Source organism: Lycium barbarum, chromosome 11 (genome assembly GCF_019175385.1).
Source record: "Lycium barbarum isolate Lr01 chromosome 11, ASM1917538v2, whole genome shotgun sequence".
NCBI classification, from domain to species: Eukaryota; Viridiplantae; Streptophyta; class Magnoliopsida; order Solanales; family Solanaceae; genus Lycium; species Lycium barbarum.
The window spans coordinates 19,145,088-19,217,176 of NC_083347.1; the positions used below are offsets into that span (position 1 = coordinate 19,145,088).

Sequence of the window (72,089 nt, forward strand, 5' to 3'; positions counted from 1 at the left end):
AATCAAAACAAAAATCCTATCTATAAATACTGTGAAACTATCCTACTCACCCGTCACAATTAATCCATCCAAAAACCCGACAAGCAATATTGTCAACTCCATCATGAAGTTTATTCGACGGATTTATTATATTGAGTAGATTAATGCTTTAAACCACCGAGGCTAATTTGTTTTGCAACACAAAGTGTACTTGGAGTCTGCAACTTTAATTTCAGAGACAAATTAAAAGTCAAAAAACAAAAAACAAAAACAAATACTACTAAGATCGAGAAACAAAGCTAAAATGAATAAGGCACGGAATAAATTTTATAGGTGAGATTTAATTCCTACAAAAGATGTGTTGTAAATGATAATGAATTTTGAATTCTAAAAACATTCATATATTTGAGGCACATTTGATGATGAAATGGCTTACGTGCATTCTAGTATGCATGGATAGGTTTCAATTGCATCCAAGCCACCTTCTTCTGCGTTCTTTATTAAAGAAGCTCACGCCTAGCAAAACAAATAATTCCATTAATAATGTTTAGAAAATTGCTCACTTATTACAATAATAAAATAGCAAAATAAAAAATAAAAAAATGCATGCAAGTTAAAAGCCAAGACAATGAAACAGCAAGAAAATAGACTAATACTACTTTCCCAAAATAGCGAAAGAAGGCACTGTGGCAGTGGAAGGAGTATCACTTTTACAGAAGAAAGAAATTGTCATAGCCGGGACTCGGGAGTAACTCACAGAGAAAAAAAATATAATGTTAATTTATGTGTCATTGGAGGGCTATATATATAAGAGGTTAAGAAGTTAGAACTTCATTCCAACTCAAATTTCTTTTACATTCAAATTCGAAAATTTTATCAGTTACTAATAAATTGTTAAGAATAGATATTTTTTGAAAGAAAATGCACATTTGAAAGATAGGAGATCCCATTTATCCTTATCCTACAATGATATCTCTATCTAGATAATCCTACAAAAGAAATTATTATAAAAAGGAGCAATTGAAAATTGGATATCAAACTTATCCGTTTACAAACAACTCATTTTCGTTCATTATAATAACTGATCTTATTCATATGCTATTTTTTATTTTACATTTCGAAATATTTTACACTAATCTAAAAGGTATTACTCATTTGATGAAATCTTATTGCTTTCAATTGGATGTCGAGAAAATATATTGATATTATGTTTTCACTTAACTAATTTTGAGAGTCTTAATTATATAGCTACATCTATTACTTTTGTACAAATCAGATCAATATAATCAATTATATTTCATCATTAAGAGGTAAAAATCATATATAAAACTTTATTTAGATGTTTCCAAAAAGTAAAAAGTTACAGCAACTAATTAAATTGCAAAAACAAATATGTAAAGTTACACTATTAGTGCACTAAAAAAAAAAAAAGCTTCTTTTCATTGAAATAAGTTTTTATAACATAATGTAATGAATATTGTTTTAAAATTGCCAAGTGGCTTGTTATTAGCTTGTCACTTGACTTGATCATATTGCTAACATCTCTCAATATATATATAATTAGAGAGAGAGACACACACACAAATTTTACAATTAATTAAAACATAATTAAAAGATAAAATATTATGATATTGTTAAGGACAAGTCTAACACATTTTTATTTTTCAATTATATTTTAATTAAATGTGAAATTTGGTTCATAAAGAAATCTTTCTTAACAAAGCTTGAAAAATGCGGATAAATATGGTTTTTTAACTTTTGTTTTATAGCAAATTTGGATGATACCAACGAAAGGAAAATGATTGTACGTTTAAGATTTGAATTCTTCATTTTTTAATATAAAATGACAAAGCAATCCATCAGGTTTAGATCATGCAGAATTCGAATTCAAATTTAACCAAATCCAATTCAATGAATTTATCTTCTCATTCAAATTTGAAACTTTATCTCACCATTATCAATTGAAAAGTAGGCTTATCTTCATTATTGATTCGTTCCCACCAATTTAGGCTAATTTGTACATAAGGTTACTTTGAATATAATTTCTTATTCTTATATTTATCTTTTTAAGTTCTTTAATAATTACTATTAAATTGATTAATTGTAAGTTATTACATACATAAATAATTATGTCCTAAAATTGCCAAGTGACTTGTTATTAGCTTGTCACTTGGCTTAACCACATTGCTTGTACCTCTCCTTTTTTATATATATAGATCATGCACAGATATCGTTTTCTTTTCAATTTAATATATTTCCTTCTAAGATGATAATTACTATAGAAAAACATAACAATATTTTTGTAAAAAAATGCTACGAAATCTTAGGGATTACAGTTTTTATCTAGCCTTCTAGGTGTAACAGGATAATGAAAAAGAAGTTCAATTCAATCCCGATTCGATTTTTTTATATCTCAATTCAAAGTGTTACATATTTCAATTCAAATTCAAACTTTCTTATCTCAATTCAAATATTTCTATCATCTTTCAATCTAAGTTTAAATTTCAATCATATATTTTTTCAACTTAAATGTTTTTATTACAATGTTTATTAACTTTGTCTTAAAATTGTCAAGTGCTTTAACACACATATATATATATATATATATATATATATATATATTAAATAGATGATTTGAGATAAAGAAAATGAAAAAAAAAAATGATAAGCATCCGCATTTTGAAATTGAATAGAGTTGGAAACTATTCTAATTCAGATTTAACATCAGATTACGTGGAGAAGAATTCTATAGATTCTTGGGTTCTATAATATATCAACTTCGAAAATTTAGGGTTATCTATAAAAAATAGTTTAAATATTAAGTTGTTAATTTAAATTATAGCTAGTTATTACAAATCTTACTAACTTTGTCTTAAAATTGCCAAATAGCTTGTTATTAGCTTGTCACTTGACTTAACCACGTTGCTAGTACCTCTCAATTATTAGTAGCCAATTGAGTTTTATTCTCCCTATCTCTCCCCCATTATTATGACAACGAAATATTAGCACCCAGATTACTTCTTTGTTCTTAGTCAACTTTTAGTCTTCTTTAAATGGATTTAATTATTTGTTATCTTCGAGAATCTATTTTACCTTATGAACTAGATATTAATTTCTTCACCTTAACTTTGTAATTTTTTGGAATGCATATGATATGATATTAATATTGGTAGGTGAGATAAACTAGAATGTACCTCCTCGTTCGTTGTGATCAGTTGTGAAAGCAATACTAGTAGCTATGCAGTCAACTAAGTCAATTTGACCAGACTAAGTCAAATTGACCAAGAACAAGGCAGTTAAAGAGTATTAATACTTTTAACAACTTTTGATGTTCAACTGAAAAGCTTTTCATATGATATATATGGATAAAAGTCTAACAAACTTTAATCAAGTTAATTCAAGATGATTGACTAATTGTCTTTTTGTTGGAATACTACATACTCCCTCCGCCCATAACAAGTGTCACCTTAGCCAAAAGATTTGTCTCATAATAAGTGTCACCTTAAAAAATCAAGACATAAATTGACTAGTTTTTTCCAATTCTACCCTTAGACAATAAAGTAACATCTAAAATTCTAAATCATGATTGGAAAAGCCACATAGTAACTTGGTATTGTTGGATTCCCAATGTCAAAATGTTTACTTCTTGTGCATGCTCTAATCAAAAGGTAAAGTAATTAATTTTTATTATATAGGGGTAATTTGGTAAACTCCACATTGCATTATTAGTTTCTTAATATGCGTGTTTTTGGCTAAGGTGACACTTATTATGGGACGGAAGGAGTATTAGATAGGATGCTCGTGATGGAGGGCAGGCCAGACGAAGGCACGTCATAGAGAAAAATTGGTAGGCTTCTAGGCGGACAAAGAGTGCACATAATAGCTTAGACAAATCTCACATAGGAATGAGATAGTGAAAAGCTTTATGTGAATCTCACATTGAAATGAGATAAGAAAATTGAAGAGCTTTATAAATAAAACAAGTTCATATGGTACACACACGTTGGACATGATGACGGCATAGTCCAAAGGACAAATCCGTGAGTTTGTTGGGCCAAAATGAACAATACGTGCTATGGATATGGGTTGTGACAAATATGGTATCAGAGTAGGACTCTCCCTCAGTAGGTGGTGGGACAAGCCTCAGCAAGGACACTGAGTCCTTAAGGGTGGATGTAATGCCCGTGATAGAGGCGGCTGACAAGGGCGGGTCACAGAGAAGGACTAACAAGCTTGTAGGATGCCAAGCTTCTAAAGAAGGTGTGCACATGATACCTTAAGTAAATCTCATATTGGAATAAATTGAGAAACTAAAGAGCTTTATAAATAGCACAAGTTCACATGGATACATGCACTTTTTGAGTTGATGATGATGTAGCTAAGGGACAAATCTATGAGGCTTGTTGAGTCAAAGCAGACAATACGTGTCATCGACTTGAATTGTGATAAATATGGTATTAGAGCCGAACACTCCCTCAGTATGGTGGTGGGCAAAACCTCAACGAGAGCGTTGAGCTCCTAAGGTGGGTTGTATATATGTAACGCCCATGACGGAGACGACAGAGGGACTAATAGGCTTCTAGGTTGACAAATTTCTAAAGAAGGGATGCACATAATACATTAGGCTGCATCTTCATTATGAGGAGGAATTTTGGAGGCAAAAAGCTAGGATGGACTGTTTTTCTGATGGAGATAAGAATACTAGATACTTGCATAGTCTGGTAAAGGGAAGAAGGAAAAGAATCCAGGTTATGAGGATTAAAGATGATGCTGGTAGTTGGCTTGAGGATGTTGATAGTGTTGCTGATCAAGCTGTCAACTTTTTCCACAAGCAATTTACTCATGAAGAAGTTAGTGAAGATTCACCAATTTTTAATCATATTCAAGAGTTGATCAGAGAAGAGGATAATATACTTCTTATTGAACAACCTACTATGGAGGAAGTACAGAAGGCTGTGTTTGAATTAAATGGGGATAGTGCCTGTGGCCCTGATGGATTTTCTGGTATATTTTATCAGAAATATTGGGAGGTGATAAAGGATGATGTACACAGGATGGTTAAAGCTTTCTTTGAAGGACATACTCTCCCCAAGTCTATCACTCACACAAATCTGGTTTTACTGTCAAATAAGACTGTTGTTGAGGCATTTTCTGATATGAGGCCTATAAGTCTTAGCAACTTTATCAATAAGGTCATCTCTAGAGTAGTTCATGATAGACTTGATAAGCTGCTTACAAGGGTGATATCTCCAAACCAATCTGGTTTTGTTAAGGGCAGAAATATAATTGAGAATGTGTTGTTGACACAAGAAATTGTAACTGCTATAAGGAAGAGAGGAAAACCAGCAAATGTTGTGATTAAATTGGATATGGCAAAAGCATATGATAGGGTCTCATGGTTCTACTTATGTAAAGTGATGGGATAGATGGGCTTTTCTCCAGTTTTCATTGATCTGATTTGGAGGTTGTTGGCAAATAATTGGTATTCTGTTCTCCTAAATGGCCAAGCTCATGGTTTCTTTCATTCTACAAGGGGATCCACTCTCTCATGCTCTTTTCATTATTGCTGCAGAAGTCCTCTCAAGGGCACTAAATTCTTTGTTTGATCAGCCTGGTTTTGTGGGTTATGGGATGCCAAAGTGGGGTGCTGATTTGAATCATCTGGCATATGCAGATGATATAATCATTTTTTCTGCAGCAGATAACCAATCTTTACAGATGATCATGGATACTCTTCAGGAATATGAGAAAGTATCTGGACAGCTGATAAACAAGAGCAAAAGTTCTTATTATATGTTCAGCAAAGTATCACATGAGGTAAGTCAGCAGGTTGCAACAGTCACTACTACAAAAGTGAGATTTAGCGGCAATTAAAAATACCTTTAGCGACAATACTAATTGCCGCCATAACATTTACCGGCCATTAGACTTTTGCCGCTGTATGTGGCGTCGCTAAAGGTTTTAGCGGCAATTAAGCAGAGTGTCGGTAAAGATTGTTTTGATTGCCGCTAAAGGCCATAGGCTTCAACGACAATTGTTCAGCGGCAATTGTAAAGGCCGCTAAATCCATTTCCAAAATAATTGAGTCCAACTTTTAGTGTCTAACTAAATTGCCACTAAATCCAATTAAATTGCCACTAAAAGGGACATATTTTAACGGCCATTGTGTAGCGGCAATTATAATTGATGCAATATTCATTCTCAAAATGACTAATGCAACACTTTTAGCGTCTTTTTATTGCCGCTAGAAGTTACCTGCTTTAACCACTATTGCATAGTGACAATTATAATGGCCACTAAATGCGTTCTTAAATGCAATAAAAAATACAAAAGCAAGTATAATTAGACATATTTAACAACAATTATAATGCAAAATGCTAATTAAACATACTATTATTAATTTATAAAAGTACAATACATTTCATTAAATCTAAAGAAACAAAAGCAAATACTAATTATTAATGTCTCAACGAACTAAAGGATAAAATCACATGCTTAAACTAAATAGCTAATGTCATTGTAACTAATTCCTATCGAATACCAACAATAATAAGTTTCTAAATGCATAGTCCTCAAACAATTCCTGCAACTCTTCATAGTATTGAAATCTTCCATATGCTATTTGAACATCATACCGTATAACCTGAAATAATAAGATAGTGAATGTTAAAAGATGAAATCTATGCAAAAAATAAAAAATAAAAAATTGTACATCTACATCTAATATAACGTGAAATTTGTCAAATTCAAAATCCTACTAACTCTCCATTTTCTTAATAGATTACGTTCTATTAAAATCAAGTATCCATAAAACAACCATCAACTGCATTGTTCGCAATTGACTACGTTATAGGATCCAGCCCTCGGTAGAACTCTCCATTAATATGTTTTCAGGAAAACCATGAGTCGGAAACTTCTACAAAGCAGCAATATGGCAGAAGTTCTCACGGCTGAGTTTGGAGGGAAATGGTGTAGGAGGAGGCAGAAGTTGAAAAGCAAGTAAAGAAGAATACTGTGAGGATAGACAGCACGTACAAAATATCCATGCATTTTTGGTAAAACCAATACTTTCCTAGATTAACAAAGATATTGGGAAATGCCTCGAGGAGCCTAAGGATATAGATGAGTAGTACCGTGAGAAGGTTGAGTATTTTCAGCAACATTAGGCATCCTTGATGTTTGTGGTACTCGTTCATGGCCACTGTTGGCATCAGGGACCTGATAAATATTAACACGTTCGTTGATAATACCTTTATACAATTGATTTTTTCCATAAAGTCCATCTAATCTAATGGTGAAGTCTGATCAAGAGGAAAAAAGAGTAATCTAATTCTAACAAGCACCCTGCTTTAACTTACCACATTTAAAGCATTAGCAAACAATTACCACCTCAAATAGAAGTGTATCCTAAATTTGAAGCTCAAGTTGATTTTTAGGCACTTCACTTTATTAGCATAAGAGTGATTGCGTCTAACATGAGTGCGTCTAAGATGGTATAGAAAAGATAATAAAGAGTGTAAAAGAAAAGTTTTGCATTTAGTGAGATTCACTCAACTGGAAAAAAAATAAGGATGGTTAATTAGACAGGAAGTACAACAATTTAGACACTTTTTTTGTCACTGCCATTTTCAAAAAGCATGAGTTCCTGTTAACTAAATGCAAAAGGTAAATATGTAGTTCTTCCATAGTCCCATGTGGAATTAAAGCTCATTGAAGTTTATTACTCCATAATACGATGATTGATAGAATTTCAGGTTCACTTCTCAGTTTTTATTAATACATCATAATATTTAAGTCCTTTTATAACTTTACAATGGTTTAGTTTTAAAGCTAAAAAGATCTTCAAATTTCTGAATATATAAATGCTAAAGCATGCGATGGTCTCTACTCACAACAGAGGAGTTTTCAGTCTAATCCAATAAACTTCTAGTGTTGTACCAAGTATTAAGCTTAGGAGATCGATTGATAACCATACAACATATCACAAAAGGTCACTTTTAAAAGCTCACAGTAGTTATTGCTTTTTAGATAACTCAATTGAAAACAAATAATGTTTCTTCTATTGGCAATGCATCTTTTGTCATAGACTTATGTGTTCTCTAAGGTAGCTGGAATTTCTAAGCAGAGATATTCTCCATTGAATTGGTTTTGTGTGTGTTATATCAATGCCCAGGAACTGAGCTATAAGCTAATAGATATTATTAATGTTCGGATATTAGTAAGAAATTGGTAACGTCCAAATACACTCCTCAAAGAGAAAGTGTACACGGTCGTATGCAATATATTTACCCAACTATGAGTCGAGGTCGATCCCACAGGGAACAATATGCTAGGCGATTAAGAAAGTAAGGAACTTTCACCAACTACGCTAAAGCCAAACGATGGATAATATTTTGGGTTTTTGAGAAAGATTAAGACTAATGCGGAAATGTAAAATTACCTAGAAAGCGAGTAAAATGATCAATGGCCACAAGCATGGATAATAGGAGATTACACTCAAGTAACGATCCAATGTATTTCACGATTTTACAACTAAGAACGGGTTTATGTCAATAGATAATGATTTCTAAAATCTCATTGAAAGTCTTCCAACCAAATCAATGAATTTCACTCTAAGCTTTTCCAAGCCTTAGAGTGTGATATCAAGCACAACCAATTGAATCTCAAGTAACTATCCTCTTCCGAGCTCAAGTTATTAGATGAGTTTAATGACCCAAATCCTTGTTAACTAGTCTTTCCCAACCTAGATTTCCTCTTCCAAGCTCAATCTAAGTAAATGGGTGAGTCCTAGGGTTAGCTAATCCCTTTGGAAACATTCAAGAACGAGATTAATTAAATCAACAAAGACCCACTTCAATAGCAATAAAAACCATTCAATACATAAGCAAAATAAGAGTTTCATCCAACACTTTAATCCTAGAATATTTCCATAAACAAGATTCAAGTGAAGAAAGTAAACACTACACACTTAGATATACAATACAAAGCAAGAGATTGAAGAAATGAATTAAAGGTTTAAGAAATGCTCAACCAAATCTTCAAATCTTCAACCGCAAAGTGTGGTGTAGATGAACCCTAGACTCCAAGCTTGCAAAATGGCAAAAGATGATAATGTTTTTGCCCTAAGCCTCTCTTTTGTAGCTCCTCTAATTCTTCCAAGTTCAAAAGAATGTCAAAATCTGCCCCCATATTTCTGTTTTTGCAATTCTGCCCGTTTTTGCAAAACTGTCCACTTTTGACAGTTTTGCAAATCTGTCCCGTTTTTGCAAAACTGTCCAGTTTTGACAGTTTTGCAAAAATATCCAGTTTGACCTCTTTTTGACTTTCTTTTCACTTGGTTTCTTCCGATCACTCATTTCAGCTACTTGGCTTGTTTTGCTCTATTTTGTTCCATTTTGGTCCATTTTGATCTATTTTGCTCTTTTATGCTCTCCGGGCATCTTTTCCTACAAAACAACATAAAAACACAAAAAGTAACAACAAAAGTGCTTAAGGAGTCACAAAAGCTTAAGGAATTAGCGTCGAATATCGCGTAATTTCACGACTCATCAACACCCCCAACTTAAAGTCTTTGCTTGTCCTCAAGCAAACTAAAACAAAAATCTCAATGAGGATCCATTTTAAGCACAACAACATGACTTTGGTTGGTACCAACAATTAGGCTACAAGCATGTGAAGCTTCAACCAAATAACTCCCTCATTCAAAATACAATTTCAAGAATGCAATAGAGATATAAAACTATCAAGCAACAACACTCAAGTCTCAATAAGTGACTCAAAAGCACTAGCTCACTAGATTTGCTTAGTCGACTCAACTTGATTTTTTTTTTCTCAACATTACTAATCTATCGTAATTCATATGCCCTCACAAGAAAGAAGGTCCCAAAATCACACTATTCACAACAACGACACAAGGGACAAATACACAAAGTCACTCACACTCAACAAAGAAATTCTAGTGCTAACAAATATCACACCATAAGCTTGCCCTTATTTTCAATCATCGCTAACTCAAGAACATTCAGTTGGAGATCACATAGGGACTTTTTAAGCTTGTAATGTAGGCTTAGGGAAGGGTAGGATAAGCCTTTGGGATACAAGTGACTACACCCTCCTTGAACACTACACAAAACCTTTCGTCCATTTTCCTCTTCATTTCAAAACAACACTCCTTCCTTTGCATACTAGTTTCCCCAATTATTCCAACTTCCTTTATAAAGTTCCAAAATATAATGTGCTAGCACATGCCACCCCCAACTATAAATGTTGCAGTGTCCTCGCTGCACATAATCAAAACAAAACATAAAAATAGAAAAGGAAAAAAAAAATTTTTTTTTTTACTCACTGGCACGACCTGCGACCCCACATGCGAATCGCAGGTCTGACCTGCGAGTCGCACGTGATGTCACCTGCCAATTTTTTTTTTTTTTTTTTTTTTTACAAAGATACATTTTTTTTTTTTTGCACAAAAAGTTTGCAACCTTTTTGTATTTTTCAAATTTTCTTCCTTTCTTTTAACTTTTTCACAACACCAACCTTCACCACTCTCAAGCAACACTAACACCCCCAACTTAGGCTTTTGGCCTCAAATTCACAATTTCATGTTCAAGGAGGGAAAGGTTCAAAAAAGAGACTTTTCATCAAAAAAAGGGTAAAGGCTTGTAATGTGGCAATCAAAGAAAAGGTCATGCGCTCAATTGGGGTTACTAGCGATATTGTTTATTGATAACGTCCAAATACACTCCTCAAAGAGAAAGTGTACACGGTCGTATGCAATATATTTACCCAACTATGAGTCGGGGTCGATCCCACAGGGAACAATGTGCTAGGCGATTAAGAAAGTAAGGAACTTTCACCAACTACGCTAAAGCCAAACGATAGATAATATTTTGGTTTTTGTTTGAGAAAATTATAACTAATGCGAAAATGTAAACTAACCTAGAAAGCGAGTAAAATGATCAATGGCCACAAGCATGGATAATAGGAGATTACACTCAAGTAACGATCCAACGTATTTTACGATTTTACAACTAAGAGCGGATTTGTGTTGATAGATAATGATATCTAAAATCTCATTGAAAGTCTTCCAACCAAATCAATGAATTTCACTCTAAGCTTTTCCAAGCCTTAGAGTGTGATATTAGGTACAATCAATTTAACCTCAAGTAACTATCCTCTTCCGAGCTCAAGTTATTAGATGAGTTTAATGACCCAAATCCTTGTTAATTAATCTTTCCCAACCTAGATTTCCTCTTCCAAGCTCAATCTAAGTAAATGGGTGAGTCCTAGGGTTAGCTACTCCCTTTGGAAACATTCAAGAATGAGATTAATTAAATCAACAAAGACCCACTTCAATAGCAATAAAAATCATTCAATACATAAGCAAAACAAGAGTTTCAATCCAAACTTTAATCAAGAATAGTTTCACAATCAAGATTCAAGTAATGGAATAAATACTACACACTTAGATATGCAATACAAAACAAGGAATTGAAGAAAGGATTAAGAAATATCTCATTGAAGTGCTTCCAATCTTCTCCTCCAATATTGTAGAAAAACCCTAGCCTCCAAAACTTGCAAAATGACCAAAGATATCTGATGTTTTGCCCTAATTTTCTATTTATATGAACTGGAATGGAAGAAATCGTCAAATCTCAAGTTCTGGTCGAAAATTGCCGAAAATCCTTCAACGCGATCGCGTGGATGACGTCAGCTCCACTTGGTTCCTTCAGCGCGATCGCGGGCAACTTCAGCGCGAACGCGTGGATTTAATATCGCGCGTGTGCGCGATCGCGTGGACTAGCAGCGCGAACGCGTATAGTTAATAGCGCGCGTAGGCGCGATCGCGTGGGATACCTGCGCGATCGCGCAGAGTATTTTTCCACGAATTTTTCCAGAACTTCTAGTTAATTCCAGTTTTGCAACTTTTTTGCTTGTTTTCCACACTTAGGCTCTAGGGACCTCGTATTACCTGAAACATGACAAAAACTACGTAAAATGACATAGACTTGCTTAAAAACAAGTAAAACTTATAGTTAAAAAGCATCGATTGTAGTGTAAAATCACGCCACATCAACACCCTCAACTTAAAGTATTTGCTTGTCCTCAAGCAAGCCATACAAAATCATGACTCAATCTAACACCTAGATATTATAGAATAACAATGTCTACATTGGTTTTGACTTTGAACTACCGGCATGCATGTTTTTCTTCCAAGGACCACCCCAATTTCTGTTTTAAAGCAACATACACAACTCAAGAACACTACGACTAACCATGAAGCTTCAATGAATGACATCATATTATCGAACATATTATGGTGCGCACAAACGCTACTTTAGGGTGTCACTTTATTTTGTTCAATTTTCATCCTTATGCCCTCACATAGACCAAAAAATGTCCCAACACACATATATACGACAAGAATGGGACGAAGACGAAAGAGAAGAGAAAAACACTCACACTCACAAAGAAATTCATATCTACACATGCAAATACCATAGGCTTGCCCTTATTTTCTATGTTCTCATCCTAGGCTCGTTCGGTTGTGATCACATTAGGACTTGTTTCGGCTTGTAATGTAGGTTTAGGGACGGGTCGGATACTTTTTGGATATTAGTGACTCACCCTCCTTGAACACTACAGCATCTTATCACCTTAATTCGCCTCTTTTCTTTTCACCCCTTTATTTTCTTTCAGTTTTCAACCTCGATGTGGTTTTACTCCTAACCAACTTACAAATCTTTTTTTTTTTTTTACAACAATTTTCTGATTTTTTTTATTTTTTTATTTTATTTTATTTTATATATATATATATATATATATATATATATATATATATATATATATATATATATATATATATATATATATACGCAACTACCACATCGAATCTCCACTAGCAAACTCCACCACCCCCAACTTATGTTTTTAACATGTACTCCACATTTAGTTCACCCCCAACTTAGGCATTTTGCCTCATCTAACTAGTAGCCTCAAGGAGGGAACGGGTGCGAAGATGGATTAATTTCACAAAGGGTAAGGTTTCATAATTGGCTAGCCAAGAAAAAGGTCAAAAAGGCTCAAAAGGGAAACTAAGGGTATTTAACACTTTTGGTAAGGCTTATTTAGGCAAAGTGACTATTTTAACAAAGAAAGCCTAAGATCATCTCACAACCAAACTAACTTTCGGATTTCATACAAGACCAACCGGGAAAGTTCTAGATTATACATGCATAAACAGAATCAAACTAACAACTCACACACACATCGGCATAAGGACAATAATTTTTACACTTGTGACCTCCTAAGTAGTAATTCATCACACACAACACCCCAACAATCATAATGTCATATAAAGAATCAATCATGTCAGACAATAACTGTTCTAAGTATGCATTTTTCAAAATTTCGAGGGGTCTAAAAATTTCAACAAAACACAATACATGCCATTAGTTACCAAGTAGTACCAAATAAAACAAAATTACTCTATGCAACCTAAGTAACATCCTAAACATGCCAGTTTCAACAAAATAAAACCCCCCCTCACGAAAAGAACTCTGGCAAAGAAAAGCCGAGGAGGTTCCTACCCCTAACTAAAAAACTTGCAGTGTCCTCACTACAGTACATCAACACAGAAAAACTTTTTTTTTTTTTAATTTTTTTTTTCATACCTCCTAGCACTGCGTGCTAATGGTCATCTCTGGTCACCCTCTGAACTGGAGCTGCTGGGCTCTGGCAGGACAAAATCGTCCTCATTTTCCTCCTCTTCATGTTGTGCTCCGCATACACTCCTCAGAATGCTCATCATTTTGTTCAGAAATTTGCTTTGCTTCTTGGCGTGCTCTCTTGCCTTTTTCTGCCTCCTCTCTATTTTTCCCTGCTTTTCTTTGATATGCTTCATGTCCTCCACCACACCTGCTAATGTTGGACCAATAGGAACAGAGGGAGCTGTAGATGTGCCTTCTCCATGTGGGCCCGAAGGGAGACTAGCCACTAGCTGCTGAAGCCTATTGTCCACCCCATGGACCTGGGTGGAGATATATTGGAAAGGCCTGACGGCTTCTTGCAGTGGTGGCAAGATTGGTATAGCCATGGGGGGGGGGGGGGCAGATGCCCCACCAATCGAATCTGATGCAGTAGATGTGAACTGCTGAAATGATAATGTTGCTATATCAATCTTCCTTTTCTTCTGTACATTACCAGGCCCTTTCTTTTTCAACGGATAAATCGGTCCAGCAGGCCCTTTTTCTCTGTCGCCTGGTCTTGTGGGCACTCCATCAGTGGAGCACAAGTAAGTGATCAATGATGGGAAGAATAAGCTCTTGGTCCGTTCAAGCACCACCTCCCGGATTTCCTGCATAATGAGCCTCCCCACGTCAACAGGCAATCCTTCCATCACAGCACAAATTACTTTAGCCCTCTCAAGTGGCACCTCTGAATCATGTTTTGAAGGCAGCACCCTGGATGTGACAATATCAAGCCAAGTTTTGGCTTCAGCGGTGAACTCTGCAGAGTCAATCCTTTTCTGCATTGTGTTTAGCCACTTTGGTTGTTCCCCACCGTGAAGGTGGGTCACAAACCATTGTTGCCGCAGGTTTTCGTACATCTGTGCCATCTCGCTGTTGTCACCATCCTGCAGATTATAATAGGCATTGATTCTTGAGGCATTGCACAGGACATCCACACCTCTGACTTTGACAATTGCCCTATGTGTAATGTCTGCCTCTGCAGCATTTGCGTAGAATTCCCGCACCAAGGTATGATTTGCCCTGATTGGTTCATCTGCAAAGCGTATCCAGCCGCTTGTTACCAACCTTCCATAGAACTCGGGCATCTTTTCTTCCAAACTTTCTGTTACAAAGCCCCTCTCTTCAATGAAGCTCTTTCCCAGCAGTCTATCATATAGCTTCGAACATTTTGCTGACTGGAAGGTGGTGGTGTCATAATATTCAATCAAGGGTACTTGGGCAGCACTGGATGATGAAGCCATTTTTTTGAGTTAAGTACCTACAAAACAAATACAATGCATATGAATACCTACAATGATGTATAATGAGGAGTTGAGTTAAGGAAATTAGCCACCCAAGTTTTGAGCAGCTCTTGTGCGAGCACTCTGTTTGCGCACTGGGAATTTCCCTTCAGCGCGATCGCGTGACAAAGAGTCGCGATCGCGTCATTTTGAGAATGTTCTTCACCGCGATCGCGGTTCAACACGACGCGATCGCGTAATTTTTAGCCATTATTCAGCGCGATCGCGTCTATTATAAGCGCGATCGCGCTGAGTCATTTCAGATTCTCAGAAACATTTTCACAAACAGGTTATGGGCATCATTTTTGGGGCTTCAATTCAATGATTCTAAGCACGTATTTTGCCCCATTTTTTTTCTTATATCAGCACCCAACACTCAACTCACAATCACTCAACAACAAACAACAATTTATATAACAACAAATTCAACAATTTCATCATATATTCATGGTTAAACAAGTAAAAGAAAAAAAGTTCTTTCACAATTTCTAACATGGAATGATGATAAAAACAACCCTATGAACAAGACAATGAAGGAATCACATACCTTGTGGTTGCAAGTTGAAGAATTTTTCAAAAAAAAATAAAATTGTGTTTGAGAGAGAATTAGGGAAATGGGAGGAATATGGGAGGAAAATGGGGGATTTTAACCCCCAGGTCTGTTTATTAACTTAAAAACGTGCCTCTGCGCGATCGCGTGGCCATGTGGCGCGTTCGCGCAGAGTAATTTACTCCTTTTTTTTTTCTTTTTTTTTTACGCGATCGCGTGGGTTCTGGTCGCGATCGCGAAGAGTAAAATTTGCCCCTATTTTTCCAGATTCAGAAAATAAGCACAGAAACCAGTCTAACAAATTACAAAAACCAGCAGCTACTGATTTGTGGCTGTTCTGAAAACCCAACCTGCTCAAAACAATTCCAAAAATTGTGAAATTTTGCAGATTAGTCACAAATCATAAACTAAACAATTCTAAAAAAGAAATCAAATTAAAAAAAAATGATTAAAAATTTTAAAAACGATGGGTTGCCTCCCACCAAGCGCTTAAGTTAACGTCGCGGCACGACGGATACCAACTTTACCGCTTTTCTCGCCATTTAGAGCATATGAATTTGCGCCCAAACTTTGAATCAAGATTCCGGTGATGCTCATGAGGCGGTGGAAAAAAAATAAAGAGGCCAACTCTCGGATGTCGCATTTTGCACTTTTTGGCCTTTGAGTGAGGAATGCCATTTTGTCTTCTTGGCATAGCAAACTTCAAAATAAAAACGCTTTCTTCGTCGTATCCACAATTCTCCATTGGCTTGTTTGGTTCAACTTCCATATCATCACTCAAGCACAACGTTGAAAAATGGTTCGAATGTGGTCCAACGCGCTCAAATTTCAAATTTGCATGAATTTTGACATTCTTACCCATAAATGAACTAGAGTCTTCAAAAACGATTTCATGAACTTTTTTATGCAACTGTAGTATCATTTCTTCAATTTCGGCATCATTCACTATTTTTGGATTTGTTGGTTGGTAATTTATCATTAGCTCTTGAAAATCAATAGTGACCACTTCTTCATTGGAAACCAACTTAAAACTACTATCCATGGCCTTTTGATATTGAGTGTTACATTCCTCAATCTTTGCATTCAATTCGGCCTCCAATTTTTGGATAGCAATTTCAAGTGACTCCATTTCTTGACTTTGCTCAACATGCATTTTTAGATATTCTTCCATCATCCGTGAAAAGCCTTCACGGTGATTTCCATAGGCTTCAAGTTGTTGAGCTTGATTCATTAGCCAATCTTGGCTCAAAATTTCCTCTTTGTCAAGTTTTTCTTCATGGTGAGAATCGTCCAAAGCTTGTAAAAATCCTAACATGGTGAAATCCATGTTTTGGATAGTTTCATCATCTCCCTGTTGAACTACTTCCCACCAATTGGCCACAATCTTCCCATATTCTTCATTTCTCGCCATAATGCCATTCAACATTTCCTCAATTTCCTCTTTTCGAGAATTGGAGATTTCTTCTTCATGACTTAGCTCATTTTCTTCAAGTTGAACCGTTTCTTCAATTTCACAACTCTCGTCATGGTCACAAGAATTTTCGGGTTCATCTTGTAAACTTGAAATCTCTTCTTCAACCATTTCATTTTGAGGAGTCGGCACTTCCATGACAATTGAGGAATTTGCATCCTCAAATGAATCATTCAGTCTTTTTATGGCTTCTCCATTTTTTAAAATGGATTGTTGGAGGAGCTTTCGCTCTTCCTCTATTTTAGCTTCTCGATCTAAGTATGTTTGGAGCATTGCCATAATGCCTTCATGTCCGGCACTTTGTCCTTCATTTGTCAAGTTGTTGTCCCTGTCAAACTCAAAAGCATAGCTAGCATTTTCGTTAGAACAACTAGGGGGAGGGGAAATGGAATAATTGGGACAATCACCCCAATGTCCACCTTGACCACCACATATATTACAAACACTCTCATCATAGGATTGAGACGGTGCACACATCTCTCTCCCGGGAGCATATTCACAATCTTGCCAAAAGTGGGGTCCTCCACAATATGGACATGGGTCATCAAAATATGGATTACAACCATCAAACCCATTTTCATTCCAAGATGCCATTATTTTTTATTTTTTTTTATTTTTTAACTAAAAATAAAACACAGAAAACAACTACACAAATATTTACGGGTTCGGTTCAAAGCAAGTTAGCTTATTTCCTAGATTAGCCAAAATACACCAATTGTTCCCCGGCAACGGCGTCATTTTTGATAACGTCCAAATACACTCCTCAAAGAGAAAGTGTACACGGTCGTATGCAATATATTTACCCAACTATGAGTCGGGGTCGATCCCACAGGGAACAATGTGCTAGGCGATTAAGAAAGTAAGGAACTTTCACCAACTACGCTAAAGCCAAACGATAGATAATATTTTGGTTTTTGTTTGAGAAAATTATAACTAATGCGGAAATGTAAACTAACCTAGAAAGCGAGTAAAATGATCAATGGCCACAAGCATGGATAATAGGAGATTACACTCAAGTAACGATCCAACGTATTTTACGATTTTACAACTAAGAGCGGATTTGTGTTGATAGATAATGATATCTAAAATCCCACTGAAAGTCTTCCAACCAAATCAATGAATTTCACTCTAAGCTTTTCCAAGCCTTAGAGTGTGATATTAGGTACAATCAATTTAACCTCAAGTAACTATCCTCTTCCGAGCTCAAGTTATTAGATGAGTTTAATGACCCAAATTCTTGTTAATTAATCTTTCCCAACCTAGATTTTCTCTTCCAAGCTCAATCTAAGTAAATGGGTGAGTCCTAGGGTTAGCTACTCCCTTTGGAAACATTCAAGAATGAGATTAATTAAATCAACAAAGACCCACTTCAATAGCAATAAAAATCATTCAATACATAAGCAAAACAAGAGTTTCAATCCAAACTTTAATCAAGAATAGTTTCACAATCAAGATTCAAGTAATGGAATAAATACTACACACTTAGATATGCAATACAAAACAAGGAATTGAAGAAAGGATTAAGAAATATCTCATTGAAGTGCTTCCAATCTTCTCCTCCAATATTGTAGAAAAACCCTAGCCTCCAAAACTTGCAAAATGACCAAAGATATCTGATGTTTTGCCCTAATTTTCTATTTATATGAACTGGAATGGAAGAAATCGTCAAATCTCAAGTTCTGGTCGAAAATTGCCGAAAATCCTTCAACGCGATCGCGTGGATGACGTCAGCTCCACTTGGTTCCTTCAGTGCGATCGCGTGCAACTTCAGCGCGAACGCGTGGATTTAATATCGCGCGTGTGCGCGATCGCGTGGACTAGCAGCGCGAACGCGTATAGTTAATAGCGCGCGTAGGCGCGATCGCGTGGGATACCTGCGCGATCGCGCAGAGTATTTTTCCACGAATTTTTCCAGAACTTCCAGTTAATTCCAGTTTTGCAACTTTTTTGCTTGTTTTCCACACTTAGGCTCTAGGGACCTCGTATTACCTGAAACATGACAAAAACTACGTAAAATGACATAGACTTGCTTAAAAACAAGTAAAACTTATAGTTAAAAAGCATCGATTGTAGTGTAATATCACGCCACATCATTTATGCAATGGTAGGCTAGAAAGGCTAAAGAGGTTTTTTCACAAAGATAGCCCAAGGTCATCTCTCCAACCAACATAATCAAAATTAGCATTGAACGACTAACCGGGCAAGTTCTAGATGATAAGAGTAAACACAAGATTTATTCAACAAACACTCACACACATGGCATATGAACTAGTCAAGATGGATCAATTTCACTTCCCAAGCAAGAACAACTAGTGCAATATCTCATAATCCAAAGTCAACACACTAGTAGGTAAAGAGTCACAAAATGAGCCAAAAAGTTGTCACAAAGATCATTCTTTCCTATGCACCTTGCTTTTTAACTTTCACAACAATTTGGAGAGGTATTCACATTTCAATTTCACATGCAAGAGACTAACTCTATTAGTACCAAACAAGCCAAGAGTTTTCACATTTTTCCTCAAAGGAGAACCTACACCTAAACTTACAAGACTAATGAAAGAAGCTAAGAAAGAAAATAAAATAATAAGAGTGACTAATTCACAACATGTCAAAAGAACAAAATTTTCAAAAAATTTGAGCAAGTTTCAAAATATAATGCGCTACCACGTGCCACCCCCAACTATAAACATTGCAGTGTCCTCGCTGCACATAATCAAAACAAAACATAAAATAGAAAAGGGAAAAAAAATTTTTTTTTTTTTTACTTGTTGTCATCACATGCGACGCAACATGCGATTCGCATGTATGACATGCGAGTCGCATGTGATGTCACCCGTAATTTTTTTTTTTTTTTTTGTTCTCTGTCATGACATGCGACGAGACATGCGATTCGCATGTATGACATGCGAATCGCATGTTATGACACCAGAAAACATTTTTTTGCAGTTTTTACTGGTTTTGGGGGCTGTCCGGGTATCCGATATGCTCAAAATAACTCCATAAATTCTGAAACTTTGCAGATTAGTCAAAAACCATAAACTAAACTATTCTAAAAAATAAAATTTCAAAAACGATTTAAAACTTTTAAAACGATGGGTTACCTCCCACCAAGCGCTTGATTTAACGTCGCGGCACGACGGTTACCTTTACCACTTTTCCTTCCATTTGGAAGATATGAATTTGCGCCCCAACTTTGAATCAAGATCATGATGACGCTCATGGGGCGGTGGTAAAAAAATAAGTAGGCCAACTCTCGGGTGTCGCATTTTGCATTTCTTGGCCCTTAAGTGAGGCATGCCATTTTGTCTTCTTGGCATAGCAAACTTCAAAATGAAAACGTTTTCTTCTTCATCTCCAAAATTCTCCATAGGCTCGGTTAGTTCAACTTCCATATCATCAACCAAGCACAATGTTGAAAAATGGCTAGAATGAGGTCCAACGCGCTCAAATTCTAAATTTGCATGAATTTTGACATCCTCACCCAAAAATGAACTAGAGTCTTCAAAAATTATTGTATGAACTTTTTCATGCAACTCTAGTATCATTTCTTCAACTTCGGCATCATTCACTATTTTTGGGTTGGTAGGCTGGCAATTTACCATTAGCTCATGAAAATCGATCTTGACCTCTTCTTCATTGGGAACCAACTCAAAACTACAATCCCTGGCCCTTTGATATTGAGCATCACATGACTCAATCTTTGCATTCAGTTCGACCTCCAATTTTTGGATAGCAATTTCAAGTAGCTCCACTTCTTGACTTTGCTCAACGTGCATTTTTAGAAATTCTTCCATCATCCATGAAATGCCTTCACGGTGATTTCCATAGGCTTCAAGTTGTTGAGCTTGATTCATTAGCCAATCGTGGCTCAAAATTTCCGTTTTGTCAAGATTTTCTTCATTGTGAGAGTCGTCCAACTCTTGTAAAAATCCATTCATGGTGAGATACACCTTTTGGACAGTTTCATCATCTCCATGTTGAACTTCTTCCCACAATTTGGTCAAGACTTTCCCATATTGTTCATTCCTCCCCATTATGCTTTTCAAAATTTCCTCAACTTCTTCTTTTTGAGAATTAGAGATTTCTTCTTCAAGATTATGCTCTTCTTCTTCAAGTTGAACCATTTCTTCAATTTCACAACTTTCGTCGTGGTCACAAGAATTTTCGGGTTCATCTTGTAAACTTGAAATCTCTTCTTCAACCATTTCATTTTGAGGAGTCGACACTTCCATGACAATTGAGGAATTGGCATCCTCAAATGAATCATTCATTCTTTTCATGGCTTCTCCATTTTCTAAAACGGATTGTTGGAGGAGCTTTCGCTCTTCCTCCATTTTAGCTTCCCGATCTAAGTATGTTTGGAGCATTGCCATGATGCCTTCATATCCGGCACTTTGTCCTTCATTTGTCATGTCGTTGTCCCTGTCAAACTCAAAAGCACAACTAGCATTTTCGTTAGAACAACTTGGGGGAGGGGAAGCAAAATAATTGGGACAATCACCCCAATGTCCACCTTGACCACCACATATATTACAAATACTTTCATCATAGGATTGAGACGGTGCACACATCTCTCTCCCGGGAGCATATTCACAATCTTGCCAAAAGTGGGGTCCTTCACAATATGGACATGGGTCATCAAAATATGGATTGCAACCATCAAACCCATTTTCGTTTTCATTCCAAGATGCCATGTTTTTTTTTTTTTTTTTTTTTTAGAACTGGACAGTTTTTCAGAACTGGCAGTTTCTGCAGAAATAAAAACTGGACAGTTTTTCAGAACTGGACAGTTTCTGCAAAAGCAAAAACTGGACAGTTTTTCAGAACTGGACAGTTTTGCAATTCTGCAAAACTGGTCAGTTTTTTTTTTTTTTTAGATAAAATAAAGCAATGAAAGTTTGAACCAAAGCAAGTTAGCTTAAATCCCAAACTAACTCAAATACGCCAAATTGTTCCCCGGCAACGGCTCCATTTTTGGTAACGTCCAAATACACTCCTCAAAGAGAAAGTGTACACGGTCGTATGCAATATATTTACCCAACTATGAGTCGGGGTCGATCCCACAGGAAACAATATGCTAGGCGATTAAGAAAGTAAGGAACTTTCAACAACTACGCTAAAGCCAAACGATGGATAATATTTTGGGTTTTTGAGAAAGATTAAGACTAATGCGGAAATGTAAAATTACCTAGAAAGCGAGTAAAATGATCAATGGCCACAAGCATGGATAATAGGAGATTACACTCAAGTAACGATCCAATGTATTTCACGATTTTACAACTAAGAACGGGTTTATGTCAATAGATAATGATTTCTAAAATCTAATTGAAAGTCTTCCAACCAAATCAATGAATTTCACTCTAAGCTTTTCCAAGCCTTAGAGTGTGATATCAAGCACAACCAATTGAATCTCAAGTAACTATCCTCTTCCGAGCTCAAGTTATTAGATGGGTTTAATGACCCAAATCCTTGTTAACTAGTCTTTCCCAACCTAGATTTCCTCTTCCAAGCTCAATCTAAGTAAATGGGTGAGTCCTAGGGTTAGCTAATCCCTTTGGAAACATTCAAGAACGAGATTAATTAAATCAACAAAGACCCACTTCAATAGCAATAAAAACCATTCAATACATAAGCAAAACAAGAGTTTCATCCAACACTTTAATCCTAGAATATTTCCATAAACAAGATTCAAGTGAAGAAAGTAAACACTACACACTTAGATATACAATACAAAGCAAGAGATTGAAGAAATGAATTAAAGGTTTAAGAAATGCTCAACCAAATCTTCAAATCTTCAACCGCAAAGTGTGGTGTAGATGAACCCTAGACTCCAAGCTTGCAAAATGGCAAAAGATGATAATGTTTTTGCCCTAAGCCTCTCTTTTGTAGCTCCTCTAATTCTTCCAAGTTCAAAAGAATGTCAAAATCTGCCCCCATATTTCTGTTTTTGCAATTCTGCCCGTTTTTGCAAAACTGTCCACTTTTGACAGTTTTGCAAATCTGTCCCGTTTTTGCAAAACTGTCCACTTTTGACAGTTTTGCAAAAATGTCCAGTTTGACCTCTTTTTGACTTTCTTTTCACTTGGTTTCTTCCGATCACTCATTTCAGCTACTTGGCTTGTTTTGCTCTATTTTGTTCCATTTTGGTCCATTTTGATCCATTTTGCTCTTTTATGCTCTCCGGACATCTTTTCCTACAAAACAACATAAAAACACAAAAAGTAACAACAAAAGTGCTTAAGGAGTCACAAAAGCTTAAGGAATTAGCGTCGAATATCGCGTAATTTCACGACTCATCAGAAATCATTCTGGTCTTTTAAGACCTTCGCGCGAATAAACTAACCAGCTCAGGGTCTGGAAACTAGAATAAAGTCATAAACATAACTACAAAGTTCAGAATAAATACCAATAATCATGACATATATCAAATAGGAATGAAAATCCAAATCATCTTTCAAACTGAAATATATTATCATTCATCATACATGGAGATGTAGGATGAGTAGATGGCATCAAAAGCAATATTAACTATTCTTCAAATTCTATGGAATTGCTCAGAATTGAATATGGAGCACTGAGTACCTCTTTTTGGAATCAATAGAAACTCTTGAAGTGAAATAATCAGCACTTCTTTAATCAACCAAGACACCAGAGCATAAAGAATATCCAATTAGACAAATTCAAGAATTTATCTTTTACATCTCAATGAAGGTATTTATGCAATTATTTTAAATATTAGATTAATAAAATACTCATTACACATCCAAACTGAAACTCCAGTAGAGAAATTGACATTATATACAGCTGCATTCATCAACATTTTCATTAATCACCTGACTATAAATAAATCTGGTCAGGGTCTAGCAACCAATAATTTTGATAGCATCTCTCTTATAGTTGTAAATAATTTTTGAACCTTTAAGCCGCTAAAATTCCCTTAGTATTTGCTAAGAAACCAGCAATAAACCTAGCAAATTGGAACCAGGACTAGGCATTTGTAAACAATTAAAGAGTCTGTCGTACACATTTCGAACACAATTGAATTCACATCTCGACTTGTGGAAGATTCAACTAAAACCTCAATAGTCATCAAAAACACTCAGAAAACTTTAAACAATCACGAAAATATGAATATAATAACAACAGCCTTAGCAAATAGAGGAAACAATTCATAAAACAGTAGAGGAAACAAATGAGGAATTAATCAAATATTGCAAAACACGACTTAGCAAACAAAGAAAACTTTACTTTACAAATCAGAAAGGCATAGTTGGTTATAAAAAATATCAAATTGACATAACCTCAAGTGTTTGGGTACCTGAGAAGCAGAATATTTTGCCGATGAAGACAAAAAAGTGAAGGAGAAGACTGATGTCAGCAACAATCTTGAAACCTACACGAAAAAGAGAAGGATACCGATGAGAGGGAGAAGATTGAGACAGCCACGGTTGAGCAACACCTACCCAAAATCAACATTGTTGCGAAGAAGATGGCTGGCCGGCGACCTCAGTTTCAGAGAGAGAACAGCTGCGGCGACCGTGAGTTTCAGAGAGAGAACAGTTGCTTTAGTCTACGATGCGCAGCTAAAATTGAATTTTGGGCTAGGTTTTCCTTTTATTTTTTCTTAATAAGTGGAGGGAATATCAAAATGTTATGAAAAAGAATTGGAGGGAAAGGTAAAATGATAAGATTGGTTTCAATTAGCGAATTTTAGTGGCAAATTATTTCTATTATCGGTAAAACTATTTCTTTCATCGGCTAATGTTCATGTGTCGTTAATATTTCAGCTTAAAGAATCAATTAGCGGCAATTGTCTTATCGCCGCTAAATAATTGTTGGTAAAGGCCCTTTTTGTAGTAGTGAGTAACAGGTTTTGTGAGAGGTCAGTTTCCTTTTACATATCTTGGAGTACCAATTACTCATGCCAGGAAAAGGAAAGTGGATTACACTGAATTATTGAAGAAAATCAAAGACAGATTACAAACCTGGAAAAGCAAGTTGCTGTCTTATGGAGGAAAAGCAGTGTTGATTACAAGTGTCCTTCAAAGTATTCCAATTCATGTGTTATCTGCTGTAAGGCCTCCTAAATGTGTTATAAAGGAACTACACAGGATATTTTCCAGGTTCTTTTGGAATAATAAGGAGGAAGGAAGATGCAGACACTGGGCAGCTTGGCTTAACATGTGCTTACCCAAACATGAAGGAGGTTTGGGTTTCAGGTCTATCAATGAAACATCCAAAGCTTTATGTGCTAAACTCTGGTGAAAGTTTAGAACCACTAGTTCTCTCTGGGCTAATTTTATGTGGAATAAATACTGTAAAAAACACATTCCTCAGGTGGTTCAATGGAAGGGAGGGTCACAAGTCTGGAAGATGATGTTGGAAGCAAGGGAAAGCATAGAACAGGAGATCTGGTGGGAGCCAAAGATTGGAAGTTCAAACATTTGGTTTGACAATTGGACTAAGCTAGGAGCTCTTATTTATGTGGTTCCCCAGTCCTGGAAAATTAATGAGCATGTTGAAGATGTCTCTGAACTTATGACAGATGGAGGATGGAATATTAGTAAACTCATGCAGCTGTTTCCTGAAGATATTGTGCAGCATATAATACAGGAAATTGGCATTACATATGCATCAAATGAATGGGATAGACCTTCTTCTAGTCATGGTCACCATTTTGTTATCACCGCTACAGACTACTTCACCAAGTGGGTGGTGGATGATGACAAGTTCAGGCAGTTTTACAGTAAGTAGTGCTTGGCAGTTACTGAGACAAAAAGCTAATGTAACAGTGCCATTTCAGAATATGCGGATCAAAGGTGTGCCTTTTAAAATTTCATTCTTTCTATGGAGATTGTGGAAGTTTAAAGTCCCAGTTGATGAGGTGGTGGCAAGTATTGGCATTCCATTAGTTTCAAAGTGTTGTTGCTGTCATAATGCTCAGATGGAGACAATAAACCATTTGTTTCTGTGTGGGGAATTGGCTACAAAGGTATGGAGATACTGCAATATGGGGGCTGGTTTGAACATGAATTGTGTACAGGTCAAACATGCTATAAGAAATTGGTGGGAAGCAAAATGCCATTTCAAAATGAAAACCATATATAAAGCAGTGCCTGCTTTTATTGTGTGGCAAATATGGAAGTGGAGAAACAATAAGCTTCATGGTGGTACAATGAATCTGAATAGGGTGTTATATGACATAAATATGAACATTCATATGTTATGTAAAGTTCAGTTTCCTGGGCTGAATATTCCATCGAGATGGCATCAGATTGTTCAGTTCATTGAAGAATATAAGCCTACTGTTATATGCAGAATTATTAAATGGAGGAGACCTGCATCTGGTGTTTTCAAGTGTAATACTGATAGAGCTGCTAAAGGAAATCCAGGTCCAAGTTCTGCTGCTCTTTGTATAAGAAATGATGAGGGAGATTTGGTGTATGCAGCTGATAAAACTTTGACAGATGGAACAAATATTATGGCTGAGGCTGAGGCCATTAGGATAGGAATGAGGTATTGTGTGGAAAAACAGCTTTTTCCATTGATCATAGAAACTGATTCTATGACCAAGAAGAAGATTTTAAAGGTTGAATGGAAGGTTCCTTGGAGCATCTCAATGCTGGTGGATGAAATCAAGAGAATGATGAATGCTCAGACAGTATCAGTGGAGCATATACATAGAGAAGGCAATGGGCTGGCAGATTTTTTAAAGGTCCAGTTCAGTTTCATACTTTTCAGGAACTGCCAAGTCAAGCTAAGAGGATTTTAAATATGGAGAAGAGAGGAATCCCAAACTTGAGAACAAGAACCATTCAAGATAAAGCACCAGACTAACATCAGAATTGCAACTAGTACTAAGTACAGTTTGCCAACTGATTGTGAGTAGTTGCAATATCTGTATTAGGGTGGTATCAGTGTACTAGGTATGCTCATCCCTTAATATAAATGGTGTGATGTTCGTGGTCTAGATAGCAGACTGTACTAACGAAGGATCAAGTATCATACAGACCTGGTTTCATGCAAAGGATTAAGCTAGGGGCAGGAATATTGAAAGAATAGTACAAATTTGGAAAGATCATCAGGCTGATAAGCATGAAATGTACAAGAATCATACTCAAATGCTGCATGAAATAGCATGGACTGTTACAGTAGCTATATGCTACATATGTCCAGGCTAGGATTCATACTCTTTGGACAATGGTACATTTTTTAAAGTGGTTTGCTTCCATATAGATGATGGTTTGCTCAGAAGATCATAACTATATTTAAGTGGCCTGAAGAATGATTCAACTGATTTGAAACATGCCACCTGTGAGACTTTGGAGGTGTGATAGATGTTCTCAAGTGAAGGCCCTTGGATTAATAGTTGTTGCTAGTCTGTCTTAAACCAAAATCTGTATTTTCATTTTCCACTTGTTCATTTTCATTTTTGTTGCTGTTTTTGATATTTAATCAATCACTTTTGGATTGATATGTACATATTTTATTTATCAATAAAATTCCACCTTCTGGTGGCTTTGCTTAAAAAAAAAAAACATAATACATTAGGCAAATTTCACATAGGAATGAGATGAGGAAAGTAAAGGGCTTTATAAACGCATAACACAAATTTACATGATGCGCGCGCTTTTGGGCTCGATGATGACGTAGCCCAAGGGAAAAATCCGTTAAACTTGTAGGCCAAAGCGGACAATAATATGTGCTATGGGCTTGGGTCGTGATATTTGCTCCATTCCATTTTACGTAGTACTATTTTCTTATTAGTCCTTTAAAGAAAACGATATTTTAACAATTTAATTCTATTTTACTCTTAGTTAATAATATTTGCATATTGTTTAAAACCACAAATTTCAAAAAAAAAAAAAATCTTTCTTTCTTTAAGTTCTGTGCTAAATTAAACTACACCACATACATTGAAACAAAGGGAGAACATAAGGAACACTGGGAGAAACTGAGAGCTTTTACATTATAATCCTGCATAATTGGTATAGGCATTTGTACAAAACATATACAGTCTCTAACTAGTAAGTATCACTAAATCTCAGTCACATGTATACTCCACTTCAATAAGAAACTATTTGAGCAAAGATTATCCATTTGTTTGAGTTTGAGGACTATCATGTTGAGCAAAAATTCTTTTGATGGCTTCTTCCTTCTCATCAATAAAGTCAAAGAAACTGTAGATCACCTGTGAACATCTGGTGTTTGAGGGAGAAGAAAGGCCTGCAACCTTCTGCTTCCTTTTGTATCGTATATATTGGCGAATAATTCTAAATAAAAAGACTAACAAAGCAAGGACAGTGACAGCACCAGATAAAAGATAGAGTGCCCAAAAGCTGCTCAAGTGGAGCTGGTTAGGCTCCGAGTCTTTTCTCCTATCTGTTGGGCATCCTAATCGGCAAAACCATTTGTCGTGTATCTCTTGAAGTTTCCCACTCTCGGCCAGTTTGAGGATTGCTGTTGATATGTCTGCAGCCAGAGGAGAATCCTTTTTGAAAGCCTGCATTTCGAACGAGGGTAAAAGACATTCAGTTAAAAGTATAAATTGAACATAAACATGCAAAGAGAATTGATTCGCGTTTTCATCCATAATTTAAGACACTCTTGCCAAATTTCTTGTTATTTCATGATCAAGTTGCCAAGCTAAGGGGCCTCTAAATTGAATTACTTTCTCAGCCCTTCTGCTACTAGTGTAATAGTCACAGTGGCGTAGCTACTGCATATACTGAAAGGTGGTCAGTTGGACATCTTTCATTGGAAAATTATGCACCAATCACTTTTTGCCGGAAAATTATATTGGGTATATAGAAAATAATACTGTCTATATAGGTCAAGAATTACTTCATATAGAAATATATTAAAATCTTAAACAGCCTTATTCCTGGCTTCGCCATTAAATAGTCATAAATAAGTCCAAGGTTGTCAATATGAGACGATTTCACACTTTTGCACCCATTCAAGTTATGCAATAATCTACGAGGTATCTAAATCAGAGGAAAGTTTAACTAAATAAATGGTGCATATGAATAGACCACTTACAAAACCCCATCCGCTCTTAGTAAATGGTCGACCAATGATCCCAAAATCAGTACGATTTTGAAGGAACAGCTCCATGTATGGAAGTTCATCAACAATTGCCATCACTCCTCCATTTCCTGAGCCTCGTCGCAGAGAAATTTCAAATTCTTCCGGGGAGCGTAGAGGTATTAGTCTTGATGGAGCTATGTTGAGAATATCTTTCAAATAGCTATAAGCAAATGACCCAACTTGATATCCAATAAACGAGTTGCTTGTTATCAAACTTTCAATCCCTGTGATCGGTGATGAAAGTTGCTGTACAGTAAGGATGGATGTCAAACTTGCTGTATAGCTTGATGAGATCACCAGGAGTAAGAATAGCCAAACCACCATTACCATTCGACCAAGAGTGCTTACGGTATTTTCTTCTGGAAATTTACAAAATAAAGTTACTTGCCTGTTAGAGGATGGCTAATCATACGACAAAACATAATTTGAGCGTGATTCTTTTCATATACTAAGATCAAGCGATAAGAAATAGAATTGATAAACCAAATACTGCTTACGGTTTGTTTTGAAAAGTGTCGAGAAGCTGAACCTGCATAATATTTGTAAAGAATTAATAAGACTTCGTTGAAATGGTGTGTGCAATCTTATTAGTGTAAATTAGATACAAGTAATACTTAACATAGGGACTCACAGGAACATTGTTATTATCTGTCTCTTTGGAGGACCACGAAAGTCATCATTGACGCGATGCTCGAGTATCCAAATGACCACAGCTATTATAAGAAATGAAAGAGCTGTAACACCCCACATTTCCAGTGTAAAAGGCTTGAGGAAAACCCAAGCACTTGTTTCTGAATTATCTACCGGAGCTACTATGACAAGGCCTGTAGATACATAAGGCAGAGTGAAATCAACCATCCTTGTCCTATTTGTGACAATAGCAATGTCTCCAACGGCTGCATCAAAAACCTACAAACAAGTTCAAAAGAATGAGCTACATTTTCCATGCAGCTATAAAAGAGATAAGTGGCGGCGTGGAAAATTTATTCTTGTTATTTACATTGTGAAAAGTCTTTTGTATAGGGATGATTACAGTTTTGGACCGCTCAAAAGAATAACAGCTAGCAAATGTATAAGTTTTATATATTAAGCATAAATATACTTATAAATATACATATTGTATACACAAAATATACATATAATATACATAATAAGTGTATAGGTTTTATATGTTTTGGCTAGCGCCCATTAATCTCGGCCGACAGGCCAAAAATGAAAAAAAGCCTTTTTTTAATATGGAAGGGAAAAATTAGTAAGAAACAAGAGGCAAGCTTTAGATGACATTTGTTACTCCTACAGAGAGATGAGCATAATATACTCACATCAGTTGCCACCATATCCACAAGCTGATCATAATTTGGATTGGCAAGACCAGTACCAAATGGGTCAAATCTGAAAGGAACATCATAAGGCACAAGCTTTTGCGCTTCATCAAAGAGATCTATGCAATAACCTTGTGCCTTGCGGCTGCTGACATTCAATGTCACAAACTCAGGAAAACTGGCTCTTCTTGGGTATCCAATTCTCAAGGGTCTTCCATCATTAGCAATAACCCAGCCACGCGGTGTTTCGCTCTTCCCACCAGGCCAAGTTACAACTCCGAGATTCTGATTTAACCTGTTAACAGCTGTTTCTTCATTTTGTAGTGCTTTTGGAGGTAAAATCGATAGACCAGAAAAATTTGACCAGTAACCAACTGTGCGAATTTCCTGTTGTGCAATGTTAATGACTTCATAACCGTTACCAATAAGATTTCGGTCAGGACTGAAATGAATCTTTCCTGTCAAGCCAGTGAAGTTTGTTTTTGATAAGATATTCATTAGTAGTTCTCCATCATCAAATTCTCTAAGTTTCCCAAGCTTTAATTGATCACTTGTTGTACCATTTAACATATTGCTGAGAGAAAAGCTTATGTTGCCTCCCTGTTGAAGTAGGTTATTAATCGAACGTGCAACCACCCACACAGTATCATAGGCATAAAGACCATATGCAGTCAATTCTGAGCGATACAATTTTCTCCAGCGAGACAAAAAGCCCCTTTTCTGTGTAGTTTGTGGAATATAGGGACGAAGGCTAACTACTCCTTCAAGAGTGCTCAGATAAGATCTGTTTTTTGGGGAGAAAGAATCTAAAGTGGTAGAAAACCAATCAGTCATAAGCCACACATAATTACTGCCAGTCATTTTCAGCTTCTGGACTGCGTCGAAGAATCTTAATTGAGAATCAGGGTTAATATGCACAACAAAAACACGAGGTCCTAATGATCTCGACTGATTTAGCACATAAATAATGTCAGTGAATTCATAATTGATACGTAACGGAAGCTTATAGGAGATCTTTGCCATTTTCTTAGAAAGTGCATCATTTAAAGCAGCTATGCCATTTCTCCCATAGTCGTCATCCAGAAATATAGCAACGACTTCTTTCCATTCGTAAAAGCAGACAATGTCGGCAACAGCTTCCATTTGGTACAAATCGCTCTGTGTGGTTCGAAGAAAAAATGGGAATTGGAGGGAAGAGAGTGTTGGATCAGTGGCAGCATAAGAGATAAGAGGAACTTGAAGACCATTAGAAATGAAAGAAATCATATGAGCTATTGCAGAAGACTGTGGACCAATTATTGCTACCACTTGCTTCTCAATTACCTGTAAAGCTGACAAAAAGAATTGGAATCATAAACTGTGCTGGAGGGACACTTGAACATGAAAATCAACTTTAGGATGCAATATATGTATATAAAGCAATCCATTTTCTTTTTTGTAGTCGCTGACTGGAAAGAAACATTGCAGATGCTTATAATGTCTTTAACTTAGAGGACGCATCAGTTTTTTGAAGTTTAATCTAGATAAAAACTAATATAAAAGACGAATCAATCTTTGACCCGGAACCAAAGAAAGATAACAGATGGCTTTTATTGTCTGAGTTTGAAGAATTTAGTTCTCTCAATAAAGAACCATCAATTTGATAATGAAAATCATGGGAGCTTAGAACAAATTTCAAGAGTACTTGGCATGGAAACTGGAAAAAAGTTGGTTTTCACCTCCTTCATAAACCAACTAGAACATCCCCTAAATTAGAGAAATCAACAACTCATAACAACTAAAATAAACAAAAGTAGCAACAATAACTATTGAGAATTAGTTGTTTTAAACTAGTAACCATTATTAAAACTAGCTAAACAAATATGACTAGTGGAATGTCACTACAGGCTTGTCAAGAGCTTTTGGTGAGCTACAAATACTACGACAAGCTTAGCCCACTAATTCAAGTTTAATAATTAAAAAATAGTTTTTCACTAACAGCATGATAAACATTAAATTAACCAAGGAGAAAGAGAGTAAAAAAGAGGCAAATAACATGTACCTGCTATGGACCCCTTAAAGACACTGCAATCAGAATCAGCCAGAATTAAATCAAGTTTAGTTCCATTCAAAATGCTGGGATCCCCATTGATATCAGATTCTGCTAACTTCATAGCAGTCTTTGCTGCCCTGCCTATAACTGAATTAAAACTGAATACTGCACCAACATTCACAATATCAGGTCTTTCACAGTTCCCATGTTTATTTTGCAGTCCCCAAATGAAAACAAACAGTGGTAGCACTGCCCCAAGATTCTTCATTCCACCACTTCAAGAAACACTGAAAATGGATAAAGTTTGGAACTTTACTCAAGAACCATGTAGGGATGAAGCCCCTTTTATTTTTTTTGGCATTTAGAAAAAAGGAGTAACTAGTTTCAAGTCTGTCAAGATCAAGAAAACAAGACCCTTTTGGATTTTAAAGGTTTCTAGAGTTGTCTAACTTTAAAGGGCAAAAGAGATGAGAGAAAATGGGAACAGAGTTTGTCAAACTTGAAAAGGGAGAGGATACTACTGCAACAATGTTAAGTTTCAAGTAGGAAAATGGACAGTCTAAAATTGAGAAAAACATGATGATATAATAAATTCTTGAAACTTCAAACTAGTGACGCAACCTTGAGAAATTAGAAAGAGAGGTGCTCCAATAAGATGGCTTTAAATGAATCCCCTGCAACTAATTTGAGAGAAATGGAGGTCCCACAAGGGTTAGACCTTGTGTAAAATAAGGAAAATGTTCCACAAGGGAAGAAGATTAGATAGAATCTAATACTCTACTATTGGAAGGTGGGAAAAAGGCATAGAATAATTGGATGAACTGATAAACATGTAGGATAATGATCCAGTTGCAATTTTACTAGATATTTTTACTCTCTTTTACTCCGTACCTTTCCTTTTTCAAATGTACACATTGCTAACAAAGAGTAAGTTGTCTCAACGAATTAATGATAGATCTACTGACAACAGCAACTCGTATTAAAAAAATAATCTGACATAATTAATACATATTGATTATCATTTTTATTTTCACTATAATATAAAATACTAATACCCAAAAAGGTACGTGAGAATTTATTTAATGTGTTGCTTGAGATATATTGCGAAATATAAACAAGTACCACAAAAAATAAAGCACCTGAATAGAAAAAAAATACCTTGTTACTAAATCATACAGTATAATAATTGGTGTACTTTGAAGTTAATTAATTTTGTCAAAGAGTAAGAATTTCTAATAACTTTGAGCTTAAGAATTTTATGCTTCTTGTATGTTTACGAGTAATAGGTATTAAGTGGCTGCCGTGGATAGTCTAACCACTATCATTTTAATTGCGCCAATTGCAGCTTATCTTTGTTATGGAACGTGTGGGGTAGTCTAATTTATTTTTTTTGGCTTATAAGCTGTTTTCAGCTTATAAGCTGCTTTAGATAAGCTAAGTCAAATGGGCTCAATTATTTTTTTGAGCTTATTTTAAGCACAAAATGACTTTAAGCTGGCCAGCCAAACACTTAAAAAAACTGAAAACAGCTTATAAGCAACTTATAAGCGACTTATAAGCCAATCCAAACGGGCTCTAAGTTGGGTCATGGGAAATCCAGAGGAGTGGTTGAAAGTTGAAACATTGCTTTCATCCAACAAACCGTTACGTCAACATTAGTCTTGTTTTTTATTATGGTTCTGTAATTTCACCCGACTCTTGGTCTCCTCTCAATTCCACATACAAGATGGTGAGAGTTTTGCATGTACTTTCTGGGAACATTCCACTCTTTTAAGTAATATTTTGTTACTTTTATTATCAGTTTTAATTTACTTTCCTTTTTTGGCCTTATTAGTACTAGAACGAGAAAGCCAAGAAAATGGGCTTCTACTTTTAACTTGAGCCAAGTGGTTACACGGGTTAACACTTAAATCTGTCCTTACTTTTGATGTGCACTTGCTCAAAAGTTCGTTAATCAGGGCGGGGGCTAACTGAATAGGAAGGAACAGCAGAAGTCATATGCATATAAACAAGTGGAAGAGTATAATATTTAATCTAATTAAAGTTGGTTATTCCATTTAGGTTGGGCGTTCGGTCGGTTCGGTTCGGTTTTTCGGTTTTCGGTTTGTAAAAAATAGGAACCGAGACGGAACTGAAATAACTTCGGTTCGATTCGGTTTTTGCAAGTTCAGTTCGGGTTTTTCGGTCGGTTTTTTCAGTTTAGATATGGATGACATGGTTAAGCGTCAATTTAACAGAAACCAAATGACAACCATTCTATTATCTTCTCTCTGTCCAATCTTTAGCTACACGAAGTTCTTAATATTGTAATGTCAACCATGAAGGCAAAAGTATAAACAGTAGCCCAAGAAATAAACACTGAAATAGGAAAACCCAATTAAACCATCAAATCAGTGATTAAAAGGCAACAAGTAGAAGCTTAAACAAGTCCACAAATGTGAAAAGAAATGAACTGATAGTATCATGCTGCATGCTGAAACTATAACTACCAAAACTCACATTCAAAAAATACTTCCAAAAAATTCAGGTAGTATGAAACATTACAAGGAAGATCTGGATCAATTTCACGTATCAGCCAGTAGGAATAAGTGCTACCATATCATTGCCATAATGCAAAAGGCTGTAACCAGGATAGTTGTTGCTTGTTGGATACTGTATCAATAATTATAATTGGGTTGGACTTGGATAATTTTATGGGACAAAAACATATATATACATAGTAACAAAATATGACGATACTTTTCAGTTTACAAAATATAACATTAGAATAGTTACAAACCCTACACAAAAGCAGTAAAAAAAAATAGGATAAATATATAAACCCAAGAATCAAGCAAGTAACGGATATTGGGTGATCTTCTTCCCAAAATTTCTCACTTATTATATTCTCTCACTTCCTTCTAGTTTCTCCATTTCATATTTCCTCAAAACCCCAATTCATTTCATCCTCTCTCCTCATTCACCATAGAGTCTAACGAAGAAGAAAACCCCATAACTAGTATGCTCACTGAAATTGATGCAGCTGAAGTGCACAATGATGTCTCGCAAAATTTGAACATTTCTTTCTTCTAATTGAAACAGTTAATTCAAATTTCAATTTTATTCACATTTAGAAAATAAAAAAATCGCCCGCTACAACAACTGCAATTCGTTAAACAACCAAAATAAAGAAACTACTAGCAATCCTATCTATAACCAAAGCTATTGAATTTGTGGATAAAAGTTGTATGTTTTTTGGTACATGAATAATTTGTGTATTAAATTCAGAAAAGGTGTATAAAACATGTATGATTTATGTATAACATATGATATATCGTTGTAGGAAAAAGTTGTGTGTACGGCATTCAGGGAAAAGGTTATAAAAAAGTATTATACACAATCTATAAACATTTCATACACCCCGTAACCACACACATCTCAAAAGGTGGAACAATCCGATTTTCATACACATTTAATTCAAAAGATAGTAATCAAAAATAGATTATTGATATTAAGGTATCCAGAAATTATACACATTTCATACACAGAAATAAAAATACTTCAAAAAACTGATATACACCACTATATATACACAATCCACACAATCAACTGTGAAAACATTCTAGAACTAAAGTATATAAATTCTAAACATAATACATACAATCAAACTGTGAAAATAATAAAATAAATCTCTTTTTTTTTTTTTTTTGGTTTTTAAACTTTCAATTTCGGCTTCTTTTTCTTCTTCTTCTTCTTCAATGTTTTGTGTTCGGTTCCGGCCATATTCTAAGACTCGTCAAAGCCGCAATTCTAGAACTTTTAAGGCGAAGAAAATCCATTGAAGCTTTTTACTCATTATTTTGCACAAACAGATGAACCCCAAACACACCTAAACTCTAATAATATAGGATCGGAAACACTTTAATACACTAAAATGATGATGAACAGTAAAAATGATGAAGGAGCGGTTTGAAGAAGATGAATTTGTGTATTTTCATTGATGAAGTCGTTATTTGAAGTGGGTGAAATTGTGGTTATAAAATTGAGATAAAATTAGGCTAAGAATATTTTTGTAGAGAGATAAATTTTTTGCAAAGAGATGAAAATAATGGGTAGTTGCCTAGAATTCAGTTTAAAATTGAATCCCTCAATTTTAGCCCAAAATCGTGGATCTATGCATAACCCAAATCTTGTATGTTTTGTAATTAACTTGTTATGTCTCGTAAATAAGAAAAACAAATCCCTATATTTTATAATATAGAGTCTTAACTAGTATTATTATGTCATTTTCCCTAATTTTATATTGGGATTGGGATTTGGGCCTTTTAGTTTATTATTTAGTAAAATTTACTTGGCATAACTTACATTATTACCTATTTATGGAACATAACTAAACTTTACAATAATTATATTTAGTAGCTAAAATATAACATATTTACTTCCTATAGCTATCACTTTTTTACCACTAATCTGATAACTTCCCACACCCCTAAATTTAAGCAAAACAAAAAGTCTCTCTCTCCTATCTCCCTAAATACACGCCATTATGCCGAATATCCCTTAATTTCCTCCAAATTCAAATCAGTTTTACAATAATTCAACTTCCTTGTTTATCTCTAATTAACTACTCATTAATTTCACTCATAATTCAAATCTAATTCCCAAAAAAGGTAAGATTCTATACTGATTTTTACGTTTCACCGTGTATTTAACCTATATTTTCGTTTTTTTTTTCATTTGAATCAGCAATGCAACTCTAAATAATTAATTATCACTGTTTGTTCTTGGTTGTTTCTCATATATATTTTGGCTATATTTTAATTGTAGTTTGATTATTATGTTCAATATTACTTATTCTGGTTTCTGTTGACTATATTTCAGATACATTTTCATATATTTTGACTATATTTAAAAAAAAATCAGAAAAATAAAAAAAATAAAAAAGTTGCAGTGAAAACGTTATTACCTCAATTATGAACTCAATTATAACTATATTTCAGCTATATTTTAATTGTATTTTGATTATTATGTTCAATATTACTTATTTTGGTTTCTGTTGACTATATTTCAGATATATTTTTCATATATTTTGACTATATTTTTCAAAATTTCAGAAAAATAAAAAAAAAAAAAAAAGTTGCAGTGAAAATGTTGTTACCTCAATTATGAACTCAACTTGAATTCGATATTTCAACAGATAAATTCAAATATATATTCGTCGTTTAAAATGAGCTATGTTCACTGGTTTGATAATGTTATTTTTCAAAGTTTTTTGATGAACTAGTTTTTGAATCTTTATTTTTTTTTTTTTGTTAAAAATATGAATGTACTTTTTGAATTCAATTTTTTTTTAATTTGTTAGTTGCTTGAATGAGATATGAGATCAGATATGGAATGGGGGGGATATTTGCGTGAATCAGGGAACATTAAAAACTGATTTTAATTTAAATTGGAATAGATTGTGTTTCCATAAATATAACACTTTCAGTTTTCTCAGCGTGTGTATTTCCGTTATATTTATCTTATATTTAAGTCGACGCGTCTACTAGCTAAATATAGGTCCTCCAGCTACGAATTGTAAATGTAGAACATGTAGTTATAGGTTGTTAGAAGGAGCTAAAAGGTAGATGTTTGTGAAAATTTTACTATTATTTATGGGCAGAAGCCCAATATATATGTATAATATATGTTTCAAGAAAAAATGGCTTGTTAAAATTCGGTTTTTCGGTTTAACCGATTTAATTTTTGCACAAACCGAAAACCGAACCGAATTATTGAAATTTTATAAATTTAAACCGAACCGAACCGAATAAACCGAAACTGAAATTAATTTCGGTTCGGTTCGATCGGTTTTTTCGGTTTGAACCATATTATGCCCAGCCCTAATTCCATTTAGTACCATCTATTCTCTGCTTAAACTTTTGTTCCACAATGAAAAAAGGAAATTAATTAAAAGGCAAAATTAAAGTTTCTTTAAGTCTTGCTCGTTTTAAAGGAATTTGGACAAGTCTAGGGGTGTTCATGGTTCGGTTTGGATCAGTTATTTTAAAACCATAACCAAACCAATTTAGTCGGTTTTTAAATGTCTAAAACCATAACCAAACCAAATAAAACAATAACCACCGGTTTGGTTATTGTCGGTTTGGTTCGGTTTGATTCGATTTTCCGATTTATAACTAGCCACCATGAGACTTATCAGTAAAACATTAAAAAGTTGAAAAAGACATGTCTTTTTTTTTTTGGTTCAAACGATAACTTTTATTTATAGTTTAATGTGGAACATACATGATAGAAACATTTTCACTATTAGTGATAGTGTAGTACTCAAGTTACAGCGGGAGTAAATGGTTAAAGCAACAACTCCCCCATTACATTAAGTAACATTCTTTCATCTAGAAATCACGCGTCTTAAACAATCATGTGGAATAAGTAGACCAAAATCAAATCAATGATTAAAAGGTATAAAATATTTATAATTATTTATGAAAAACTACTAGTATACATATAAATAATTATAAAATTTATGTATATAATTTATCAGTTTGGTTCGGTTATTTATTCGGTTATTTTTTAATAGACCCATAACCAAACCAAATATTATCGGTTTTTAAAATTTAAAACCAAACCAAACCAAACCAAATGTCTGTTTTTTTATTCGGTTTGATTAAATTTTCGGTTTAATTTTGATTTTAACCAAAACGGTGAACAGCCCTATGGACAACTATTCTGTGTACTCACAGACACGTCCAATACTTCAGAAAGAAGCTTCAAAATTTACACATTCATTTTAAGTTTTGTTTCTTTTGCAAAGCGTTCTGTTTCAATGCAACAGGAACTTGGGCCTTTTTTGTAGTTATAAGAGGTCAACCAATACCTTCAAAAAGTTTCTAGTTTATGCATTACACTAGAATGAGAATTTCTGGAAAACTATTATTCATTTGTTAAATTGTTGAATGCACATATTTATTTTCACACGATTGTATCACATAAAGCTTGCTATATGATAACGTTCAAATACACTCCTCAAAGAGAAAGTGTACACGGTCGTATGCAATATATTTACCCAACTATGAGTCGGGGTCGATCCCACAGGGAACAATGTGCTAGGCGATTAAGAAAGTAAGGAACTTTCACCAACTACGCTAAAGCCAAACGATAGATAATATTTTGGTTTTTGTTTGAGAAAATTATAACTAATGCGGAAATGTAAACTAACCTAGAAAGCGAGTAAAATGATCAATGGCCACAAGCATGGATAATAGGAGATTACACTCAAGTAACGATCCAACGTATTTTACGATTTTTACAACTAAGAGCGGATTTGTGTTGATAGATAATGATATCTAAAATCTCATTGAAAGTCTTCCAACCAAATCAATGAATTTCACTCTAAGCTTTTCCAAGCCTTAGAGTGTGATATTAGGTACAATCAATTTAACCTCAAGTAACTATCCTCTTCCGAGCTCAAGTTATTAGATGAGTTTAATGACCCAAATTCTTGTTAATTAATCTTTCCCAACCTAGATTTCCTCTTCCAAGCTCAATCTAAGTAAATGGGTGAGTCCTAGGGTTAGCTACTCCCTTTGGAAACATTCAAGAATGAGATTAATTAAATCAACAAAGACCCACTTCAATAGCAATAAAAATCATTCAATACATAAGCAAAACAAGAGTTTCAATCCAAACTTTAATCAAGAATAGTTTCACAATCAAGATTCAAGTAATGGAATAAATACTACACACTTAGATATGCAATACAAAACAAGGAATTGAAGAAAGGATTAAGAAATATCTCATTGAAGTGCTTCCAATCTTCTCCTCCAATGTTGTAGAAAAACCCTAGCCTCCAAAACTTGCAAAATGACCAAAGATAAAAATGATATGCCCCAAATCTCTCTTTTGTAGCTGCCCTCTATTTTTCCAAGTACAAAAAATGTCAAAATCTGCCCCCATATTTCTGTTTTTGCAATTCTGCCCGTTTTTGCAAAACTGTCCACTTTTGACAGTTTTGCAAATCCGTCCCGTTTTTGCAAAACTGTCCAGTTTTGACAGTTTTGCAAAATGGTCCAGTTTGGTCTCTTTTTTACTTTCTTTCACTTGGTTTCTTCCGATCACTCATTTCAGCTACTTGGCTTGTTTTGCTCTATTTTGTTCCATTTTGATCCATTTTGATCCATTTTGCTCTTTTATGCTCTCCGGGCATCTTTTCCTACAAAACAACATAAAAAACACAAAAAGTAACAACAAAAGTGCTTAAAGAGTCACAAAAACTTAAGGAATTAGCATCGAATATCGCGTAATTTCACGACTCATCAACTACCCCCAACTTAAAGTCTTTGCTTGTCCTCAAGCAAATCAAAACAAAAATCTCAATGAGGAACCACTTTAAGCACAAAAACATGACTTTCGTTGGTACCAACAATTAGGCTACAAGCATGTGAAGCTTCAACCAAATAACTCCCTCATTTCAAAATACAATTTCAAGAATGCAATAGATTTTTAAAACTATCAAGCAACAACACTCAAGTCTCAATAAGTGACTCAAAACCACTAGTTTACTAGATATGCTCAATTGACTCAACTTGGAATTTTTGAACATCACTACTCTATCGTAATCCATATGCCCTCACAAGAAAGAAAGTCCCAAAATCACAATATTCACAGCTACGACACAAGGGACAAATACACAAAAGTCGCTCACACTCAACAAAGAAGTTCTGGTGCTAACAAATATCACACCATAAGCTTGTCCTTATTTTCGTTTATCACTAACTCAAGAACATTCGGTTGGAGATCACATAGGCGTTTTTTAAGCTTGTAATGTAGGCTTAGGGAAGGGTAGAATAAGTATTTGGGATACAAGTGACTGCGCCCTCCTTGAACACTACACAAAACCTTTTGTCCACTTTCCTCTTCATTTCAAAACAACACTCCTTCCTTTGCATACTAGTTTCCCCAATTATTCCAACTTCCTTTATAAAGTTCCAAAATATAATGTGTTAGCACATGCCACCCCCAACTATAAATGTTGCAGTGTCCTCGCTGCACATAATCAAAACAAAACATAAAAATAGAAAAGGAAGAAAAGAAAAAAAAAATTTTTTTTTTTTTTTGCTGGCACCACCTGCGACGACACATGCGAATCGCAGGTCTGACCTGCGAGTCGCAGGTGGTGTCACCTGCATTTTTTTTTTACAAATAGACATTTTTTTTTTTTGCACAAAAAGTTTGCAACCTTTTTGTATTTTTCAAATTTTCTTCCTTTCTTTTGACTTTTTCACAACACCAACCTTCACCGCTCTCAAGCAACACTAACACCCCCAACTTAGGCTTTTGGCCTCAAATTCACAATTTCATGTTCAAGGAGGGAAAGGTTCAAAAGAGAGACTTTTCATAAAACATGGTAAAGGCTTGTAATGTGGCAATCAAAGAAAAGGTCATAAGTTCAAATGGGGTTACTAGTGATATTATTTATGCAATGGTAAAGGCTAAAGAGGCTTTTTCACAAAGATAGCCCAAGGTCATCTCTCCAACCAACATAATCAAAATTAGCATTGAACGACTAACCGGGCAAGTTCTAGATGATAAAAGTAAACACAAGATTTATTCAACAAACACTCACACACATGGCATATGAACTAGTCAAGATGGATCAATTTCACTTTCCAAGCAAGAACAACCAGTGCAATATCTCATAATCCAAAGTCAACACACTAGTAGGTAAAGAGTCACAAAATGAGCCAAAAAGTTGTCACAAAGATCATTCTTTCCTATGCACCTTGCTTTTTAACTTTCACAACAATTTGGAGAGGTATTCACATTTCAATTTCACATGCAAGAGACTAACTCTATTAGTACCAAACAAGCCAAGAGTTTTCACATTTTTCCTCAAAGGAGAACCTACACCTAAACTTACAAGACTAATGAAAGAAGCTAAGAAAGAAAATAAAATAATAAGAGTGACTAATCCACAACATGTCAAAAGAACAAAATTTTAAAAAATTTTGAGCAAGTTTCAAAGTATAATGCGCTACTACGTGCCACCCCCAACTATAAACATTGTAGTGTCCTCGCTGCACATAATCAAAACAAAACAGAGAGAAAGAAAAAAAAAATTTTTTTTTTTACACTCACTGTCATGACCTGCGACCCCACCTGTGAATCGCAGGTATGACCTGCGAGTCGCAGGTGATGTCACCGATTTTTTTTTTTTTTTTTTGTGTCTGTCACCATGTGCGATTAGACCTGCGACTCGCAGGTTAGACCTGCGATTCGCAGGTTGTGACAGCTGAAAAAAAAATTTAGCAGCTTTTACTGGTTTGGAGGCTGTCCGGAAATTCGATATGCTCAAAACAACTCCAAAAATTCTGAAACTTTGCGGATTAGTCAAAAACCATAAACTAAAACTATTCTAAAAAATAAAATTTCCAAAACGATTAAAAACTTTTAAAACGATGGGTTACCTCCCACCAAGCGCTTGATTTAACGTCGCAGCACGACGGTTACCTTTACCACTTTTCCTTCCATTTGGAAGATATGAATTTGCGCCCCAACTTTGAATCAAGGTCATGATGACGCTCATGGGGCGGTGGTAGAAAAACAAGGAGGCCAACTCTCGGGTGTCGCATTTTGCACTTCTTGGCCCTTAAGTGAGGCATGCCATTTTGTCTTCTTGGCATAGCAAACTTCAAAATGAAAACGCTTTCTTCTTCATTTCCACAATTCTCCATAGGCTCGGTTAGTTCAACTTCCATATCATCAACCAAGCACAATGTTGAAAAATGGTTGGAATGTGGTCTAAGGCGCTCCATTTTCAAATTCACTTCATTTTTGACATCCTCACCCAAAAATGAACTAGAGTCTTCAAAAACCATTGCATGAATTTTTTTATGCAACTCTAGTATCATTTCTTCAATCTCGGCATCTTGCATTATATTTGGATTGGTCGGCTGGCAATTCATCATTAGCTCTTGAAAATCAATGTTGACCACTTTTTCATTGGAAACTAACTTAAAACTACTATCCATGACTATTTGATGTTGAGTATTGCATACCTCAACTTTTGCATTCAATTCGACTTTCAAGTCACGGATAGCAATTTCAAGTTCCTTCAACTCTTGCCTTTGCTCAACATGAATTTTTACAAATTCTTCCACCATCCTCGAAATGTCTTCTCGATGATCCCCATAGGCTCTAAGTTGTTGAGCTTGAGACATAAGCCAATCTTGGCTCACTATTTCCACTTTGTCAAGGCTTTCTTCAAGTTGAGAGTCATTCAAAGCTTGTAGAAATTCACTCTTGGAGACATTCATGTTTTGGTCACTTTCTTGCCTACTTTCAACACCCTCAAGTTGTTGAGAATTATAAGTATGAACCAATGATTTCATTTGATCCTCCAAGATGTGAATAGCTTTGTCATTGCAATTAATTGCTTGCCTCAAGTCATCAAGTGGTTGCCTCAAGTCTTTAACCGCTAAGTCCTGTTTTTCAACTTTTTCAAGAATGGTCTCTAACATGAGCATTATCCTCTCATTTTGAGCATTTGAGGCTTCTTCCATTTCCATATCCCTACTATCATCAAAATCAAAACTAGAATAGTCATAGTGGGGGTTCGGGGAAGGGAAGGACAAATAATCACAATTATCCCAATGACCATTTTGACCACCACATCTATCACATATACTCCACTCATAGGTTTGGGATTGTGCGCACAACCCGCCCCCGGAAGAATTCAAACAATTTTGCCATGAGTGTGGTCCTCCGCAATAAAGACAAGGGTCATCAAAGTATGCATAACTACCATCCGACCAATTATCATTATATGATGCCATTTTTTTTTAAAAAAAACTGAACAGTTTTGCAGAAGCAAAAACTGGACAGTTTTTTTTTTTTTTAGAACTGGACAGTTTCTGCAAAAATAAAAAAACTGGACAGTTTTTCAGAACTGGACAGTTTTGCAATTCTGCAAAACTGGTCAGTTTTTTTTTTTTTTTTTAGATAAAATAAAGCAATGAAAGTTTGAACCAAAGCAAGTTAGCTTAAATCCCAAACTAACTCAAATACGCCAAATTGTTCCCCGGCAACGGCGCCATTTTTTATAACGTTCAAATACACTCCTCAAAGAGAAAGTGTACACGGTCGTATGCAATATATTTACCCAACTATGAGTCGGGGTCGATCCCACAGGGAACAATGTGCTAGGCGATTAAGAAAGTAAGGAACTTTCACCAACTACGCTAAAGCCAAACGATAGATAATATTTTGGTTTTTGTTTGAGAAAATTATAACTAATGCGGAAATGTAAACTAACCTAGAAAGCGAGTAAAATGATCAATGGCCACAAGCATGGATAATAGGAGATTACACTCAAGTAACGATCCAACGTATTTTACGATTTTTACAACTAAGAGCGGATTTGTGTTGATAGATAATGATATCTAAAATCTCATTGAAAGTCTTCCAACCAAATCAATGAATTTCACTCTAAGCTTTTCCAAGCCTTAGAGTGTGATATTAGGTACAATCAATTTAACCTCAAGTAACTATCCTCTTCCGAGCTCAAGTTATTAGATGAGTTTAATGACCCAAATTCTTGTTAATTAATCTTTCCCAACCTAGATTTCCTCTTCCAAGCTCAATCTAAGTAAATGGGTGAGTCCTAGGGTTAGCTACTCCCTTTGGAAACATTCAAGAATGAGATTAATTAAATCAACAAAGACCCACTTCAATAGCAATAAAAATCATTCAATACATAAGCAAAACAAGAGTTTCAATCCAAACTTTAATCAAGAATAGTTTCACAATCAAGATTCAAGTAATGGAATAAATACTACACACTTAGATATGCAATACAAAACAAGGAATTGAAGAAAGGATTAAGAAATATCTCATTGAAGTGCTTCCAATCTTCTCCTCCAATGTTGTAGAAAAACCCTAGCCTCCAAAACTTGCAAAATGACCAAAGATAAAAATGATATGCCCCAAATCTCTCTTTTGTAGCTGCCCTCTATTTTTCCAAGTACAAAAAATGTCAAAATCTGCCCCCATATTTCTGTTTTTGCAATTCTGCCCGTTTTTGCAAAACTGTCCACTTTTGACAGTTTTGCAAATCCGTCCCGTTTTTGCAAAACTGTCCAGTTTTGACAGTTTTGCAAAATGGTCCAGTTTGGTCTCTTTTTTACTTTCTTTCACTTGGTTTCTTCCGATCACTCATTTCAGCTACTTGGCTTGTTTTGCTCTATTTTGTTCCATTTTGATCCATTTTGATCCATTTTGCTCTTTTATGCTCTCCGGGCATCTTTTCCTACAAAACAACATAAAAAACACAAAAAGTAACAACAAAAGTGCTTAAAGAGTCACAAAAACTTAAGGAATTAGCATCGAATATCGCGTAATTTCACGACTCATCAACTACCCCCAACTTAAAGTCTTTGCTTGTCCTCAAGCAAATCAAAACAAAAATCTCAATGAGGAACCACTTTAAGCACAAAAACATGACTTTCGTTGGTACCAACAATTAGGCTACAAGCATGTGAAGCTTCAACCAAATAACTCCCTCATTTCAAAATACAATTTCAAGAATGCAATAGATTTTTAAAACTATCAAGCAACAACACTCAAGTCTCAATAAGTGACTCAAAACCACTAGTTTACTAGATATGCTCAATTGACTCAACTTGGAATTTTTGAACATCACTACTCTATCGTAATCCATATGCCCTCACAAGAAAGAAAGTCCCAAAATCACAATATTCACAGCTACGACACAAGGGACAAATACACAAAAGTCGCTCACACTCAACAAAGAAGTTCTGGTGCTAACAAATATCACACCATAAGCTTGTCCTTATTTTCGTTTATCACTAACTCAAGAACATTCGGTTGGAGATCACATAGGCGTTTTTTAAGCTTGTAATGTAGGCTTAGGGAAGGGTAGAATAAGTATTTGGGATACAAGTGACTGCGCCCTCCTTGAACACTACACAAAACCTTTTGTCCACTTTCCTCTTCATTTCAAAACAACACTCCTTCCTTTGCATACTAGTTTCCCCAATTATTCCAACTTCCTTTATAAAGTTCCAAAATATAATGTGTTAGCACATGCCACCCCCAACTATAAATGTTGCAGTGTCCTCGCTGCACATAATCAAAACAAAACATAAAAATAGAAAAGGAAGAAAAGAAAAAAAAAATTTTTTTTTTTTTTTGCTGGCACCACCTGCGACGACACATGCGAATCGCAGGTCTGACCTGCGAGTCGCAGGTGGTGTCACCTGCATTTTTTTTTTACAAATAGACATTTTTTTTTTTTGCACAAAAAGTTTGCAACCTTTTTGTATTTTTCAAATTTTCTTCCTTTCTTTTGACTTTTTCACAACACCAACCTTCACCGCTCTCAAGCAACACTAACACCCCCAACTTAGGCTTTTGGCCTCAAATTCACAATTTCATGTTCAAGGAGGGAAAGGTTCAAAAGAGAGACTTTTCATAAAACATGGTAAAGGCTTGTAATGTGGCAATCAAAGAAAAGGTCATAAGTTCAAATGGGGTTACTAGTGATATTATTTATGCAATGGTAAAGGCTAAAGAGGCTTTTTCACAAAGATAGCCCAAGGTCATCTCTCCAACCAACATAATCAAAATTAGCATTGAACGACTAACCGGGCAAGTTCTAGATGATAAAAGTAAACACAAGATTTATTCAACAAACACTCACACACATGGCATATGAACTAGTCAAGATGGATCAATTTCACTTTCCAAGCAAGAACAACCAGTGCAATATCTCATAATCCAAAGTCAACACACTAGTAGGTAAAGAGTCACAAAATGAGCCAAAAAGTTGTCACAAAGATCATTCTTTCCTATGCACCTTGCTTTTTAACTTTCACAACAATTTGGAGAGGTATTCACATTTCAATTTCACATGCAAGAGACTAACTCTATTAGTACCAAACAAGCCAAGAGTTTTCACATTTTTCCTCAAAGGAGAACCTACACCTAAACTTACAAGACTAATGAAAGAAGCTAAGAAAGAAAATAAAATAATAAGAGTGACTAATCCACAACATGTCAAAAGAACAAAATTTTAAAAAATTTTGAGCAAGTTTCAAAGTATAATGCGCTACTACGTGCCACCCCCAACTATAAACATTGTAGTGTCCTCGCTGCACATAATCAAAACAAAACAGAGAGAAAGAAAAAAAAAAATTTTTTTTTTTACACTCACTGTCATGACCTGCGACCCCACCTGTGAATCGCAGGTATGACCTGCGAGTCGCAGGTGATGTCACCGATTTTTTTTTTTTTTTTTTGTGTCTGTCACCATGTGCGATTAGACCTGCGACTCGCAGGTTAGACCTGCGATTCGCAGGTTGTGACAGCTGAAAAAAAAATTTAGCAGCTTTTACTGGTTTGGAGGCTGTCCGGAAATTCGATATGCTCAAAACAACTCCAAAAATTCTGAAACTTTGCGGATTAGTCAAAAACCATAAACTAAAACTATTCTAAAAAATAAAATTTCCAAAACGATTAAAAACTTTTAAAACGATGGGTTACCTCCCACCAAGCGCTTGATTTAACGTCGCAGCACGACGGTTACCTTTACCACTTTTCCTTCCATTTGGAAGATATGAATTTGCGCCCCAACTTTGAATCAAGGTCATGATGACGCTCATGGGGCGGTGGTAGAAAAACAAGGAGGCCAACTCTCGGGTGTCGCATTTTGCACTTCTTGGCCCTTAAGTGAGGCATGCCATTTTGTCTTCTTGGCATAGCAAACTTCAAAATGAAAACGCTTTCTTCTTCATTTCCACAATTCTCCATAGGCTCGGTTAGTTCAACTTCCATATCATCAACCAAGCACAATGTTGAAAAATGGTTGGAATGTGGTCTAAGGCGCTCCATTTTCAAATTCACTTCATTTTTGACATCCTCACCCAAAAATGAACTAGAGTCTTCAAAAACCATTGCATGAATTTTTTTATGCAACTCTAGTATCATTTCTTCAATCTCGGCATCTTGCATTATATTTGGATTGGTCGGCTGGCAATTCATCATTAGCTCTTGAAAATCAATGTTGACCACTTTTTCATTGGAAACTAACTTAAAACTACTATCCATGACTATTTGATGTTGAGTATTGCATACCTCAACTTTTGCATTCAATTCGACTTTCAAGTCACGGATAGCAATTTCAAGTTCCTTCAACTCTTGCCTTTGCTCAACATGAATTTTTACAAATTCTTCCACCATCCTCGAAATGTCTTCTCGATGATCCCCATAGGCTCTAAGTTGTTGAGCTTGAGACATAAGCCAATCTTGGCTCACTATTTCCACTTTGTCAAGGCTTTCTTCAAGTTGAGAGTCATTCAAAGCTTGTAGAAATTCACTCTTGGAGACATTCATGTTTTGGTCACTTTCTTGCCTACTTTCAACACCCTCAAGTTGTTGAGAATTATAAGTATGAACCAATGATTTCATTTGATCCTCCAAGATGTGAATAGCTTTGTCATTGCAATTAATTGCTTGCCTCAAGTCATCAAGTGGTTGCCTCAAGTCTTTAACCGCTAAGTCCTGTTTTTCAACTTTTTCAAGAATGGTCTCTAACATGAGCATTATCCTCTCATTTTGAGCATTTGAGGCTTCTTCCATTTCCATATCCCTACTATCATCAAAATCAAAACTAGAATAGTCATAGTGGGGGTTCGGGGAAGGGAAGGACAAATAATCACAATTATCCCAATGACCATTTTGACCACCACATCTATCACATATACTCCACTCATAGGTTTGGGATTGTGCGCACAACCCGCCCCCGGAAGAATTCAAACAATTTTGCCATGAGTGTGGTCCTCCGCAATAAAGACAAGGGTCATCAAAGTATGCATAACTACCATCCGACCAATTATCATTATATGATGCCATTTTTTTTTAAAAAAAACTGAACAGTTTTGCAGAAGCAAAAACTGGACAGTTTTTTTTTTTTTTAGAACTGGACAGTTTCTGCAAAAATAAAAAAACTGGACAGTTTTTCAGAACTGGACAGTTTTGCAATTCTGCAAAACTGGTCAGTTTTTTTTTTTTTTTTTAGATAAAATAAAGCAATGAAAGTTTGAACCAAAGCAAGTTAGCTTAAATCCCAAACTAACTCAAATACGCCAAATTGTTCCCCGGCAACGGCGCCATTTTTTATAACGTTCAAATACACTCCTCAAAGAGAAAGTGTACACGGTCGTATGCAATATATTTACCCAACTATGAGTCGGGGTCGATCCCACAGGGAACAATGTGCTAGGCGATTAAGAAAGTAAGGAACTTTCACCAACTACGCTAAAGCCAAACGATAGATAATATTTTGGTTTTTGTTTGAGAAAATTATAACTAATGCGGAAATGTAAACTAACCTAGAAAGCGAGTAAAATGATCAATGGCCACAAGCATGGATAATAGGAGATTACACTCAAGTAACGATCCAACGTATTTTACGATTTTTACAACTAAGAGCGGATTTGTGTTGATAGATAATGATATCTAAAATCTCATTGAAAGTCTTCCAACCAAATCAATGAATTTCACTCTAAGCTTTTCCAAGCCTTAGAGTGTGATATTAGGTACAATCAATTTAACCTCAAGTAACTATCCTCTTCCGAGCTCAAGTTATTAGATGAGTTTAATGACCCAAATTCTTGTTAATTAATCTTTCCCAACCTAGATTTCCTCTTCCAAGCTCAATCTAAGTAAATGGGTGAGTCCTAGGGTTAGCTACTCCCTTTGGAAACATTCAAGAATGAGATTAATTAAATCAACAAAGACCCACTTCAATAGCAATAAAAATCATTCAATACATAAGCAAAACAAGAGTTTCAATCCAAACTTTAATCAAGAATAGTTTCACAATCAAGATTCAAGTAATGGAATAAATACTACACACTTAGATATGCAATACAAAACAAGGAATTGAAGAAAGGATTAAGAAATATCTCATTGAAGTGCTTCCAATCTTCTCCTCCAATGTTGTAGAAAAACCCTAGCCTCCAAAACTTGCAAAATGACCAAAGATAAAAATGATATGCCCCAAATCTCTCTTTTGTAGCTGCCCTCTATTTTTCCAAGTACAAAAAATGTCAAAATCTGCCCCCATATTTCTGTTTTTGCAATTCTGCCCGTTTTTGCAAAACTGTCCACTTTTGACAGTTTTGCAAATCCGTCCCGTTTTTGCAAAACTGTCCAGTTTTGACAGTTTTGCAAAATGGTCCAGTTTGGTCTCTTTTTTACTTTCTTTCACTTGGTTTCTTCCGATCACTCATTTCAGCTACTTGGCTTGTTTTGCTCTATTTTGTTCCATTTTGGTCCATTTTGATCCATTTTGCTCTTTTATGCTCTCCGGGCATCTTTTCCTACAAAACAACATAAAAACACAAAAAGTAACAACAAAAGTGCTTAATGAGTCACAAAAACTTAAGGAATTAGCATCGAATATCGCGTAATTTCACGACTCATCACTATACATAAAAGAAGTACAGTTTTCGAAAGTAACGAAGTTTTCTATAATTTCCAGAAACTAGTTTGTATTTTAGGATGGGATGATATGGAAGAAAAAGGAGATGAGAGACTAAAATACATAAATAAATAAGAACTCATTCACTGGCAATATATATATATACTAGTTCCATGAGGCTCATGCTAAGCCCGGACCCAAACTCATGATAAAAAGATAATAATTTTAATTAAAGAAATATAATGGTACATTAGTTATATGTTGTTGATAAGTCTTTGTAATTATTAAAGTTTCTTGGTCACATAATTGAATATTCTTTAAAGAAAAAATATTTGTGAGGAATAAAGTTTAGAAGGAGAATTAGCAAATACAAAGGAATACAAAATTCAATATTACTTTATGATTTAAACTATTTAAAATAATTACGACTCAGTGAGGATCATAAATTGGAAAACATAAGCTTAGTTTTAAACGAAATTAAGTGAAAATAAATTTGTTAAAATGAACCTGGATATTAATTAATTTAATTCTTATATATATATATATATATATATATATATATATATATATATATATATATATATATGCTTTAAATTCATTCTTGGTTAACCAAACAATAAATTTTCAAATAATAATAATAATAATAATCCATCTTGACTGATAATACTACCTTCATTTTCAACGCTATATGATAATAGTTAACTACTTTTACTTTTAGAATTAGTAATCTGAAAGGCGATCAACAAAATTATTCACGAAATATTTTATGTAGTTTAGATAATTAAGTTAGGACAACATAAGCAATTACATGAGAGTCATACTAATTCAACACGAATAAAATATAACATCATACAATCATAAAAAATTGAAGATAATTTTGACATCCAAAATAATAATTGAAATATATGTTTTTTTTTTTTTTTTGTAAATTTATATGTCATGTACAAGATAGTGATTTCAGAGTACTTTGGACCAATAATTTTTTATTTTATTTTAACCCATAAAAGAGTAGGTTTTGCTTTTCTTAAAAAAAATGTATAAAGTAAAGACACATCGAGAAATTAGTGGTATATAATATACCAAAAATCAATAATCTATCTTAATTTGATAAAATAAATAAATGAATTTTTTTTATTACTTTTTTAATATAAGGGGCAAGTAAAAAAAAAAGAGTAATTTAATACTTCTTCCGGTTCACAATAAGAGTGTTAGCACACTCCTTAAGAAAATAATAACTCTTTGTATTTTTTTTAGATATTTTGACTAAACTATTCTTAATTAAAGACCTAACTAATATAGTTTCTTGATTACAAATTCACTTATCTAAATAGAGGCAAATTTGTAATAATTAATTTCTTCTTAATTCTGTAAGTAAGCACTTATTTTGAACCAAAATAAAAAAGTTAAAGCGACCACTTATTATTAATCGGAGGGAGTAAGGAATAGGAAGAAATCCACAAATTATTGCTTTAGTGTCAAACAATGCACCATTACAAAGGCCAAAGTGAAAATTGGCTGAGGAAAAGGAATGAGGGCAACAGGTGCCACGTGTAAGAGCTCAATAGGACAAACATGAATGTGAGGACGACAAAATGTTTTCATCCGTGCTTATATAAAGTAGTAATATATTGGTTAAAATTCACTGGCATTACTCTATGTTAGGGTAAAAATATCTAAATTCAATAATTGCTGCTCTATCAGTGGCCTACAAGTGTTTCCAGACACATTGACACTTAAATTAGTGGATAGAACTAAGAGTCAAGCGCTACTACGCAATTCACTGAATCCACAAAACAGGAAAAACTACAACTTAAATAAGACCATAGTTTTAACATGATATTTATTGCATTGCAATACGGGCATACCATTATAGATTGGACAAAAACCAGAGGCTGTTTCAAATACTTAGCTAACAAAGGCATACTCAATCCATAATCCATTGCATTGCACATACAAAACAGTAAACACTATCATAAGCTGATAATAGAAATTTTTAACAGAAGAACCATACTAGTACTAGGGATTAGAACTAACTATAGCTAGGTATGAACACTTGATGATTTATATAGTATGACTTTCCCAGCAGCTTTCACTTGTCATATCAGCATTGAAGCAAAAGAACAACTATGTAGCACCCTGTATACAATAGTAAGAACAAAATGTTCAGTTTTAAAAACAGCTTGGAGACAGGTCAAACCGCAAAAATTGGTTCAATCATTGGAAAACAGATTAGGTAACTAGCAATATAATACATATATATGGAGTGAAATGTGCATGATTCATAATACCTAAGAGCTAGCTTGCTGCTCAGCATCATCATTCACCTCAGAGGACCTCTCAGAATCCTCAGATTTTGTTGCTCCTCTATTAGCAGTCTGCCAAGTAATGTCATAAAGTTTAAGTAAGTGAATACTTGATTGATCAACTAACACAGAAACAGAGATAACTGTTTAAAATGAATATGAACACAACCTTATTGTTAATCTTCTCATACTCCTCCTTCAGCTTAGCAGCTTTTTCAACATAGAAAGCTTTCTCCTAAAGAGCAATAACAGATAGATTAGACACCGCAATTCTTCAAAAGAAGAATTAGATGAGATTTGTCGAAACATATAATGTATCTTGTGTGGTCTTACAGATTCACACATCGCCTTCCATTTCTCACCACCAGCTTTCCCGACCTTAAATGAATACAAATTAGCAAACAAAACTGTTCTAATGACTTCTTCACAGAAATTGAAAAACAAAGTACGTTCTTAATCAAGCAATAGGAACTAAATAACATCGGAAACATTGATTTAGAAATAAGAAAGTAGAATAAGTAGTGTAATCTTACCACAGCAACAGATTTATTATCAGGAAAATTCTCCTTGTAGCTCTTCCTAAAGTCAGCCCTGTTTCATAGTTCAAAAAAAGTGAACATACTGAAATAAAACTTGAAATTTCATCACTGAAGGAGAAAATATGGAAAAACAAAAGCAAAAATATCTCACATGAAAATGAAGAATGCAGTAGGAGGACGCTTTGGAGCTCCAGAATTCTTACTAGCTTTTTCCTTCTTTGTCAATGCCGCTTCAGCCTTGCGTTTCTTCGTTGTTCTGTTTTCAAATATTGCATACAAAATTCAAAAGTTAAACACGAAATTAGGCATACGGTAACCGAAAAAAAAAACAGAGAAGAAAACTAAATGCATAGATTGGAACTCTCCGAAGAAAAAACCAAAAAACATGATATTCAAACGATTATAAACGAAATAAGATCATAAACAGCTTCAAATCAAAATGCAACGACACATGAAAGGCACACAGTAAACGAAACTAAAAAAGGAAGAGAAAACTAAACTCATAGATCGGAACTCTCCAACGAAAGAAATAAAAAAGAGCATAAAACATGATATTCAAACGATTCTGAACGAAATTAGACCGTATACAGCTTCAAATGAAATGCAATGAGACACGAAATGGACTGAAAATAGACGAAATAAGAGCGTAAACAGCTTATAATGAAAATGCAACGAGACACGAAATTATAGACTGAAAATAAACGAAAATGGATATTATACTCAGTGTCGAGCTTTTTGTGAGCAATGTTAGCAGTGTTCAATCCCTTCATATTTGAAACAACAGAGAGAACGATAGAGTTTGAAATTTCAAAATGCGAGTGAATGAAAGGCTTGGGTCGTTATTTATAGGGAGAGTGGAGAGGAAGTTTTTAGTCAAAATATCTTCATTTCTTTTGGCGGGAATGAGAATGCTGGAAAAACGTGAACTCGGTGGCAGTTGAAGAGTTAGAATGATTACGCGCGAGTGGAGGAACTCGCGATGATTACTTAACATGTATTGTGGATATTTTGTGGGTGATACTTACTCGACTCTTTTAGCGAGTGGACTATGATGGTAGTGAGAAACGTGATTAGGAAGTTTCAGATTTCTGGGCTCGAAGGTCCTATTCTTATTGGACTATATGGGCCTTTGCCATCTTCAATACTAAGCCCACGCATACAACTAGCCCCACCCAAGTACCCAACTGAAGAAAGGATATGAAGAAATTGCACGGTCTGTCCTTCAAATGGGTTGGTCTTTAATTTTTGTCGCCCAATTTGCAGAATTGTCTTTCGCTGTGGGTGGTCTTTAAGTTTTGTCCCTCAAAATGGTGGTCTTTTAACTTTTATCCTTAAGGCAGAATTTGTACATGGGTAGAATTTGTAAATTTCTGCCCATGCAAATTTTGCTTATAGGCAGAACTTTACAACTTCTGCCTTGCGATTTTTTTTTTTACTGAGCTGGGTTTCGAACCTACAACCTCGGGGTATTAGACGAAAGGCAAAACTTAAAGACCACCAATTTGAAGGGCAAAAATTAAAGACCACCCCAAATGATGGGTAATCCGCGCAAAAAAAATATTTTTGTCCTTTAAAATCGAACTTATTCTAAGCAAGGCATAAGTTCACTAAGGCTGCCGGCATAACTTGGTTGATATTATGAACTTTTTTTTTTGTGCGAATTGCCCTTCATTTGGGGTGGTTTTTAATTTTTTCCTTTCGCCTAATACCCCGAGGTTTTGGGTTCGAATCCCAGCTCAATTAAAAAAAAAATTCACAAGGCAGATGTTTGATTTGCAAAGGCAGAGTATTGCCTCAAAACTCTACCTTACGAATTCAAACTTTACCTTGCAATTTTTTTATAAAATTTTGGACTGAGTGGGGGTTTGAAACCTAAACCAAGGGATTTTTAGCGAAGGACAAAAATTAAAGACCACCAATTTGATGGGCAAATATTAAAGACCACCCCCAGCTAAAGACAATCTTGCAAATTGCCCATATTACGATGCAAAAATATAAACGTATGCCCCACATAAATGTTATTTCCCTTGAGGGCTAAAAGCACAAAATAGGCAGGAAATGACGCTTGGTCTTCCAAAAAGTGTCTGGTCTTGAAATTCTGTCCCCGCCAAATAAAATCTTTAAAAAATGACCTTAGTTTGAAAATTTTCGTTAGGAAGAACTTTTGTTGCCCATCAAGTATGAGTTCTAACATCTACCTATAAGATAGAACTTGCGGTCAATTGAGCAATTTACTGTCTTGAAATATTTTGAACACCTGCCTCATAGGCAAGAGCTAGAAGCTATGTCCTATGGGCAACAAAAGCTTCCCTCTGTTGCTCATCGGGCATAAGTTCTAGCTCTTATCTCTAAGGCATGACTTGTGCAATTGCATAGGTTCATTCAACTAATTTATGTCCACAACTTACGCCCGATGAGCAACAAAAGCTTTTTCTAGAGAATTTTCTGAAACGGAGGCTACTTTTAAAAAATAAATTGTTAAGCAAGGTCAAAAAATCAAGACCTCCCTTTGTGGAGGCCATTTGTGAACTTAATCTCAAAATAGGTACAAAAGTGCAAATGAGCCGGCCCACTCGGTTGATCAATGAGTCAAACTCAGAAGCCTGTAAAATGCAGATGAACAATGGAATTGGCTTGAGGGAGATTATTGGAACTACATTCTACCTTCCCTTAATGAAGTAGAAGAGTCTATCTTCATTTGATCTTTCCTTTTGTCTTCCACTTATAGATGCTGACAAAAACTTCAAAAGCAAAACTGTTCAGCCTTGATTAATCATAAACTGATTATACCATTCATTCCAATTTGATTGGTATTCTTTTTTCACTGTCCAAATAAGATTGTGGCCTTTAATATTTACAAACTAGTAGTACAAAAAATTTACGTTCCTCAAGTGATTTTTTTTCCTTTTTACGTCCTCAAGTTACTAAGTCTGCATGACTTGTTTGTCCCCTTTAAATACAAAAACAATTTGTCACTAAAAAGATACTTTTGATTTTCTATGCAAAAAGTTCTATTCTTGTTTTGTTAGATTTTGTCTACAGTCAGATCTCGATAAAAATTCTACCCCCATTCGGTATTAATACCAAACTAATATATTTTGTCATGATTATGTAATAAATGAGGTGAAAATGCACATTAGTTAACCTTTTTACCACTTAGACAAAAAAACTCCCAATTTCTACCTTCAATTTTCATAATTTAGATGTCAAATCTAGCAAAATCATGTATAATTGTTAGGATTTAATGTAGAGTGGTTACCTCGAAGTTATATGCCGATTCCCAGTTGAATCCCCCTTCAATATGTAGCCAGTATCCTAGATCATCCAAAATTGTGTTAGAATGTCAAATATCTCGAAAACAGCTCCTCTTATATCACAACCCTTTTTGCAATTGCGTGACTATGTCCATTATTGCGGTCACGCTAGAAAAATCTAAAATCTGTAACATGCTGAAATGTGATTTCTTACCCAAAATTCACCAACCACCCATCAAGTCCTAAAACCTTAAAGGGACCAGGGGCGGAGCCACGTTAGCTCCAGGAGGTTCCGAACCCGAAAAATTACAGTGTATTTTCAAAGTTAAAATTATTTTATTTCGTATATATAGTAGATGTTGAACCCCCTGACTTTTTCGTGTATTTACCTTTTAGAATTTTTGAACCCCCTGGATGAAAATCCTGGCTCCGTCACTGATAAGGACCTATGCAAAATCTCAAATCAAGGGACGGGATACAATTACTCAAAATGAGAAGTTGAGATGTTACAAGATCATGTAACTTATTTGAAGATTACAAATTCACTTTACCTATTACAGATGATTTTTGATAAGGAACCTTTGAATGATTGAATCCAAACATTATCAATAATACAGATTGGAAGCCAAAACAAAACCTATAATTTTAACATTGTGCCCTGTTCATTGTTCCAACAACCAAATCTGCACCATTATACTCCAATTGCATAGTTCGTTACAGCTTCTCCTACTCCTTCAGAACTGGTTCTTTCATGTCTTCCCACTTATTTAACCTACCTTGTGCTGCTTCAACCTGCAAAGTGATTTTTTTTTTTTTTTTTTTAAAAAGGGAGTAACATACAGCTCATTGGAAAGAATTCTTATGCCCATGTTTCCTAAAAAATAAAAAAAAGGGCAAAAGAGATTTAGTTACCTCTTTATTCCAATCAGTTCGAAATGTGACCCATATTAAAATGACTGTTTGCATGACCGTACCACCCATCATTCCTGACCATATGCCCTGTATATATGCACCCAAATAAAAAAGATTTACAATCAATATTAATTATCATCTGTTGAATAGAATGAACTAATTAAGTAAATTTATTTTGCTAATTAAGTTAGTAGCAAATGTTAAAATTACCTTAGCACCTAGTTTGAAGTAGAATCCGAGAAGTGAGCCCAATGGGATTCCCACAACGTAATAGCAGCCCACATTGACATAGGCCACAAAGGTTTGCCATCCACAGCCAACAGCCACACCTACATAAGATTCAAAATTATATAAATTCTAATCCAATCTGTGGCACCTGAACAAAAAACTTATCTCGATAAAGAAATAAATAATCCGAATCATGTAGTAAAACAAGTCATAATAGAAAATGTAATTAGCTCTGTGCTAATAATTGGTTGCTCGTAGCTAACATTTTTTTTTTGGGGTGATACGTTGCTAAATAGGATTAGTGACGGATTTTGCTCATTAGCTACAAAATTTGTCTATCGTTAATTCCTGTTTTTTTTAGCAGAAACTACATTGTAAGATGCATAATGAAACTCTGTAATTGCTAGTAGTTACCAGATAAGACAGGCTGAATTCCGTTAAGTACAAGGCTAAGCGCGAGCAACGGACAGAGATCGGAGACAGCTTCAGCCACAACTTCTCCTCCAGTGAAGGCATAGCTAATGACATGACGCAATGCGAGAACAAGGATTGCAGCAATCACTGAGATGATGAAAGAGCATGCTGTGACCACTATCACTGAAAATGCTGCTGATTTTGGATGCCCTGCTCCCAATTCATTGCTCACTCTCACACTGTTAATTCATCATTTACTAACATTTAAGTAGGTCAATAAACTATGGTTTATATGGAAATATGGAGAGAGGAAAAATAAGAAAGGAAAACTGACCTTGCTGCTGCATTGAATCCAACTGATATCATGAACACCCAACCAGAAATAGTCATGCTTTTGATTTGTTGTTTTCCACCAAAATAAAGTTAAAACAACAAGGTTAGCTAATTGGAATTTGAAAATAGTTTAAGTGACTTTCTCTAGGAACAACAACAGCAAATATAAGTACTCATGGTGCTGAATGACCAATAAGTTGGAAATAGGAATTTTGAAATTACTTCGTTCAATGAAAACATTCATATACCAAAGCTTAATCTATTACTCTCTCTTAATTTAATTTATGTGTATTACTCTCTATTTTGGTATGCTTCAAAAAGAATGTCGGTCTTTGTATTTAGTAACTCTTTAATGTTAATATAACATGACATGTTTAAGATCGCAAGATTCAAAAGTCTTTCTTTTTTTCTTAAAATTTCGCATTTAGTCAAACTATCTCTAAAACATATACAATGAAACAGAGGCAGTACATGCGATGATTTATGATAGTCAAACTATCTCTAATTTCTTCTATGGTTTTTCACATATTGGTTTCATCAATTTTTTCAAGAATAGAATTATTAAACTTAAAACTTATAGAAGTCCCATATATTAATATTTTAGAATTTCTAAACTGTCTACTCCTATTTGTTGACTCTCCAAATGTACACTCCATTCTTACAAATTTGTTTACAATTTTTTTTCCATAGACCCTTGTGGTCCGGCCCTTCCCTGAACCTCGCGCATAACGGGAGCTTAGTGCATCGAGCTGCCTTTTTTTTTGTTCATGGAGTGTCAATTGAACTAGTTTCGAGGCAGAATAGAATATGTAAAATTTGAATATTTCAAAAATTATAAAAAGCTAAAATTTCAGTTGAAGACTACTAAAACAAAACGTGACAAGAATGAGACAGAGCATACAAACATGAAAATTACAACAGAATACGCAAAGCTAAAAGGGTTTGGGCTTTTTTTTAACAATACTGACAGTGACGTGGGGCATGATTCTGGGTTCTAAAGGTCTTTAATAACTACAGCTAAATTATGGGTTCTAAAGGTCTTTAAAAAGGCATATCTTCGGCTTTTGTGGACTCAAATGTAGGAATAGTATGTCAACTTTGTGATTTTGGCAATTAGTAGTGTACTATTTTCATGTCATAGCTCAGAGCGTACAATTTACTCCAAGTTTTGGCCAAAATGTCAATTGCTTGTCTGTTTACTCCAGCACTAAGGATTTATGAGAGCAAAGAAAGATTGGGGTCTACAGTTGGTGTTAGCTAAGTATTTGAGTTTTTTCCCATAGCACTGAAAGCAATTAATGTATCAGCCTATTTTCTTTACTACATAAGCTAAGAGTGTCGATGTGTCCATCAAATGTTACATTTTCCAGCTATTGGGACCATTTGGTTGTTGCGACTTTTATGGTATAAAACAAAGCCGTGTAATTAACTTTGGTGCAAAAAAATCATAGTTATGTGTCCATATGTGAAATTTACCTAAGGAATGTGGGAACATTACGAGGGATTTGTCTTACCAAATAGAAAGCGAATCCAAAGCCAATTCTGGATTTTCAAGGAGGCCAGCAAGCAGAACAAGAATCTGAAAATACCATGTCTCCAAGCATAACATCACCGCCGATGCTGCTGATAAATTGAAGAACCTGGGCAAACCCGAAAATGCCTTCCAACTGAACCCATTCCATGTTTTCTTACACTTCTCACTCTTCACAATATACACAAATTGGCCTATCACTATGATCCACCACGACAAACTCAATACAAGAGACGCCCCTAGTAACCCCAGCCCAATTTTGTAAATTACCACCCAACTTATCACTAGATGCAACACCAATGTTGCACCAGAAATGTAGGCACTTGGCGCCACAATGCTCTGCGCTTGAAGGAATTTCTGGATAGGGAAATTCACAGCATACGCGAAAATTTGTGGTATTAGGCCGTATACAAATAAAGCGGCTGCTGATGCAATTTCTTGTGATTCCCCTAGGAATATCAAAATTGGCTTGCAGAAAACATAGATTAAAGTGAGTAACACCCCTGTTAAAGTTAGGAGAATCGTTGATCTTTGAAGATAAACTCCTAACATATAGTATTTCCTCGCTCCATATGCCTGACCACAAAGTGTTTCAACTGCACTTCCCATGCCCAACTATTCACACAAAAAAATTAAAATCAAATCTAATTAGTGACTAAACATAGGACAACTTATAACATTATAAATCATATATATACCATGAGGCCATAGGCGAAAATTTGAATGCCAGTGTTACCAAGTGAAGCAGCTGCAAGTTCAAGATTACCAAGGTGGCCAGAAAATATTTGTGTTGACATGGACATGAGGTAATTGATCATGTAAACCATCACTGCAGGAGCAGCAAGGAAGAATAGTAGCTTCATTTCTATCCATGTAGCGAGGCGAAGGCGATTCCATAGAGGTAATGAATTGTCTAAGAGTACAGTCTCTAATTCATCGTTGGATTCAAAATTGTGCTCTGAAGATGCCCTGTTGTTTTCTAGAAATGGCTGATAAACATCATTCATAGAGGATGTCATAGTGGTGGAGAATTGAGAGTGCATAAAAGAGTGAACTTATGGAAATTGGTTGAATGGTGAGTGTATGCGTGTATATATATAGGCGATAGGAGATATGTAGGAAATCTTAGACACGTTACAAAAGCCAGCTGTCTCAGATACAAAATCTTTTTTAACTTGGGAATAATTTGTACTGAAAAAGTTTTCCTAATACAATGTCTATAGTAACTGTATACAGTAAATTGAGTTGGCAATCCATATATATATATATATATATATATTATTTTAAAAGCATGAATACAAATGTTGGTAGACCGAAATATCTTCAAATATTGAACGTTTTTATACCCTTTAAAGATAAATTGAGTCTTAATAAAATAATTCTATAATGGATAAAATTATAAATTTAACAACTTCTCCTAATATGAATTCGCACAAACTTCTAATCTTAATCAAACACCGCCTATAGGATCCTTCAAATTCTACTTCCAACGTGCATGATATAGGATAAATCCTATTTGTTTATGGACATCAAAGACGATAGTAGACTGAAAAATTGATTTCCCATCCTTTTTCAATTTGAACCGTACATTTTAATTTGATATGAGCCTACTGTATGAATTGATTTAGAAAACGAAGGAGTCAAGCAATTTTATTAATTTTCTACAAATTCTCAAAGCTGAAAATTTAAGGACTAATTACACTATTAAACACCAATGTAACATGACTCAGTTCCGTATCCCCGGTATTTTAAAATTAAACACTTACACCTCCTATATTATGGAATTCCTATTACACCCCCTATGATGTATATATTCAAAACTGGGTATATCAAAATTGGGTACTACTACTTTGATTGAGTAAAACGAATAATAATGTTGGTTGATCTTTATACTCTTTATTAATTAAATTATCTCTATAACGTTAATCAACAAAATAGTAAAAATATTTCATTTATAGAGTCCAAGTTAAAATATAGAGATAGGGTCCAAGACCAACATGTTGAGAATGATTAGCAAATAAATATGCTAGAACGTAATAGGTAGGATAGTAGTCCTATACCTATGTGACTTCTATTAAAGACAACATAGTGTATTAAATAAGTCAATGAAGAATCGACGTTAGGAGTCTTTTCTTTCCTTTTTTTTTTTTTTTTTTTTTTTTGTGGTCATAATTAAAAACTTTGATATATCTCATGTCCTAGATATTCACCAGGTTAAAAGATAATGTAAGATTAGAAATATTTGTATTTAGTTTTTTATGGAAAATATTATCGGAATGTTTAACCTAAAATCTAGATTAAAGATTAACAATTGAATTTATAAAATAAGGTCACAGACAAGTGAATTATCTAATTTTAATTAATCTCTAGACAGTGATTTCCACGTGTCGGCGTTATGGTTACTTAATCTTTAATATTGAATTATTTTAGTTGTAACATGCTTTCTATACGAGTAAGAAGAAGAAAAAGGTAAATACCGGCAACATCAATTTCAAAGAAGTATTAAGTAGATACAATCCTATACTATAGTAATATTTTTGTAACTCATTAAATAGATATATATATATATATATATATATATATATATATATATATATATAATTACAAATAATATTATCCAATATCTTTTAATATGGTTGAGATTGACTTGAAATAACTTGCAATTGCACGTTTATAATTATTTTAAAAGCATAAATATAAATGTTGGTAGACCAAAATAGTCTTTTAAATATTAAACGACTTTTATACCCTTTTAGTCTAATTCTACTATATGTCTATTGACTATTTTGGTAAATATAAAAAGTGTCACAACTAAAACTAGAGTTTAAAGCAAATACTACTTCTAATTTTCGATTTCGAATCAAATTAGATAAAGAGTTGCTATCACATTCAAATTAGGAAGTATCAAACGGATATCCTTATTTTCCTTGAAGTAAGTGTGTGATTGAAAGTTATTTGTGCAGGTTAGAATTTGAAGTCTAATAAATAAAATGATTAGGTAATTATTAGACCATAATTTGATAGGGTTAGGTATTTTTAGATTACTTTATATGTGTGGTCTTAAAAGATAGAGTAAGAGTCATTAAACTAAAGTAGCATATTAATTTCAAGACAATGAGTAACGTAAACGTTGAATAAAATTATAATCTTAAATATTTTATCCAATATTTAGGACTTTGAATTTAATTAATAATAAAATATTATTAATTAATTACTCCTTTTGGAGAAATTAAGGTACGTTTAAGGAACTAATTATTTAAGTTTCTATTTTTAATAGGTTAAAAGAGATGGAAGGGAGTTCTTAAATATTTGGAAATCAATGAGAAAAAAATTTGCAGTTGAAGGTTTATATTTTAGGTACGCAATTCGTAAAAAACATATAGAGACTACTAGCAGATCAACTTTTGTTTGTTTAGTTATTTTACAAATTTGATAATCTGCATTGTGTCGGATATGGTATGAGTTTCTTTTCCCTATATCTATTTTTTGTGGTTTATTAATTACGTTAACGTATTGTTCATGAGGTGCTAATTCGTGAATTGATATTTATATTTATTTATGGATTGGTTGGATGTATTTTTTTTTATGTATTACTTGAATTTTTAATAGAAAATATTATTATACCTTATTTTAGTGATCACTTTATTTTTAAGTTAGTAACTAAATATTTTTAAAATTGATTGATATTCTTGTAATGTAATTTTGTTTAGTAATGATTTTCAACACCTTTGTATTTGTAAATGATAATAAGCAAATATATGGTTACTTATTCTCTAATATTGTATTATCTTAGTCATGACATGTTTTCTGTATGGGGAAAAAGAAGAAAAAAAAAATACTGAGAACATCAATTTCAACGAAGTATAACGTAGTTACAATCCTAAATCATATACTATAGTAACATTTTTGTTAGTCACAAAATAAATTTATATAATTACAAATAATGTTGTCTAATAATTTTTAGTATGATTGAGATTGACTGGGAATAACGCGCAACTGCACGTTTGAGAAGTATTAAGTGGCTACAACCAAATAATATTTTTGTACCTCATGAAATAAATAGTACATATGCAATTTCAAACAATAATACCTAACATCTGTTATGATTGACATGGATTAACGTGCGAGGCATGTTCATTGTAAAAACATGAATATAAATATTGGTTGACCAAAATATCCTTCAAATATTGAATGACTTTTATACCCTTTTAAAACTAAATAATTTCTTTACGGAAGCAATTGTTAGACAAAATTGTAATATTTGTAATTCAAAACTGTTTTATATTAGAATTTTGAAGGTATAATGGTTCATGTAAAACTGGGATCCTCTCTTTTCGATTGGTAAGATATTAACTTCTTAACACAACATAGAGTTCTAATATTACTAGCATTGTGATACCCTTATGATAACGTCCAAATACACTCCTCAAAGAGAAAGTGTACACGGTCGTATGCAATATATTTACCCAACTATGAGTCGGGGTCGATCCCACAGGGAACAATATGATAGGCGATTAAGAAAGTAAGGAACTTTCACCAACTACGCTAAAGCCAAACGATGGATAATATTTTGGTTTTTGAGAAAGATTATAACTAATGCAGAAATGTAAACTAACCTAGAAAGCGAATAAAATGATCAATGGCCACAAGTTGGATACAAAGGAAATTACACTCAAGTAACGATCCAATGTATTTCACGATTTTACAACTAAGAGCGGGTTTATGTTAATAGATAATGATTTCTAAAATCTCATTGAAAGTCTTCCAACCAAATCAATGAATTTCACTCTAAGCTTTTCCAAGCCTTAGAGTGTGATATTAAGCACAATCAATTTAACCTCAAGTAACTATCCTCTTCCGAGCTCAAGTTATTAGATGAGTTTAATGACCCAAATTCTTGTTAACTAATCTTTCCCAACCTAGATTTCCTCTTCCAAGCTCAATCTAAGTAAATGGGTGAGTCCTAGGGTTAGCTACTCCCTTTGGAAACATTCAAGAATGAGATTAATTAAATCAACAAAGACCCATTTCAATAGCAATAAAAAATCATTCAATACATAAGCAAAACAAGAGTTTCAATCCAAACTTTAATCAAGAATAGTTTCATAAACAAGATTCAAGTCTAGAAATGAAATACTACACACTAAAATATTCAATACAAAACAAGGAATTGAAGAAAGGTTTAAGAATTATCTCATTAAAGTGCTCCAATCTTCTCCTCCAATGGTGTAGGTGAAAACCTAGCCTCCAAAACTTGCAAAATGACCAAAGATACAAAATGTTTTGCCCTAGCTTTTCTTTAGTAGCTCAGATTTTTCCAAGTCCAAACAATGACAAAATAAACCCCAAAGTTTCAGTTTTGCAAATCTGTCCCGTTTTTGCAAAACTGTCCAGTTTTGACAGTTTTGCAAAAATGTCTAGTTTGGCCTCTTTTTGACTTGCTTTTCACTTGGTTTCTTCCGATCACTTCTAAATCACATTTTGGCTTGTTTTGCTCTATTTTGCTCCATTTTGGTCCATTTTGATCCATTTTGCTCTTTTATGCTCTCCGGGTATCTTTTCCTACAAAACAACATAAAAACACCAAAAGTAACAACAAAAGTGCTTAAAGAGTCACAAAAACTTAAGGAATTAGCATCGAATATCGCGTAATTTCACGACTCATCACCTTAACAACCCAATTATTAGCAATTCCTTATGGATTTGACTTTGCTTACGGGAAACAAGAATTAGACCTTATTTAGTTCTCTCCCATTGCAAATTTCAGATTTTAACTTTGACAACTTTGACTGTTTAATTTTCATGGCAGGACATCTCTTTGTTAGAGATTGAATCGGTGGTGTCCCTTTGGGCATATCTGATAAAATTTGATCACTGGTAACTTTCTTTTCCTTATAGTACATGAGATCTCATTCATGCATAAGACCCTTTTCCCTTCACTTTTTGCTTGTTTATTGCTTATGATATAAATTATGTGGTATAATTGTGGTTTGGGTTTGATCTTGCACAGGAAAATAGGCGGCTATGGTTTTATCTCAACAAGTTTGACAGAGTTTCTTAATTTTTACGGTGGACTTTTATCTTCTTTGGCAAAATAGGTTGCTATTGTATTATTAACCTATAAAATCCTAAAAGACAAAACGGATTACATGGAGAAAAGAGCAATAACGTTATAGAAATTTATAGACGGTGATGTAATTTGCTTTGGAAAACGTAATAGTCCTCTGAAGGTATTTTTGAAGGTTAAAAAACTTGGCTATATAATCTTTATCTTTGTATCTATCAATTTCGTTGAAAAGATGAATCTCTATCTTTATATCTGTTTAATGAGGCTTTTGACAACAAAAATCTAACTATAAGCTATTTACATTTTGTTAACCTAAAATAAAAAATTTATCTGTAGGTGTATGTCGTAAAGTCAGAGGCTTTCAGTTTACCCTTGAACTATCGAAATTAGGTGGCACGTTGGTAGCCACGTCATTATTTCTTCCATGTTGGCAGATTCTGTGGAGGTCTTGTAAGTATAACGGTATATATGGTCCCAAAATTAGACGGCAGGGGTAAAATTAATCCCAAAACTTAACGAAGGGTAAAAGTGATATATTTTCGATAGTTCGAGGGTATTTTTGACCCTTTTCTGTTAATTTTAGTAACATCCCTTTGATGAATAATAAGGTAAAATATTTATATCCCAAAGTCAATTTTAATTTTCATGACAAAAAAAATTGTTTTTGACTTTTGTTAAATACCTAAATATGTAAATTTTGATGAAATATCTTAAATGTGTGTACTACAAGAAAAAAAGGCAAAGTTTTCAATGTATTAGAGCATTAGACTATTGGTGAAGGACAACATTCATCGAGTATTTCAAGACGTGCTCAATAGACGATGAAACACAAATGTGTCTATGCGAAGATAATTCCAAAGTATTATGTCAAATGGTAATTGTTGGAATTGATATCATTAAGCCATTTAATATTTATGCTCCTAAAACCTAAAAATCTCGAAGAGCATTCCTAATTGGTAATACTTAATCCTATTGCCACTAGGAACTCAATCCTATTTCTTCGCATTTTTTTAAAATACTAATTTATTTCTTGTGCAGTTGACATTTGTGGACTAAGAGGTAATATTCTTTTGTGTATTTGTATTATATATCTTACTTATTCATGTTTTTATTTGGCCTTGTTATTTTATTAATATCAAATTATTTTTAAATAGACCCACAGGGTACTTTTCAACGAACATATTGAAAAGTGGAAAGATTTTTATCAAATATTTGATTCCTTTGGGGATAATACAACATATACTCTTATTGTTTAAAGGATATTGTCTTTCCCAAGTCTTTATTTTATTAATATATATTCCATATGTTACATGTTCAGTTGCCGAATAATATTGAGTTGATCAAATAATATTTATGTAGCTCATAAAATAAATAATATGTAATGTCAAATAACATTATCTAACATTTGTTATGATTGACAGGGAATAACGTGTGAGACACGTTCATAGAGACTAGTTATAATAAAAGGAGGGTAGTCTTAAGCCAAGTGGCGTAATATGAACAAGCCATTTCGCAACAATTTCTATTTGTATCAATTTTAAAAAGAAATTATTAATCTATATTATAATAAAAGGAGGGTAGTCTAGCTTAATATTAAGCCAAGTGGCGTAATATGAACAAGTCACTTGGCAACAATTTCTATTTGTATCAATTTTAAAAAGAAATTATTAATTGAAGCTCAAATATTACCATATAAGGTATAATGTCATATAATTCAAAAAATATTCATATAATATTATTTATTATATGGACATAAGAGTATTTGCAATCTATGTTATAAGTATATTATTCTTATATTACCATATAAGGAATAATATCATATAATTTTTAAAATATTCATATAATATTATTCCTTATAAATTTACTTCCTTTTTCCTTAAACTACAACTTTCTTACCAAAGACCGTTCTTTATGTCATTGGGAAAAAAAGGATAGCCTAAATATATACATAAATCAGTAAATCTTCTTTAATAGATTTCTTGAGTTTCTAGACGTTGTCACAAACAGAATTGGAAGAAAATAGTGTAGAAGGCAACCATAAAACATATATAAGTATTTATTTTTCCAATAAGTGCTTATTTGAAAAAAAAAGTGAGGTGTTTGGCTAAGCTTTTGAGAGAAAATAAGTTTCTGGAGAGTAGCAGAAACAGTTTTTCAGAAGCTAAAAAAGTGCTTTTGCCCAAAAGCACTTTTTTGAAAAGTACTTTTGAGAAAAATACAAATAGAAACACTTTTTAAAAGCTTGGCCAAACATTAATTGCTGCTCAAAAGTGTTTTTTTAATTAATTGGCCAAGCACAAACTGCTTTCGCCAGAAATGCTTTTTTGAAAAGTACTTTTTAAAAAAGTACTTTTTAAAATAAGTTGATTTTAGAAGATTGGCCAAACATGCTACTAGACTATTAGAATTAATTAAAAAGTTATAGAAAGAAAAATAAAAATTTAGGAAAGACATAGACATAGATAAGTTATGATTATTTATATTTTGGGATAATTTAAAATATAAAATAATTGAATTTACTTTAGATATTAAAAAGTTGATGACTTTGAAAATTTCAAAATAATTCAAGCAACAAAATAAGATCTTCAATAAAATAATTATAGAATATATAAATAAGAAAAAGAATTATCCTCGGCAAACAAGATTCAAGTTTGGGCTATTAAAGGAAAATTGACAATTCATATGATTTTCTCACTAAATGCTACATTTAGTAATAAGGTTATTAGATTTAAGAAAAAAAGGATGTAGTATGATTTACTTTTCAAATTTAAAATGAGACTCGATTGTTCAAGGCTTCCAAAAATGTGGTAATGATTTGTCCAAATTTAACATACAAATTTCCTTTCGTTTGAACTAAACGCTGAATTAAATATTAAATAAAATATCATAATTGGGGAAATAATATAGAAAGTGGAGGATAGAGATAATGCAACAGAGGGAAAATTTATTTGCTTATTGCGTATAATACAAAAATAAAAATCATTGAAAATTTGACAGTTTTTTAACAAAAGAATATGTATATTATATATAAGGTAAGAAAAAAATTAATATTCGGAAAAAATATTCAGTTTTGGGCTATTAAAAGAAAATCAGTGACCCATATGATTATCTCACTAAATGCTACAACAAATAATTAGGTTATTAGATGTGAGGAAAAAAGATGTTGTTATGATTTAATATAATATTTTATATAGATATAAAATCTGTATTATATATAAGGTCAGAGAAAAAAAATTATGTTTGGAAAAAAAGATTTAGTTTTGAGCTATTGAAGGAAAATTGAAAACCCATATGATTTCCTTAGTAAATGTTACATTTAATAACTAGGTTACTAGATGTATGAAAAAAGGATGTGATTGTGAATTACTTTTCAAATTTCAAATGGGAGTTGGTGGTTCTAGACTTAACCTCCTATATATACCTGCTACGCTCAAATTACACCTTTAAAATAGGAGTAAGTGGTCATTGTCAAATATCGACCCCAATGTTTTCAGTTTTTTTGAGTGTTTGGCTGACCAGCTTAAAGTCATTTTGTGCTTAAAATAAGTTCAAAAAAATAATTGGGCCCATTTGACTTAGCTTATCTAAAGCAGCTTATAAGCTGAAAACAGCTTATAAGCCAAAAAAAAAATAAGTTAGACTACCCAACTTATTTTTTTTAGCTTATAAGTTGTTTGCAACTTATAGGCATAAGCCCATCCAAGCAGGCTCATACTCGTTAAATGTAACGCTTGACTTATAGTCTATATTTCTAAAGACGAGAATGTACATAAAGTTTGATTTTAATGTTTGTCATGATCATTGGTAAGAGAATAATTGATTTTTGATTAACAATTACTAAAGGCACTAAGGTTGTGATTCCAATGGAAAGTAATGCAACTGGGTATTAATCCAACTCCTTTACATGTGTAGATGTAATTAAATATGGGATACAAAAGTTTATCAAAAGTTTCTCAACCAAATTGATAAATGTCACCACTAAGCTCTCTCAAGCCTTATGATGTAGAATATGAATAAACCCCCATTTGATTTCAAGTAATTCTCCTATCTCTAGCTCAAGTTATTAGATGAGGTTTAAGAGCCTCAAATTCTTGTTATTTACTTTTTTCCTAACTTCCCCTTTGTTTCTCAAGTAAAGGAAAAGTAAATAGGCACAAATAATGTTTTACACCATTAAATAGCATTAAAGAGCGAAGAGTAAATAGAAAAACATCTTAACACATAAATGGAAGTTGAATACAAAAACATAATCACATAACTAACACATGGTCCCACAACCTTAGCTAAATGATTTAGCTATTCATACTCATTAAGTGAAAAGTAGTAGGAAAAGAATATTCATGGAAACTTACAATAATATTAAAGGAGAAGATGACAAAAGGTGAAGAATCTTCTCAAAAAGCTTTACAACCAATAGTATTCAATGCTCTCTTTAGTGCTAAAAGACAACTAAAACTGAAAAGTGAGGAATATTCAATAATGTGCACAGAGCACTAGGTACAAGTATTTATAGAGGGAGGACAAAAAGTCAAATTTCGGACAAATTGACGACTTGCAACCCAAGTTTGCGGTCGCAACATGAGTTTGTGACTGCAAATCACTCAGCATTCCTTCTCAGTCCTTCTGAAGATGCGGCCGCAAACTGAGTTTGTTGTGCCACATCTGCTTCGCATATTCATTCATGTAACTTGGCTCACTGGGTGTTCGGGCCTCTAAAACGCGGCCGCATGTGTCGCATTCTTATCGCAAGTTGAGGTACTTTGTTCAGCTTACTGTCATTTCTCTGGGAAAAAGATGCGGCCGCAAGTCCAACTTGCGGTGCCGCATATTTGCCGCAACTTTATGCTCTTTTGCTCTTTTTGTCATTTTGTCCCTCTTTTGTCCTTGACTCACAAAAATCTGAAAACACATGAAAACACACGAAAACACGACAAACACTTGAAAAGACTACTCAAAAAGTATAAGCAGAGGATGTAAAAAGCCCTAAAATCCACGACTTATCAATACCCTTCCAATAACACATACGTTAAAATAGATTTTCTGCTTAAAGTTACTTATCTTGCCACCGCCACTTGTCTCAAAAAAGACTTTTCTTCATCTTCCCTTTCTAATAAAAGGATCTGCCACTATATATGTATATTAGTTAAAAGAGTCTCCATTTATTTCAAATCATTTTTTTGAATTTCATTGTGTTAATGCCACAAATATGAGAAGGATAAAGATAAGTACTTTTTTTTTTTCCTGAGTTGATTAAAATTTTTTGTTTAATTTTATTTTCAAATGAATGATTTTATGTGGCTTTATCTTGTGATGTAATTTTTTGTATGATCTAATTTACATTATATCTCTCTCATTTTGTTGCATAAGTTACTTTCATGTTCTTAACTTTTCATCCATATTTCCCGAGAATTTATATCGTAAATTTTCTTCTTTGTATATCTTTTATGTCAATGTAGGTCATATTTCTTAATTATTTTCCTATCATATTAGCAAAAAAGAAAAAAAAAAGCTTTATTATAAGCATTTAGTTTTCTTAGTTGCTTTATGGATTTTAG

General features: G+C 34.2%; 4 protein-coding genes and 1 long non-coding RNA gene across 6 annotated transcripts; 1 reads left to right on the plus strand and 4 right to left on the minus strand.

Moving 5' to 3' along the window:
- Positions 1 to 6,357: 6,357 nt before the first annotated feature.
- On the minus strand, positions 6,358 to 7,215 carry LOC132618939 (uncharacterized). The gene is made up of 2 exons (XR_009574396.1): positions 7,113 to 7,215; positions 6,358 to 6,622 (listed from the first exon to the last, which is right to left on the minus strand). It is a non-coding gene; the product is annotated as an uncharacterized LOC132618939 (long non-coding RNA).
- An 18,189-nt stretch (positions 7,216 to 25,404) lies between these two features.
- LOC132619513 (uncharacterized) lies at positions 25,405 to 26,803 on the plus strand. The gene is made up of 2 exons (XM_060334399.1): positions 25,405 to 25,766; positions 25,885 to 26,803. The coding sequence occupies exons 1-2, from the start codon at positions 25,405 to 25,407 to the stop codon at positions 26,801 to 26,803; spliced, it is 1,281 nt and encodes a 426-aa protein (XP_060190382.1).
- A 1,173-nt stretch (positions 26,804 to 27,976) lies between these two features.
- On the minus strand, positions 27,977 to 33,268 carry LOC132617377 (glutamate receptor 3.7). 2 transcript variants are annotated; one of them, XM_060332369.1, is made up of 6 exons: positions 32,485 to 33,268; positions 30,444 to 31,774; positions 29,753 to 30,030; positions 29,619 to 29,650; positions 29,074 to 29,480; positions 27,977 to 28,534 (listed from the first exon to the last, which is right to left on the minus strand). In XM_060332369.1, the coding sequence occupies exons 1-6, from the start codon at positions 32,741 to 32,743 to the stop codon at positions 28,124 to 28,126; spliced, it is 2,718 nt and encodes a 905-aa protein (XP_060188352.1). In that variant the 5' UTR covers positions 32,744 to 33,268; the 3' UTR covers positions 27,977 to 28,123. The 2 variants fall into 2 exon arrangements, with proteins under 2 accessions (XP_060188352.1, XP_060188353.1); XM_060332370.1 differs by having other exon boundaries at positions 30,444 to 31,766; positions 32,485 to 32,622.
- A 19,606-nt stretch (positions 33,269 to 52,874) lies between these two features.
- On the minus strand, positions 52,875 to 54,659 carry LOC132617754 (HMG1/2-like protein). Its single transcript, XM_060332827.1, has 7 exons — positions 54,516 to 54,659; positions 53,947 to 54,051; positions 53,790 to 53,847; positions 53,590 to 53,634; positions 53,426 to 53,491; positions 53,242 to 53,328; positions 52,875 to 53,089 (listed from the first exon to the last, which is right to left on the minus strand). Exons 1-6 carry the CDS (start codon positions 54,563 to 54,565, stop codon positions 53,242 to 53,244), a joined length of 411 nt encoding a protein of 136 aa, XP_060188810.1. The 5' UTR covers positions 54,566 to 54,659; the 3' UTR covers positions 52,875 to 53,089.
- A 2,896-nt stretch (positions 54,660 to 57,555) lies between these two features.
- Positions 57,556 to 61,558, minus strand: LOC132619197 (protein DETOXIFICATION 40-like). The gene is made up of 7 exons (XM_060334151.1): positions 61,166 to 61,558; positions 60,451 to 61,082; positions 58,938 to 58,994; positions 58,604 to 58,842; positions 58,172 to 58,290; positions 57,962 to 58,048; positions 57,556 to 57,841 (listed from the first exon to the last, which is right to left on the minus strand). Exons 1-7 carry the CDS (start codon positions 61,508 to 61,510, stop codon positions 57,776 to 57,778), a joined length of 1,545 nt encoding a protein of 514 aa, XP_060190134.1. The 5' UTR covers positions 61,511 to 61,558; the 3' UTR covers positions 57,556 to 57,775.
- Positions 61,559 to 72,089: the final 10,531 nt, after the last annotated feature.

Excerpts from the sequence above, each read along its gene's own strand:
- LOC132619197 (XM_060334151.1), bottom strand. The coding sequence starts at position 61,510 with ATGCACTCTCAATTCTCCACCACTATGACATCCTCTATGAATGATGTT. Across the intron at positions 58,995-60,450 it reads TTGGATTCGCTTTCTATTTG|CATGACTATTTCTGGTTGGG; the intron begins GTAAGACAAATC and ends ACAAATCAAAAG. Across the intron at positions 58,049-58,171 it reads ACTTCAAACTAGGTGCTAAG|GGCATATGGTCAGGAATGAT; the intron begins GTAATTTTAACA and ends GCATATATACAG.
- LOC132617377 (XM_060332369.1), bottom strand. The coding sequence starts at position 32,743 with ATGAAGAATCTTGGGGCAGTGCTACCACTGTTTGTTTTCATTTGGGGA. Across the intron at positions 29,651-29,752 it reads CAGATAATAACAATGTTCCT|GTTCAGCTTCTCGACACTTT; the intron begins GTGAGTCCCTAT and ends AATATTATGCAG. Across the intron at positions 28,535-29,073 it reads CTAAGAGCGGATGGGGTTTT|GCTTTCAAAAAGGATTCTCC; the intron begins GTAAGTGGTCTA and ends TTCGAAATGCAG.
- LOC132619513 (XM_060334399.1), top strand. The coding sequence starts at position 25,405 with ATGATGTTGGAAGCAAGGGAAAGCATAGAACAGGAGATCTGGTGGGAG. Across the intron at positions 25,767-25,884 it reads GTGGATGATGACAAGTTCAG|ATTGTGGAAGTTTAAAGTCC; the intron begins GCAGTTTTACAG and ends CTTTCTATGGAG.
- LOC132617754 (XM_060332827.1), bottom strand. The coding sequence starts at position 54,565 with ATGAAGGGATTGAACACTGCTAACATTGCTCACAAAAAGCTCGACACT. Across the intron at positions 54,052-54,515 it reads CACAAAAAGCTCGACACTGA|AACAACGAAGAAACGCAAGG; the intron begins GTATAATATCCA and ends ATTTGAAAACAG. Across the intron at positions 53,848-53,946 it reads ACTGCATTCTTCATTTTCAT|GGCTGACTTTAGGAAGAGCT; the intron begins GTGAGATATTTT and ends ACTATGAAACAG.